Source organism: Lactuca virosa, chromosome 3 (genome assembly GCF_052849685.1).
Source record: "Lactuca virosa cultivar CGN04683 chromosome 3, Lactuca_virosa_CGN04683_v6, whole genome shotgun sequence".
NCBI lineage: Eukaryota > Viridiplantae > Streptophyta > Magnoliopsida > Asterales > Asteraceae > Lactuca > Lactuca virosa.
This window is the reverse complement of record NC_136428.1, coordinates 139,511,237-139,583,325: the sequence shown is the minus strand read 5'-3', so window position 1 is coordinate 139,583,325 and position 72,089 is coordinate 139,511,237. Positions and strand designations below refer to the sequence as shown.

At 37.6% G+C, this 72,089-nt stretch overlaps 1 protein-coding gene and 1 long non-coding RNA gene across 2 annotated transcripts; both read left to right on the top strand.

The window, feature by feature from the left end:
* The first annotated feature begins 47,529 nt into the window (after positions 1-47,529).
* MMD1 (RING/FYVE/PHD zinc finger superfamily protein) lies at positions 47,530-50,606 on the top strand. The gene is made up of 3 exons (XM_079081722.1): positions 47,530-48,109; positions 48,669-48,912; positions 48,998-50,606. The coding sequence occupies exons 1-3, from the start codon at positions 47,794-47,796 to the stop codon at positions 50,478-50,480; spliced, it is 2,043 nt and encodes a 680-aa protein (XP_078937848.1). The 5' UTR covers positions 47,530-47,793; the 3' UTR covers positions 50,481-50,606.
* Positions 50,607-52,150: 1,544 nt separating this feature from the next.
* Positions 52,151-70,942, top strand: LOC145166638 (uncharacterized). The gene is made up of 4 exons (XR_013740637.1): positions 52,151-52,289; positions 55,090-55,127; positions 70,448-70,528; positions 70,650-70,942. It is a non-coding gene; the product is annotated as an uncharacterized LOC145166638 (long non-coding RNA).
* The last annotated feature ends 1,147 nt before the right edge of the window (positions 70,943-72,089 follow it).

The following is a 72,089-nucleotide window of genomic DNA, read 5'->3' as shown; positions in this document are numbered from 1 at the left end:
TCGGAGTGATAAGGGAATTGAAATATATAACAAGGATAAAGACCTAAATTCGCCTTATTAGGTATATAGATTGTAATGGCAAGAACTCGAAGTGGAGCGGGAAACGCAAACAGAAACCAACAACCTCAACCCCAAGTGGTGGAACAGGTGCCTATAGTAGGATCTGCACCAGAACCCATCACTATGGCTGGAATATGAACTATGATTCAGACCATGTTGGCTGAACAAAGGGAGGAGTTGAGGCAAATGTTGATGAACAACAAGGATGAACCTTCAGTTCCTGTTGAACGACGTGAACTAAATGACGATCGATCTGAATAAGGGAACAACAACAGATCGGTTGGTCATAGTGAACCGCTCGTGGTTGGGAGAAATAACCACGAGGGTAGAGTGGAGAGAAATGGGTGCAAGTATAAGGACTTTATGACTTGCAAGCCATCGACCTTCACTGGAAAAGAAGATCATGTCGGAGTAATGGACTGGATCTTAGAAATGGAATTGGCTTTCATGACTTGTGATTGCCAAGGAAAGTTACAAACCACCTTTGCAGTGCGTCAGTTCAGGGGTAGTGCTGCTCGTTGGTGGAACACTTTGGGGAAAACCCTAAGCCCTAATGAGCCACTGCAACTGACTTGGGCAGAGTTCTTGTGTAACATCCCAAAGTACGACCAAAAATTTTTTGTTTTAATATTACTAAAAATCACATCGTCGAATGTCAAACATACTAAGAACCATAAATGAGTAACTCAAAAGTCAAGTAACTATGTCAAACAAATACTGTATCAATCATATCAAAATATCTGAATAAAACTCCCAGGATAAAACTGAAGCTGTGGTGTGTGCCATGCCATCATCCCGAGCTCTTCCCCTTACTTGCGGAAGTACCTGAAACCAAAAACTGAAACTGTAAGCACAAAGCTTACTGAGTTCCCCAAAACTACCTCATACCATACAATGACATGTAAGCAAATACTGGGCCCCGCCCACTGCATCGGGCCCCGCCCGGCATCAGACCGAAATCCGGAACTAGCTTGGGCCCCACCCACTACATCGGGCCCTGCCCGACATCAGACCGAAGTCCGGAACTAGCTTGGGCCCCACCCACTACATCGGGCCCCGCCCGACATCGGACCGAAGTCTGGAACTAGCTTGGGACCGAAGTCCGAAGTCCGGAACTCATATCACAAAAACATATACTGCACACTGCATCAGACTGAAGTCCGGAACTCATATCACAAAAACATGCTTGGATCACAAAGACATCAAGCACAATGAACTACTGCATCAGACCGAAGTCTGGAACTACTGCTAACTAAACGGGTCGGCATTGTGACCGTAGACCCGTTCCTACTGGAAGGAAACTCACCTCGTAACGTTGGCTGCTGAGGTGCTAAATATGAGACTGTCTGACTGCTGCTCCGGAACTCCCCGGCTACAAATCCCATAAACACTAAATCAAATACAGATAACTAATCTCAGGGTAAAATGACTATTTTACCCCCTGTTCAGGAGTCAACTTCCTGGTCAATGTCAACCTCCTGGTCAAAGTCAACTTCCTGGTTGACCGGACTCAGCGAGTTGGGCCGCCAACTCGCCAAATCCCCTTTCATCTATTCTAGTCCTATACTCGCTTCTACTCGTCGAGTTTGGCAAGGACTCGACGAGTTCCTCTTCGATACATACAACAAGTCTAACTTCATCCGACTCGCCGAGTTGTATGAACAACTCGTCGAGTTCTCCTTCATCATATGAACACGTCCAGTCTGCGACTCGCCGAGTCGTAAGAACAACTCGTCGATCCTGAAGAACAACTTGCCGAGTCCCAAGCATGCTATTGCTATACAGTCGATTCTAATCGATTTCAGTGCTTCCAAATCATAGATCTGAGCTTCTAGGACTGGTTTTACACGTAAAGTTTCCAACTTTACGTGCATGCACAAGGGTATGAGGCTAAAATACCCAAAATCATCAAGTACTAAGCACCTAGGGTTTGGAACAAGGCCATGATTGCATAAAGGTGGCTATAATGAGCTCCTGGAGTTCAATAAAGTCCAGATCTAAGGTTTCCATCCAAAGGAAACTCCATATCTCAAGTTTTGAATCATATAAGGCTCCATGGAAGACATAACAAGCATAAAAGAGGGTTTAATGGAGGAATACACAAGGTAATAACTTTATTACCTGAATGAGAAACAGATAGAGGCTAACTCTTGGATCTCCTTTCTCTTCTATGAACCTTCTTTCCTTCTTTCCTTCTTTCTCTTCCAAAGCTTCCAAACTACCACAACACACTCAAGCTCAACAATGGGGGCTAGGGTTTACAGGGGAAATGCTCTAAGGGTGCTGGAGGCTGGGGTGGGAGGCTATAATGACGTTTATATAGGGTACAAATCCTTGAAATTAGGGCTTCATCCAGACAGGCAGTGTGACAACCATCAAATTTTGGTCAAGTCAAAGTCAAACAAAGTCAACTAGTCAAACCGGTCAACTCCATTAACCCTTGTATGATAGGGTTTACGTTATGTAATCACTGTATAATTCGCTATTTTAATGAGAAAACATCATTTGGAAAGTTCATGTGTTTGATTTTCCTTAGCCTTAACAGTGCTAAACAATGAACCAAAGCGATAAAACACTATTGCACAATCATCGGGATTGTGTAGGACACTAAATCATGGCTTAACGGGGTCTATGGACCTTGCGTTGCGAAGCCGGACACTCAAAAAGATCACAAACGAAACCTCTCGCAATCTCATTCAAACCCTACTCAAGATTACTTGACGCTAATAGGATCGAAACTCATACACTATGATATAAATTGACGTTAATAGCAACATAGTATAGTACAACGTTATAACTATAATCAAATTAAATTATGATATCATATTAAAATCAAATCAAAGTATAATGCTCTAATTAAATTTAAAAGAATCAAACTTGAATGCTATAATTAAACTTCAAATCAAAGTAGATTGTTATAATCAAATAATAACTCATCTTTTATAAACTCCATTTTTATAAACTTTACATTAAATTTTATAAAACTCTATTTTTATAAACTTTACATTAAATTTTATAAAACTCTTATATTAATTATGTAAAAGATGCTTGTGTTAGTGGGAAATTATGAAGACCACCAAAAGCAAAAAGATTATTCCCATGGTCTCCCACTCACACCTCTCATCCACTTTCCTTTCCTTTTTCTCCCAACACATTATTCTCTTCACCACTTAAACCTTCTCTATTCTTTCTCTCACTCTCAATCTCGAAATTTCCTCCAAGAATACTCATATTCCATCCAAGAACAATCTATTATACTCAAATCTTCATCCATCTTGAAGCATTCATCAAGGTATGTTGTTAAAAGTTTCATATTCATACAAGAAACAAATTAAATCCACCAAAATATCTAAAACTCATTTTATGCATAAACCTGATTTTTCTCAGAATCCCATCAATAAAATAAGAAGTTCTGGAAATTTTCAGAAAATAATTTATTTTTATTGAATTACTATAATTATTGCAATAAAGTAGGGCAATAATTCACATAAAATACTTTTTGCATTCAATAAATTCTGAGAAAATTCTGGGATGACCTCTATACTGATTAAACATGATATATGAAGTTTCATGCATTTATATTACTTTTTACTATTATTTATGATTTTATTGATTAATTAATAATGAAATATATAAAAAATACTTCCCATAGTCACAAATATCTAAAACTTATACACTGAGCTCTACATCATGTTATAAAACTATGGTTAATTTTACAGATTTTTTGAGAATCATTTACTATTTTTCCCGAATTTTATGTTGTTTAATCATTAAAATATTAAATAAATACTAAAACAGTTCAGAAAAATATACAAATTTTACAGTAATTCATATTGTATGAAATAATGATTTCCTAATAATTTCATAATTTTTCAATATTGTTTACTATTTAAAACTATTTTCCTAAGTATTTAAGCATGTAAAAATGCATTTTAATGATTATTTCATATAAATAATTGTTAAAATCTGTAAATAATTATAATTGGGCAAATTATTATTTTAATAAGAAATTATTAAAATCTGGCCTAAATTGAAAATATAATTAATTATGCAAAGTAAGTAATTCAATTTAAAATTCATTTAACAAATAAATACCTTAATATTATAATCAAAATGAATTATTGTTAATTCATCTAATATAAGAATATGTGTCTAATTATTTGTATTAATACTCCATTCTCATTTAGCAGTTCCTAAACCAAAACTATTAATTATATTAGGTTCTACGCCATTTTGACCCGAATCGTCTATCGTACGACACACGCATTTCGTTTTGGGACTAAAGTGAGTAATCTACCCTATACTTTATAATTTTCAATACTTTTAGGGTGTATCATGTGGTTCTAATATATTCCAACTTCATTTTATTGTTTTATCACAATTGAGACATTGTTGAGACATTTATACGTGAGTCATTAATTGTATAACTATTGTTTGTTTACGCTACATGTACTTGTAGTGCATTACCATTTTTAGTCTAATCTCCATGACTATGCCCGTATTCTTGAGGTACGTTATGGACAGTAATAGCGCTATTGGGTTGACCACCCCGCCTTGGGACGCTAAGGTGATTGATCGCACGTGGTTGAGTGTGTATGATGATTAGATGCTCAATCATATATATATATATATATATATATATATATACATATGTATATATAGGGTGAGGACTTATTGTTGTTGTTATCATTTGTTAATCAATTTTTGATTTATAAACCGTTATCTCAAATACAATTGTTTGCCGACTTCAAAAGAAAACAAATTTCCAATTATAAAGGTTCCAACTTCACAATTTTCTCTACTAAAATTAGATTACTCACCAACTCTCGTAGTTGACCTGTTTTTACCCATGATGCAGATTTGAAGAATGAAGTTGATGAAAAATAGGTTGTGCCTTAGAAATCCACAAGATTATTTAAATTTGATGTAATAAATGTTGTTCATATTTGGATTTGTATTTGTATGTTGTGGATCTTGTTTGCATACTTAGTACTTAATTGAATCTAATCATATTATAACATAGTTGTCATGAGACTTTGAACAATATATCACGCCTCGATCGATTCCGACAAGGATCGGGGTGTGACAGGCAGACTCACCGAGTCCCTTCATATGGACTCGCCGAGTAGCCAACTTAAATTGCGTGATCATCCCGTCTCTACTCGACGAGTCGGGCTACAGACTCGTCGAGTACCCCTTAAGAAATGAAAATTACTTTATTAAAGCACATACCAGGAATGGGGCGTTACAATTCTCCCCCACTTATCTTAGACTTCGTCCTCGAAGTCTGCTGCTGCTGAATCTATAAATATCTCTGGATAATGCTCCCTCATCTCCTCCTCGGTCTCCCACGTCCACTCTGAACCCTTTCGGTGCTGCCACTGCACCTTTACTAGCTAAACTACCTTGTTCCTCAAGGTCTTCGTTTTCCGATCCAATATCGCAACGGGTCTCTCAATATAATCCAGGCCGCTATCAACCTGAATATCCTCCAAGGGTACAACTGCTGACTCGTCCGCCAAACACTTCCTCAACTGAGAAACATGGAAAGTGTTGTGGATCTGGCTAAGCTCTGCTGGAAGATCCAACCGATAAGCGACCCGACCCACCCGGGCCAAAACCCTAAACGGACCAATGAACCTGGGGCCCAACTTGCCCCTCTTTCAGAACCTGGTAACACCCTTCCAGGGTGATACCTTCAGGAGGACCATATCGCCCACCTGAAACTCCAAATCCGAACGTCTCGTGTCGGCGTAACTCTTCTGCCGACTCTGAGCAGTCTGCAGTCTGCTACGGACCTGCTGGATCAACTCTGTGGTCTTGAGTACCACCTCTGTACTCCCCATGACTCGCTGACCGACCTCACCCCAACAAATCGGGGTCCTACACTTCCTTCCATAAAGCATCTCGAAAGGAGGGCGGTCAATACTGGCATGATAGTTGTTGTTATACGAAAATTCCGCTAACGGAAGATACGTATCCCAACTGCCACCGAAATCTAGCACACATGCCCGAAGCATGTCCTCGAGAGTCTGAATCGTCCTCTCGCTTTGTCCATCCGTCTGAGGGTGGAAAGCAGTGCTGAAATGGAGACGAGTCCCCATTTCGTCATGAAATCGCTTCCAAAACCTGGAAGTGAACTGTAACACCGTAATTTTTCAAACAGATTTTTCATTTTAAAATCGCATACTTTTCATAACAAATTGTATGGAAATCTTTTTTATTCAAATTACAAAACACAACTCCATTTAAAATCCAGGATCCTCAAAACATAACTCTTTCTCTGGTGTGTACAATCAAGCCGGTGCCTTCCCGCGATCCTCTGAGATACCTGAAACACATAACATATAACACGGTAAGCAAGAAGCTTAGTGAGTTCCCCAAATACCACATATAACACATATTAGCCACTCGAGGCTATAACTCTGTGGGCCCACTGGCCCTAACTCTGTGGACCCTCTGGTCCTAACTCTGTGGACCCTCTGGTCCTAACTCTGTGGACCTTCCGGTCCTAACTCTGTAAACTCTGGAATACACACAACATAAATCACATAGAAATAATGCAGTGCAGCACATCACATACATAGCATACAAGATACTCTGTCACATAACTCTAATTACCACTCATGGTAAAGTATAGTGAGAAGACTTACCTGACCAGCAGCAAGTAAAGACCCCGCTCCCGGATTTCGAACTAGCCTCCACCTAACACAAGGGATGAATATCTCTAAGTGATACTCTAATCACAACTCTAATGACCAAAGGCTATTCTTCCTCTCTTTAACTCTTTGAAGTGGATAAAAGACCATTTTACCCCTCCATGGTCTCTACTACTTATGTTGATTAAAGCCCCAAAGTCAACAGAAGTCAAACTCGAGTCAACAGTCCATGTTTGACCCGACTCGCCGAGTGCACACTTGCGACTCGTCGAGTCCACTTACTTTCCTCAGAAATCTCGTGACAGTCCAGCTCAGCTCGTCGAGTTGACCCCCAACTCGTCGAGCTATCGCCTGATTCGGTTCCTCGGGACAAACCCTAACCAACTCGTCGAGTCGGCTCATCGACTCGGCGAGTTCATTCAGACAAAATGTTCATTCAGACGATTTAAGGCAGATCCATCACCCCAAACACTAGATCTACCATCCTGAGGGTCGATTGTCACGTAAAGCTGCAAGCTTTACGTTTAAACATGGCATATAAGGCTCATAATGTCAATATAACTCTAACAAGGATGATTAACCACAATAACTCTTCTATGGTTAACTAAAGCTATAATCTTTGGACTCTCTGGACCTCACAAGGTCCAGATCTGAAGCCTAGGCCTCATGAGAGACCTTATGCATACAAAGTCCCAACAATGGTGGAAGAAACCCTAATCTTCCATATCTACAAGATCTAAGCAAAATAACAAGAAAGGTGCAAGCTTTTACCTCTTACTCAAGCCCTTGCACGAAGTTACACCAGATCCACTGATTCTCTAGCTCCCTTGATGGGTGATCTCCTCTTCTCCTCAAGAGATGCACTAGTTTACTCCAAGTTTTAGCTTCTAAGACTCTCATGGCTCTCTATACACATTTAGGGTTTGCTCTCAAGGAAGGGTAGCCGCAAATGAGACTATAAGTTCCTTTAAATAGGTCTCAAACCCGGGAAATTAGGGTTTCTCTGCCCAGTACCTACTCGGCGAGTCCCTCCTCGGACTCGTCGAGTCCTTAATTAAATTCACGCGATCAACTCGACTCGACTCGGCGAGTTGGTCCCTCAACTCGTCGAGTCCCTCCTCAAATGTCAAGATTAACATACACGATAGTGTCCCTGGAAATCCGGATGTTACAATTCTCCCCCACTTGAATTAGATTTCGCCCTCGAAATCACTCCTTAACCACTCACATAATGAAATCATCAACCCAAAAAGGCACCACCGAAAGGATCTCATACTACACCGATATCTTTCTCTATGGACACCCGAAACCACACAAAACTCCCAAGACCATAACTGAACCAACTCTTCCGTCGCTATTATACTCCTTCCCACTATCCGGAAGCTCTAGTGGCCTGACCCGCCGCCAGACCGCCTACTCAAGTGATCACCATGATATTCGCTCCTCGAATATCAAACCCTGATAACTCACTGATCCTCTGATTCTCACAAGACCAAATGCAACAATCGGCTACCACTCACTCATATCATCATGCTAATGATCCAAATCACGCTCTAAGAAACGGAAGGGTCAACACCCCACCAGGGATCATACACTAGACTGCTATCAGGACCCATCCGAACAAAGAATCCTCAACACTCTGCCCTTCAGACACAAGAGAATAACCAGGCTCGCTCAGAAGTGTCCTCAGACATCACAATCATAAGTCCCAGCTTCGTTCTTCATACCCCTTTTTAATACTGAGCACTAGGTCAACTTCTGACTCCACAGTTGAACCTCCAAAGGTTACCCATTGCACACCTCAACATGTCTCACTGACTTCATTCCCACACTAGCTATCTCGGCCCAGTGTGACACACAAGTCATGAAGTTCGCTTTTCCTCAAGCGAATACGGAATTCGTTTCAATCTCGACCTCTGTCGTCTACTACTCATTAGTTCCATGCATTTCGCGGTTTTCTCACACCAACGAATTGACCCACTCAGGTGTAAGGCACCAGATAGGAGCAATACCCCTTTCCAAATGAAATTCAGCTCTGAATCTGGAATCTCATTCTGCCTACTCAACGCACTACCAGAACCAAACTCAAACTCATGAGTTCGATCTGACCCAGAGCTGGAACCACTCACCCCAACGAACCACTCGGCTCATGACTCATGACCCGCAACCCATGCGAACCTCACTGATCCACTTCTCTTTGGCCAGGAAAACCACTGCTCAATTCAGAATATAACGACTTCCGACAAACATGGAGACCCCAGTCTCGCCCCTGGTTCGACCCCAGGCTTCCACACACTCAAATATTATGGCTACCCAAGCCTAAAACTCTTCTGCGTCAAGCTCTGATCAGAGAGCACTTCATCACAACATTCTCTCGCTGACTAAGCTAACTAGTGGGTACTACGGCTCCCCGCAGTATCACAACGACCTATCACTGAATAGTGAGTACTACGGTTCCCCGTAGCATCACCACAACCTCTCACTGAATAGTGAGTACTACGGCTCCCCGTAGCATCATCACAACCTCTTACTGAATAGTGAGTACTACGGCTCCCCGTAGCATCACCACACCTCTCACTAAATAGTGAGTACTACGGCTCCCCGTAGCATCACCACAACCTCTCACTGAATAGTGAGTACTACGGCTCCCCGTAGCATCACCACAACCTCTCACTGAATAGTGAGTACTACGGCTCCCTGTAGCATCACCACAACCTTTCACTGAATAGTGAGTACTACGGCTCCCCGTAGCATCACCACACCTCTCTGCACTGACTCATTGAAACTGCAGCTCCACGCAGTCTTACCGCACTTACTCTTACCACTTCACAATCTCATCCTCAGGTTGACACCATACTGCGATCATTAACTCATGCTCTGCGGCCCAGCATAGATAGGTACACACACACCCATCCGGGCTAAGCATCACTACTTCGGACGACCATTGTCGTGACAAAACCTCTCTTTCTCGCTGCAATTCACATTCTCAAATAAATCCATTTGATGTCAATTAGCTGAAGGGCCCCCACCGGAACCATAGACACTTGATACACCACTCGTCACCTTAAACTCAAACTCAAAATAATCCGAGATTTAGGACATTGAACTCGGATACCCCGGAATACCATCACAACCCCTCGCAGTATCTTGACTCTACCACTGATCCGATACTCAGATATCGCATTGCTTCCTCGGAATCTCACAACCGGTCTTTCTCTCGTGTCTCTTGTAACCCCGGAATACTCTATCTCCCAAATTAAAACACGGAGAATTTACCAACGACTCAGAACACGTAGATGACAATCTGAAACTTCCTCCTCTATTGCTCAAAACTCATGAAAGAATACTCATAACGACCCTGAAGTTGGTTGCCCAATCAACTTCTTCCCTTCCCATACTGCATATAATAGCCCATACTCTGAACCAGAAATTCTCAACCGCCGAACTAACCTCACAAGCCAACCACCTCAAATTCACAATTTTAACCTTGAAGGATTCCTAACCACCACAAGGTCTCCGACCAACGGCCACTTGCTGTGGAGACTCTCATCCTTTCTTAAACACGTGCCACATGCACTATTTCACTCTGCACCTCTCCTTGACCACCAAAAACCCTGGTCTTTAGGAATCTGCACTGCAGGCCTCTCTATCGAGTTCTCTAACCGCTATTGAACAAATCTCGGATCTCCTCAAAAGTACCCGGTTCTCCCCCACTCAGGGTTCGAACCATCACCAATTGGTTCGCCAACAATCTAACCCACATACTGTTTTTACCACTAACATCGCACCTACTCTTGGAAGGTGATACACAATGCTCGATGATCTCCCCGATGGAGATCGAGCAATTCCAAATACCCCGAATCTCCGATGAAGTCCTCATAAACCTCTCATCATGACTACCTCTAGTCATTCCGAACCACGTACTATCCCACTACCGGACATCTCAACTGTCCAGTCGTAGCCCTGACTCTCAGTATGAAAATAATGAACTATCATATTCCTCATCCTCGACTCTTCAACCAACGTTCCATCACGTGGGTTGTAATAAGAGTGGAGTCCTCATTACCACACTCGATACTCATCATAGACAATAAGAGCCACCGCCCCAATATCCTCTTCTTGATCGTCTGTCGCTACAGCTAATACATGCCCTACTATGCTCAAATAGGGTGTATCCTGGTCCTTAACCATCTCAGTCCTCGCTGACAACCTGCTCTTGCTCTAACATTACCTCTCGGCAGACATACTACCCAAATACTCTGATGGAAGGTCGCCATCAATACTAACCCGCAGGGTTCTACCCCCAAGCTCGGAAACCGAATTCTCAACACCTCTTATGTTTCCCACAGGAAACGGAAATAATACCATCCATGTCACAGAAGGTGACATCTCCACTATCGGCTGATTGCTCAACTCATGCCGTAATCCTCCATAACCGCCATCTCTACTCATTCTTGAGTCTTGCGACTCCAATTGGCATCTCACCAACAATCCCTCAGAGCTAACTCGATTTCCCTCTCAAGGGATGCTCCACTAAACTCGTTCATCATGGCCCTCTGGCCCCATACTCTTTTACATCTGATCTCAGTCTAACCAATTTCAACGGAATAACTGGTAGAACCAGTAACACTAACCGCCACGGGTCATGGTACTCGAACCATGTGGCCACCTCTCGATCTGCTATGAATCATGGTACCTGAACCATGTTATCTCTTCTCAACCCGCTACGAGTCATGGTACTCGACCCATCACCTCTCGATCGACTACAAATCATGGTACTCGAACCATGAAATCACCTCTCGATCTGCTACAAATCATGGTACTCAAACCATGAAATCACCTCTCGATCTGCTACAAATCATGGTACTCAAACCATGAAATCACCTCTCGATCTGCTACAAATCATGGTACTCAAACCATGAAATCACCTCTCGGTCTGCTATGAATCATGGTACCCGAACCATGTTATCTCTTCTCAACCCGCTACAAGTCATGGTACTCGACCCATGACATCACCTCTCGATCTGCTACAAATCATGGTACTCGAACCATGAAATCACCTCTCGATCTGCTACTTAAAACCTCCGGAATGTTCCCTGTATCGAGTATGGGTCCTCTGCTTTCAGTAGTACGGGCCCATACTACCTGCCACATCTACCCATACTTTCCACACGGACCATCCCCGAGTTCCTAAGTAGCTGCTCGACCTTCTCAATCACCAGCCCCGTCATGCGTGTTCGCTTTTCTTGCGAAATATCCAACTCTGTCAGCGTACTCATCTGACTAGGGTCACCCTTTCCTAGGCTCTTCCTAGATTCTCATACTTCTCCGCCATCAGCTGCTGAAGAGCTCCTTATGATGCCAGCCATCTACCTCGTGAATATCATCATATTCACTTAGTAGCTGACTCTCATCATCAAGAGTTCCATAAAGCACGAAGCAAGCAGCATTCGGGCATCAAATAATCTTTACCAACATGCAAAACCACTCTAGGTTATTACCCACTTGCTCTCCTCATACTCAAAGGATACCACCCAACTCAAGCAACTTTACCCCACGCGGGCGTCTGACTACTCTCTCAGTAGACTCCTCAAATGATCATCTAGGTATCTCTCCTAGATTACTCATCTACTCAAATCCCTCTCTAGAGGATTCCTGCTGGATACTCTTACTCAACACATGCTCGAAAGCACATCACAAATAACAATAACTCCTAGGTTAACACATCACACATCAGGCCACTCTAGTCCTAACATATGAAATACCTAGCCTATAGCTAGCATGCATAATATCTCATAGCATATCTCATAAATATCTCATAATACAAACGTAAGGGTATTTTGGGAAATCACCGTTCGGGCTCTGGCTGATTGTACACACTGCTCCAACTCGTACTCTTTTAAAAACTCTTGCTCGTTTTAGAAAAATCATTTCCTTGAAAATTTTTCTCAAATCCTCAGTTTGAGTCTAGATCTACCCGAAGTTGCATCCGAATCCCTCAAACCAAGGCTCTGATACCAACTTGTAACACCGTAATTTTTCAAACAGATTTTTCATTTTAAAATCGCATTCTTTTCATAACAAATTGTATGGAAATCTTGTTTATTCAAATTACAAAACACAACTCCATTAAAAATCCAGGATCCTCAAAACATAACTCTTTCTCTGGTGTGTACAATCAAGCCGGTGCGTTCCCGCGATCCTCTAAGATACCTAAAACACATAACATATAACACGGTAAGCACGAAGCTTAGTGAGTTTCCCTAAAATACCACATATAACACATATTAGCCACTCGAGGCTATAACTCTGTGGGCCCACTGGCCCTAACTCTGTGGACCCTCTGGTCCTAACTCTGTGGACCCTCTGGTCCTAACTATATGGACCTTCCGGTCCTAACTCTGTAAACTCTGGAATACACACAACATAAATCACATAGAAATAATGCAGTGCAGCACATCACATACATAGCATACAAGATACTCTGTCACATAACTCTAATTACCACTCATGGTAAAGTATAGTGAGAAGACTCATCTTACCAGCAGCAAGTAAAGACCCCGCTCCCGGATTTCAAACTAGCCTCCACCTAACACAAGGGATGAATATCTCTAAGTAATACTCTAATCACAACTCTAATGACCAAAGGCTATTCTCCCTCTCTTTAACTCTTTGAATTGGATAAAAGACCATTTTACCCCTCCATGGTCTCTACTACTTATGTTGATCAAAGCCCCAAAGTCAACATAAGTCAAACTCGAGTCAACAGTCCATGTTTGACCCGACTCGCCGAGTGCACCCTTCCGACTCGTCGAGTCCACTTACTTTCCTCAGAAATCTCGTGACAGTCCAGCTCAGCTCGTCGAGTTGACCCCCAACTCGTCGAGCTATCGCCTGATTCGGTTCCTCGGGACAAACCCTAACCAACTCGTCGATTCGGCTCATCGACTCGGCGAGTTCATTCAGACAAAATGTTCATTCAGACGATTTAAGGCAGATCCATCACCCCAAACACTAGATCTACCATCCTGAGGGTCGATTGTCACGTAAAGCTGCAAGCTTTACGTTTAAACATGGCATATAAGGCTCATAATGCCAATATAACTCTAACAAGGATGATTAACCACAATAACTCTTCTATGGTTAACTAAAGCTATAATCTTTGGACTCTCTGGACCTCACAAGGTCCAGATCTAAAGTCTAGGCCTCATGAGAGACCTTATGCATAAAAAGTCCCAACAATGGTGGAAGAAACCCTAATCTTCCATATCTATAAGATCTAAGCAAAATAACAAGAAAGGTGCAAGTTTTTACCTCTTACTCAAGCCCTTGCACGAAGTTACACCAGATCCACTGATTCTCTAGCTCTCTTGATGGGTGATCTCCTCTTCTCCTCAAGAGATGCACTAGTTTACTCTAAGTTTTAGCTTCTAAGACTCTCATGGATCTCCATACACGTTTAGGGTTTGCTCTCAAGGAAGGGTAGCCGCAAATGAGGCTATAAGTTCCTTTAAATAGGTCTCAAACCCGGGAAATTAGGGTTTCTCTGCCCAGCACCTACTCGGCGAGTCCCTCCTCGGACTCGTCGAGTCCTTCATTAAATTCACGCGATCAACTCGACTCGACTCGGCGAGTTGGACCCTCAACTCGTCGAGTCCCTCCTCAAATGTCAAGATTAACATACACGATAATGTCCCTGGAAATCCAGATGTTACATGAACCGAACGTCTCGATCTGATACTACTGATACGGGCACTCCATGCCGTGCCACTACCTCGCGCACATAAATATCGGCTAGCTTCTCGGCCGATATGCTCTCCTGAATCGGTATGAAATGCGCGCTCTTGGTCAGCCGATCCACTATGACCCAAATCACATCAACTCCACGTGCGGTCCTGGGAAGCTTAGTGATGAAATCCATAGTGATATCCTCCCATTTCCACACGGGAATGTCTAACGGCTGCATCTTTTCGTGGGGTCTCTGATGTTCCGCCTTGACCTTCCTGCAGGTCAGGCATCTCTCCACGTACCAAGCTACGTCCCGCTTCATGCAGGGCCACCAATAATTGGGTCGAAGATCTCTATACATCTTCGTCGCCCGTGGATGGATGGAGAACCGAGACTTGTGGGCCTCATCCATCAGTACATGCCGTACTCCTCCCCATTACGGTACCCAAACTCTCCCATGAAGGGTCAACAATCCTCGACTGTCATAGTCAAAGGAAGCTACTCGACCCACAATCCTCTCACACTTCTGCCTCTCCTCTTTCAGGCCCTCTACATGTGCCCCTCTGATCTGCTCCAACAATGGACTAATCACTGTCATGCTCAGACAAATATCCCTGATCGGGGCGGCTACCGCCTTGCGGCTCAGGGCGTCGGCCACTACGTTGGCCTTGCCCGGGTGATAAAGGATCTCACAGTCATAATCCTTTACCACATCTAACCATCGACGCTGCCTCATGTTCAGATTTGGCTGATCCATGAGGTACCACAAACTCTTGTGATCCGTGTAAATGATACAACGGACCCCATAGAGGTAATATATCCAAATCTTGAGGGCAAACACTACTGCCCCCAACTCCAAGCCATGCGTCGGATAGTTAGCCTCGTGAGGATTCAACTGTCTGGAGGCGTAAGTTATCACATGGTCTCGCTGCATCAAAACCGCTCCCATACCTGTGATCGAAGCATCACAGTAGACTACAAAGTCCTCTACTCCCTCTGGCAGGGTAAGAATCGACGCCTCGCATAATCTCTGTCTGAGGGTCTCAAATGCTGCCTGCTGCTCAGACCCCCAGCGGAACACCACCGAATTCTTGGTCAGTCGGGTGAGCGGAACTGCTATCTTGGAGAAATCCTGAATGAATCTCCTGTAGTACCTTGCCAATCCTAGGAAGCTCCGAATCTCAGTTGGAGATCTCGGGACCTCCCACTGCATCACGGCCTCTATCTTGTCCGGATCCACTAGTATACCCTTCTGGTTGACGAGGTGTCCAAGGAACTGCACCTCGCGCAACCAGAACTCGCACTTGGAGAACTTCACGTAAAGTCTCTCCCTCCTCAGCGTGTCTAGCACCTCTCTCAGATGCTCCTCGTGCTGCTCCTGAGTCTTGGAATAAACCAAGATGTCATCAATGAATACTATCACTGATCGATCCAACATCGGTCTGCATACGCGGTTCATGAGGTCCATGAACGCGGCTGGAGCGTTGGTGAGCCCGAACGGCATCACCACAAACTTATAATGACTATAGCGGGTCCTAAAAGCGGTCTTCTGCACATCCTCATCCCTGACCCGCATATGGTGATATCCTGACCGTAGATCAATCTTGGAGAACCAAGATGCTCCCTGAAGCTGGTCAAACAAGTCGTCTATCGTCGGGAGTGGGTAACGGTTCTTCACCGTTACCTTGTTCAACTCCCGGTAATCTATGCACATACGGTGTGACCCATCCTTCTTCCTCACGAAAAGGATCGGGGATCCTCATGGTGAACTACTCGGCCTGATGAAACCCTTATCTAGCAGCTCCTGCAGCTGCGTAGACAACTCCTGTATCTCTGGAGGAGCCAGTCGATATGGTGCCTTGGCTATCGGAGCCGCACCCGGAACCAGGTCAATCCGAAACTCGACAAGTCTTTCCGGAGGTATCCCAGGTAAGTCCTCTGGGAATACGTTCGGGTACTCTCGTACTACTGGTATATCATCAATGGTCGCCTTACCCTTCTCCCGAGCATCTATAACATAGGCGACGTACCCTGTACAACCCTGCTGAACATAGCGCCTCGCTCTCGCTGCTGAACACAGAATCGGTCCGCGCTGTGGCCTCTCGCCCTGAATCACTAACTCTCCCCCACTGGGAGTGCGAACCCTCACTAGCTGCAGCTCATAATCAATCACTGCCCTACTGGGGCTCAACCAATCCATACCCACTATAACCTTATTCCCTCGCAGGGGAATGGGAACCAAATCCACTGAAAACTGCTCATCAAATAAATGTAGCGAACACGCCCTATGTACCTTGCGACCCTAACGGTCCTGTCATTAGCTATCTCAACCTCGAGTGGACAATCCAGCTCCCCCGGAGCTCTACTAAACCTCTTGCTAAGCGCAAGTGAAACAAATGATCGGGTAGCCCCCGAGTCAAACAATACTATCGCTGAAATGCCGTTCACTAAGAACGACCCTATATGAAAATATATAACCATGAGAAAACAATCAGTATCAATAAAGAGGTAAGAGAAAATACATACCCGACACCACATCAGGAGTCGCTCGCGCCTCCTCTGCTGTCATCTGAAAAGCTCTACTCTTCGCCACTGGCGTCTCACCCCGGCCCTGGCGGCCGTCTGTAATCCTCAAAGTAGCAAGGGCAGGTGCTGCCACCTTCCCTGCTGCTGCTAAACTCGAGCACTGGGACTTTTTATGTCCCCTCTGATTGCAATGAAAGCAAATTAGATCTGATTCTGTGGTGGTGGTAGTAGTAGCTGTACAGTCTCTGCTCATATGCCCAGTCCGGCCGCACTTAAAGCAACCGGGACTCCCTGCCTTGCACACCCCATCGTGCACTCTCCCACACTTGCCACACCGACTGTGGCTCTGCTGTCCTCTAGGTCTGTGATCTGATACCTTGGGCTTTTTTCCCGAATTCCCTATGCTAGATACCGCCTCTGGCTTCCTCTTCTTCTCCATCTCTAAATCTATCTCTCTCTCACGAGCCCTCGCAATCATATCATCCAGCGTTTTACAGCTGGACCAGCTCACAAACTGGCGGATATCACTCCGCAAAATCTCATGATAACGTGCCTTCTTCATTTCCTCATCAGATGCATACTGAGGAACGAGAAGAGCCCTCTCCCTGAACTTGGCGGTGATCTCCGCCACTGTCTCTGAAGTCTGGGTGAGATCCTGAAACTCCCTAGCTAACTGATGCACCTCAATAACTGGTCCAAACTCGGCTCTAAACCCGGTAGAAAAATCAGCCCAGGTCATCGCATCAATAGCTGCGTCATCCCCGATAACATGCCCAATCTCCTCCCACCAATCTCGTGCCCTGTCCTTCAGGAGACAGGATGCTAGTCTGACCTTGTCCCCCTCGGGACATCTGTTGGTGCGGAATGCATTGGCGACATCCGCCAACCACCTGGTACTCGCAATCGGATCTCGCTCCCCATGGTAATCTGGAGCTCCACAAGCCCGGAACTCCCTGAAGGTGAGCGTGTGCGACCCCATCATAGCCGCCACCTTAACACGGAAAGTGCTCAACCTCTCGTCCATCAGCTCTAAAATACCCTCCTTGATCGAACCGAAGATCACAGGAGTCTGCTCAAGTATGGTGCGAGTAATCTCTGAAGAGAGAAACTCCCTAGTCTGCTCGTCCAACTGCCCGGCCTCCGGGCCTGATCCTGATCCCTCTCCGGCACCTGAACTGCCGACTGCTGGTCTAGGGCGTAAAACCACCATTCTGAAAACACATCATGACAAACGTCAGAAACACTGATATATCTCGAGGGATCGCTACTACTGCAAGTTTCCTGGTCTCATCTCAGCTTTCCTTGGTTCAAGTACGGATCCTCTGCTTTCAGTAGTACGGGCCCATACTACCTTCCACATCTATCCTTACTTTTCTCAAGTACTGCCTCGACTCCACCAAGTCACTTCTACTGCTACTGATCTCTGCTACTCTCATCCTAGGCTTGCCCTAGGGAAATCTCTGACTCCACCCAATCCAGTCCTCAGTTGCTGAAGGCCTCCTTGTAATGCCAATTAGCCATCACATGAATACCATCACATGTGACGAGGCTCAGATAATCCTTCGAGTAAAAGACTCGTCCCTACAACGGTTAGACTCAGACAAGACCTGCGCAATAGGGCCAAATCCAGCATTCTGAGATTATTCAACCCTGATCACATGTGACGTGACGTATTCACCCAATGGCTAACTCCCATCACTCCGAGTCCTACAAAGCACGAAGCAAGCTACATTCGGACACGGGGAAACTACTCAAGCAAATCTATCCTCATAACGAGAAACTGTACTAGCATACAATGCTAAGCTCATACTATCAGGCATAACCTAAACAGGCTATCCTACTGCTGTCTACTCAATACTAGCATGCAATTCTCATAAAGCTGAAACACATACAACATGCACATAAGGCATCCTCCTAGATCCTTAGTCCTATTCTAGCATGTTGTTCTACTGAAACTGGAACTGATAATTTTAACATAAACTTGTATGGGTAATTTGGGAGTACTTACTTGAGCTCGGCTGATTGCATGCACCACACCCTTTTCTCCTTTTCCAAAAACTCTTTTCTTTTTAAGTTTTCTTTCTTTTTTTTTTCAAAATCCTCTTGAAAACATTTTTCTTTTTGAAAATCTTTTTACCATTTTCTTAGTTTGAGTCCAGTCACACCCGAGAGTGTGCCTGAATCCCTCAAACCAAGGCTCTGATACCAACTTGTAACATCCCAAAGTACGACCCAAAAATTTTTGTTTTAATATTACTAAAAATCACATCGTCGAATGTCAAACATACTAAGAACCATAAAATGAGTAACTCAAAAGTCAAGTAATTGCGTCAAACAAATACTGTATCAATCATATCAAAATATCTGAATAAAACTCTCAGGATAAAACTGAAGCTGTGGTGTGTGCCATGCCATCATCCCGAGCTCTTCCCCTTACTTGCGGAAGTACCTGAAACCAAAAACTGAAACTGTAAGCACAAAGCTTAGTGAGTTCCCCCAAACTACCTCATTCCATACAATGACATGTAAGCAAATACTGGGCCCCGCCCGGCATCGGACCGAAATCCGGAACTAGCTTGGGCCCCGTCCACTACATCGGGCCCTGCCCGGTATCAGACCGAAGTCCGAAACTAGCTTGGGCCCCACCCACTACATCGGGTCCCGCCCGGCATCGGACCGAAGTCCGGAACTAGCTTGGGCCCCGCCCACTACATCGGGTCCCGCCCGGCATCGGACCGAAGTCCGGAACTAACTGAACATAGCATAGCATAATCATAACTACTGGCATAAACACATATACTGCATACTGCATCGGACCGAAGTCCGGAACTCATATCACAAAAACATGCTTGAATCACAAAGACATCAAGCACACTGAACTACTGCATCAGACCGAAGTCTGGAACTACTGCTAACTAAACGGGCCGGCTTTGTGGCCGTAGACCCGTTCCTACTGGAAGGAAACTCACCTCGTAACGTTGGCTGCTCAGGTGCTAAATCTGAGACTGTCTGACTGCTGCTCCGGAACTCCCCAGCTACAAATCCCATAAACACTAAATCAAATACAGATAACTAATCTCAGGGTAAAATGACTATTTTACCCCCTGGTCAGAGTCAACTTCCTGGTCAAAGTCAACCTCCTGGTCAAAGTCAACTTCCTGGTTGACCGGACTCGCCGAGTTGGGCCGCCAACTCGCCGAGTCCCCTTTCATCCGTTCTAGTCCTATACTCGCTTCTACTCGTCGAGTTTGGCAAGGACTCGACGAGTTCCTCTTCGATACATACAACAAGTCTAACTTCATCTGACTCGCCGAGTTGTATGAACAACTCGTCGAGTTCTCCTTCATCATATGAACACGTCCAGTCTGCGACTCGCCGAGTCGTAAGAACAACTCGTCGAGCCTGAAGAACAACTCGCCGAGTTGAAGAACAACTCGCCGAGTCCCAAGCATGCTATTGTTATACAGTCGATTCTAATCGATTTCAGTGCTTCCAAATCATAGATCTGAGCTTCTAGGACTGGTTTTACACGTAAAGTTTCCAACTTTACGTGCATGCACAAGGGTATGAGGCTAAAATACCCAAAATCATCAAGTACTAAGCACCTAGGGTTTGGAACAAGGCCATGATTGCATAAAGGTGGCTATAATGAGCTCCTGGAGTTCAATAAAATCCAGATCTAAGGTTTCCATCCAAAGGAAAGTCCATATCTCAAGTTTTGAATCATATAAGGCTCCATGGAAGACATAACAAGCCTAAAAGAGGGTTTAATGGAGGAATACACAAGGTAATAACTTTATTACCTGAATGAGAAACAGATGGAGGCTAACTCTTGGATCTCCTTTCTCTTCTATGGACCTTCTTTCCTTCCTTCTCTTCCAAAGCTTCCAAACTAGCACAACACACTCAAGCTCAACAATGGGGGCTAGGGTTTATAGGGGAAATGCTCTAAGGGTGCTGGAGGCTGGGGTGGGAGGCTATAATGACGTTTATATAGGGTACAAACCCTTGAAATTAGGGCTTCATCCAGACAGGTAGACTCATCGAGTCCCTTCATATGGACTCGCCGAGTAGCCAACTTAAATTGCGTGATCATCCCGTCTCTACTCGACGAGTCGGGCTACAGACTCGTCGAGTACCCCTTAAGAAATGAAAATTACTTTATTAAAGCACATACTACGAATGGGGCGTTACATCTTGGTGCACTTCAAGTGCAAGTACTGCTCGGCCCAAAACGTACTTGAGTTAGAAAACCAATTTCTAACGTTGAAAAAGGAGAGTATGACCGTTGACGAATATACGAATAACTTCACAGACAAAATGGAGTTTGCTTTGCATATTATCCCAGATGAGCTGGCGAAAATTGACAGGTACGCAAAGGGACTTCCATGGGAGTATGCGGTGCCAGTACATCAGGCACTTACTTTGGAGGCAGCTATCTGGGCTACCAAGTCTATTGAAGATATGATCAAGGGGAGAGCCGCCGGCAAGGTTGAAGTTGGAGAAAAGAGAAAGTTTGAAGGAACTTCAGGTTCCAATAAAAAGAACAAGTTCTCGAAGACTGGTTCAAGAAAATTCGGAGGAGGAGCCGAAGCCAAGTGGTGTGACAAGTGTAAGAAGAAACATGCTGGGAGATGCCACGTAGGACTCACTTGTTACAAGTGTGGAAAGCCAGGGCATTATGCCAATGAATGCACCTTCGATAAGAACGTTTGTTTTGGGTGCCATGAAGAAGGGCATATTTTGAGGGATTGCCCAAAGAAGAAAGACGCATCGAAACCCAATCTGCCACCAAAGCCGAAGGCGAGAGCCTTTCAGATGACACTCGAAGCTGCGAAAGAAGAAGCCGATGTCGCTTCAGGTACCTTTCTCGTAAACGAATTGCCTGCCCAAATTTTGTTTGATTCTGGAGCCAATTACTCCTTTATTTCGCATGAATTTGGTAGAAAACTAGCTTTGCCTGTAGATAGACTAATTAATGCTATAATAGTCGAGATTGCTAGTGGCAAGTTTGTACCTGTTAGCCATCGTATGAAAAACATCCTCATTCACTTGGATGGGAATAAGTTCCACGAGGAATTATTGCCTATCGAGTTAAATGGTTTTGACATAGTTTTAGGAATGGATTGGCTTAGCGCCAATGATGCTGAAATATTGTGTAGAAATAAGATAGTAAAAGTAAACCCGCCAGGGAAATATGGTGTACGGAGACAAACGCAGAGTAAACTTTGGAATCATTTCCCTAATGAAAGCCAGAAAGTGTTTGGCCAAGGGGTGTACATCATATCTAGCGTTCGTGATCGATGCTCAGAAGGAAAAGAAGGAGGTGCAGGATATTCCGGTGGTGTGTGATTATCCGGAAGTCTTTCCCGAAGATCTTCCCGGATTGCCCCCTGATCGACAAGTAAAATTCCGTATCGACTTGTTACCAGGAACGACGCCGATAGCAAAAGCACCGTATCGATTAGCACCAACCGAAATGAAAGAACTTATGACACAACTTCAGGAGTTATTGGACAAAGGTTTCATTCGACCTAGTTCATCGCCCTGGGGAGCCCCTGTGTTATTTGTAAAGAAGAAAGACGGGAGCATGAGAATGTGCATCGATTACAGAGAGCTGAATAAAGCGACCATAAAGAACAAGTATCCGTTGCCGAGGATCGATGACCTGTTCAACCAGTTGCAAGGTTCGAGCTATTTCTCGAAGATCGATCTTAGGTCCGGATACCATCAACTAAAGGTGAGAAAGCAGGATATCGAGAAGACTACGTTCAGAACAAGATATGGACACTATGAATTTTTGGTTATGTCGTTCGGATTAACCAATGCCCCAGCAACTTTCATGGATTTGATGAACAGGGTTTGTAAACCATACCTTGATAAATCCGTGATAGTATTCATAGACGATGTCTTGATCTATTCGAAAAGAAAGCAGGAGCATGAAAAGCATCTACGTGAAGTGCTAGAAGTTCTGAAAGAGGATAAGCTGTATGCAAAGTTCTCCAAATGTGAATTTTGGATTCAAGAAGTCCAATTTTTAGGTCATGTGGTTAACCAAGAAGGAATAATGGTTGACCCGGCAAAGATTGAAGTTGTGATGAAGTGGGAACAACCAAAAAGTCCTACGGAGATTCGAAGCTTTTTAGGATTAGCCGGATATTATCGCCGATTTATCCAAGGCTTTTCTTCGATTGCTACTCCATTAACAGCTTTGACCCACAAAGGTAGGGGTGGGCATTTGGACCGGACCGGACCGGACCGGCTCTTGGACCGGACCAGTTATTGATAATTTTGTGGACCATGGACCGGACCGGATGAGTCGTGTCCGTGTCCGTGTCCGGGTCCAGGTCCGGGTTTTTTGGTTTTTGGACCCGTTTGGACCGGTACAACTTTAATTGCATAGAATATAAGTAATCTACATTGATGTATAATATTATAGTTCATGCACAACTAATCTATATTGATGTATAATATTATAACTTGCAATTTGTAAAAATTAATTTTCCAAATAAAAGCAACTAACATATAAATCAAGTTCACCAACAAAAGTTAAATAATTTTAAGACAAACATACAAAAGTATTACCGTAACAACAAAAATCATAGTTTAAACTTTAAAATCAAACTAACAAACTTCATAAACTCATAATCTAATCTTCCATTGACCTCTTCCCCATATCATTGTCATCCATATGTAACATATTTAAAGCTTGTGCAATCTCTACATAAACACAAATGAAAATGTTGTTAGTATTTAATAAAAAGTAATAATTGTATAAAAAAAGAACAAAGATTGTAATTTTTTTACCCAAAGCCATATCATCATCGTTCAAGATGTCATCAACGTTGTCAACTATCGGATTTGTAGACTTTCTCACCCAATCTTGGGTGCATAACAAAGCTTCAACTATCAACGTCGATAAACTAGTCCGATACTCACTTACAACTCTACCACATGTGCCAAAACGGGGACTCGAACGCTACACTTGAGATTTGTATCGCCAATATGTCTAACAACAAAGAATTAACATGTAACAACATTAATTTATAAATAAACTATTAAAGACTAAAAAAAAGTAATCACCTTTCGCCATCCGAGCAATTGTTGGGAACCTAATCGCGTTTACTCTCCACCACCCGAGAATTGAGATTTTTTTTTTATAATTAACTATATTCTCTTTCAAATAAGTTCGTAACTCGTTATCCGTTGGATCCGAGTTGCTACCTCCCGTACAAAGAAAATCACCGAAAAAATCGTTATCATCATCAACATCAATGCCTATTTGACTCGCTTCTTGTTGAGATGATCCACCGTTGTCAAATCGTTCCAAGTAGGTCATAAATAAATTCTCCATCCTATTCTCAACCTCTCGGACCATTTGATGTGCTTTTATGTCTATGTCTGTGGGGGTCAATGACAGTTCCATGTACCCGGTCATTTTTTTAAAAGCATGTAACAAAAAAGGTGATTTGGCGGTAGGATCAAGTAAAACCGCAAAGTACATAAAATCGTTCATCTTGTTGTATGCACCCCAGTACTTGTCGTATTTTGTCTTCATATATTTTACCATATCGAGAAACATTGGTTTGGTTGACCACTTTCTTAGATGTATGTCCACATCTAAGACTTCCCGGATAAAAAAATTTACTAAAGGTTTTGATGTAGCCGAAACAAGCTCCGTTTTTGTTTTCAATTTTTCAAAGAACTTCACCATTTCGGTTACAACTTCAAAGTCATAATTTTCCGGTACTCTACCGAGATCCCTTTCATATGATTTATCTGTCAAAGATACATAAAATTCAGAATTATAGTATAAAATAATACTAAAAAGCTGAAATATTTCAACTTTGATAGCTCTACTTTGAAAGATTGTAACCCAGTGAATATAATACCAAAATAAATAAAATTATAGTCTAAATTCATCTACAAACTGTAAACTAAATATTGGAAAAAACCGAAGGTCAATCCGACTTAAAACGAATGAGTTATGGGTGTTTAAAAAACGTCACAGATTACAAAATATTGCTGAAAAGCTGAATTTTTTCAGCTTTGATAGCTCTACTTTAAAGGATTGTAACTCAGTGAATATAATACCAAAATAAACAAAATTATAGTCTAAACTCATCTACAAACTGTAAACTAAATGTTGGAAAAAACCGCACGTCAATCCGACTTAAAATGAATGAGTTATGGGTGTTTAAAAAACATCACAGATTAGAAAATCTTGCTGAAAAGCTGAATTTTTTCAGCTTTGATAGCTCTACTTTGAAGGATTGTAACTCAGTGATATTAATACCAAAATAAACAAAATTATAGTCTAAATTTATCTACAAGCTGTAAACTAAATGTTGGAAAAAACCGTAGGTTAATCCGACTTAAAACGAATGCATTATGGGTGTTTAAAAAACGTCACATAAATCTTAAACATGTCTAACCGGTTCTACACCCGGTAAAAACCGGACCGAACCGGGAAAAAAACCGGACCGGGCCGGATAAAAATCTTAGAACCGAGAACCGGACCGGAGGTCCAAAAAAACGGTCCGGTCCGGTCCGGTCCACCGGTCCAAATGCTCACCCCTACACAAAGGAGCTACTTATGCTTGGAATGAAAAGCATAAGGAGGCCTTTGAAAAGTTAAAGAAGAGATTGTGTGAAGCACCGATTCTTTCGTTACCTGAAGGAGTTGATGACTTCGTAGTTTATAGTGATTCCTATGGAGTTGGGTTAGGATGTGTTCTGACCCAAAGGGATAAAGTGATCGCGTATGCATCGAGGCAATTGAAAGAGCATGAAAAGAACTACCCCACTCATGATCTGGAGTTGGCAGTGGTAGTATTCGCCTTAAAGATATGGATGCACTATATTTATGGTACTAAATGTAAACTTTTCACTGATCATAAGAGTCTTCAATATCTCTTTAATCAGAAGGAATTGAACATGAGGCAGCGGCGTTGGCTAGAACTACTCACGGACTACGACTGTGAGATACTTTACCACCCTGGTAAAGCAAATGTTGTTGCTGATGCTCTCAGTCGGAAGGTAAATCTTGAAAAGAAGAGGCCAAGAGCGCTAAGAATTGAAGTCGTCTCGACAATTGTGGAAAGTATAAAGAAAGCTCAGGAGGAAGCTTTGGAGAAAAATGACCGGAAGGAGGAACGTTTGGGAAAAACGTTGGTGTTTGATACAAACGGTCAAGGATTGAAGGTATTCAAAGATAGGATTTGGGTACCTAAGACGGGAGGAGTAAGAGGTCTTCTGATGGAAGAAGCTCACAAAACCATGTACTCGATTCATCCCGGCAGTACGAAAATGTATAGGGATCTAAAACCCTATTACTGATGGCCGACGATGAAGCTCGATGTCGCTAAGTATGTGGCCGAGTGTGTAACTTGTGCTAGGGTTAAGGCACAACATCAGAAACCGTATGGGAGTTTAGAATCTTTACCTGTACCCATGGGTAAATGGGAAGACATCACCATGGATTTTGTGACTAAACTGCCCAGAACAAGGAACGGTCACGACATGATTTGGTGGTCGTTGATCGCTTCACTAAGAGTGCGCATTTCATAGCCGCTAACGAGAAATGGTCTATGGATAAACTTGCAAATTCTTACGTGAAGGAAATTGTGAGGCTTCACGGTGTTCCGTTAACGATTGTATCCAATCGTGACAGCCGTTTTACCTCAAGGTTTTGGAGGAGTCTACAAGAGGAATTGGGTACCAAGTTGTGTTTGAGTACAGCTTACCATCCGCAAACTGATGGTCAAAGCGAAAGAACAATTCAAACATTGGAAGATATGCTAAGAGCATGTACCCTGGAATTCCAAGGTAACTGGGATGAACACTTACCTCTAGTAGAAGTTTCCTATAATAATAGTTTCCACTCAAGCATCAACATGGCACCTTATCACGCTTTGTATGGGGAAAAGTGTCGAACGCCATCATGTTGGCTGGAAGCTGGGGAAAAGCAGTTTATGGGACCTAAAATAGTCCATAAGACTGCTGAAAAGTTGAAAGTGATAAGGGAAAGGATGTTAGCTGCTCAAGATCGTCAAAAGAGTTATGCTGACAAGAAAAGATAACCGATATCCTTCGAAGTTGGAGATTCGGTTTTACTTAAAGTCTCGCCGTGGAAGGGACTTATAAGATTTGGTAAAAGGGGAAAGTTGAGTCCAAGGTTTATTGGACCATTTAAAGTTCTTCAGAGGGTCGGGAATCAAGCTTACAAGCTAGAATTACCGGAAGAACTGGAAGGTATTCATAACACCTTTCATGTGTGTTATTTGAGGAAGTTCACGGGAGATGTGCCCGACATAATTCCGATTTATGAGTTAAGGTTGGACGAAAACAAGAGGTTGATTGAAGAACCTGAGGCAATCGTTGACCGTAAGACTATGAAGTTGCGACACAAGATGGTTGATTTAGTGCTTGTGCGCTGGAAACATACGAATGGGCCAAATCTCACCTGGCAAACGGAGAGTGACATGATGAGTCGCTACCCGCAGTTGTTTGTTGAGGTGTGATTCCGGGGACGGAATCATCCTAAGGGGGAGAGAATTGTAACGATCGTGTTTCTAGCCTAGGCATTAATCTTGATATGATAGTCTAGGTTAACCTTTGTAACTCATTTTGAAGAAATAAAAAGGAATTATGTGAATATTATGTGTTTTATGCTTAATTACGAGGAGTTAATTAATTAAGAATAAAAATGAGCGTCGAAAATAAATATTAGATATAGGTCGATATCTATTAAGAAAGTTGTAGTGGTCGTGACAAGGATTACGGATATATAAAGAATGCCGAAATCCGAGTTATAACGAAGAAGTTATGACCTGTCGAAGTTTCACGACAACCGACACGGTGCTGAATGTCGTAAAAAGTGAGTTTTTGATAAACTACTTTTCAGCCTTAATAATCTAAACGAAACTCGTAGTGTTCGTTAAACCGAGAGTGGGTATAAAAAGAACGCCCAAATCTGACTTCGTATGAGGAAGTTATGATTTTTCGAAGTTTCAGCTTAGCAGTAGACAACTAAAAACTCGAATTTTAGATCGAATGATTTTTAGCTGACACGACCTAAACGAGAATCGAAGGTCTCGTCAATAGTAGCACAACGGTAAAAAGTCTGACGAAAAGTGAGGACAACGGGAATGGGTAATCAGGGTTCTTGTTGATAGGTGAACTTAATAAGTTATTATTATTGTGGGTTGAAAACCCTATATGCTCACCAGGCTCCCAAGCCTGACCCACTCAGCTTTTTATGATTACAGGTAGTGGACCCCGAGCATAGTCGGAGGACGATGAGAGATTTTTGGATTATAGGCCAGTAGTTGTAAATAACTGTTGAAAGGCTTATAATGTCTTGTTTATGCTTTTGATCTGTATCGGTGCATGCCATCCTGAGGTTTTGATATGAAATGAAACTATACATTTCTTAAAGAAAGGTTTTGATAAACTTTTATCATGTTTTGTTTTGGGGACCAATTCCAAAACATCTTTTGAAAAGATTTCTCTGATTTTATTTTAAAAAGCATGAATTAAATCGGTATTTTCTGGCCGAGAAATTAGGGGATGTCACAATAAACATATCAAACAAATACCAGTATACAATCCGAGAAAGGGCCGACCTTGGTACCTTAGATCCTGTTGATATAATGAGGATAACTCACCTTGCAAGTAGCTTGGAAGATAGAGTTAAACTCCTCCAAATGTAACTCCAACTCCTACACCTATATTCTCCAATGTCCTTTGCTATAAGTATCCTATATTCTCCAGCTCCAACTCGTTGAGTCACTCTTACGACTCGGCGAGTTGGTCTCTTAAACACGTGGCCCCAAACCCGCTGCTACTCGACGAGTCAGGGAATCCAACTCGTCGAGTAGACCTTGAAACTTGAAAATTAAAGCCATAATATTAATACCTGAGAATCGGGGCGTTACATCGGGCGAGGCTCAATGACTGTATGGTATGCTATTATCTTTGTGATTATCGCATGTGTTCGTATGATTATATGTTTGTATGATTATGTGTGTATTGGGCAGGGCCCACTGTCAGGAGGGGCCTAATGAATGACATATCTGTAATCCGAGCAGGGCTCAATGTCGGGCGGGGCCCGAGGCCGAGCGGGGCTCGAGTGTGACCACCCAAAATTTCTATCTTGTACAACCATTCAATTCAATCAAAGTTAGGCTCATTTCCGCTATCTTTTAGCATTGTTTAGAGCTTGTTTAAGTGTTCTAAGCCTAGTACCATCAAGGTTTGGGTTTAGGGATGAGATATCTTAAGTTATAGTATAGCATTCGGGCCAATCACTCCTTCAAGAGGAGTGTACGGCCGTACACATGGGTGTACGGCCGTACACCCATCTATGGTCGTAAACTCTCACCTATATAAGTGATACTTAGCCATCATTCAACACTTTTCACACCTCCAAGCTAAGAAATTAGGTTTTTTTTTCTCTCTCTCTCTCTACTATCATCAAAACTCTCACCTAGGTCTTCAACGATGTAAGTGTTTCCTACCTTAGTTTGTTGCTACATTGCTTTAACTAGTGATGAATCCATATTTTCATTCCATGTATTTCATCTTTGGTTAGATCTTCATCTTTCATCATGAACACCAAGAACACACACTAGTTCTTGGTGGCTGTAAACCCTCATCAAGCTTCCAAAATCGTGAGTAACTGCTTCCTATGCTTGTTATCTACTAGAAACACTTGTTATTAATCTTAAAATTGATCATCTTAGCAAGAACATGAAGGTGTACGACCGTAAACCCTTGTACGGCCGTACACACCTCATTGGGCCGTAAACCCTTGTTGATGCTCATAGTTGGCCTTAAACCCTCCTTAAAGCTAAGCATGGGACCAAGAACACTTCCTTGATGCTAGATAGGACCTTGAAACACCATAAAACTCATGATCATCAAGAGTGTACGGCCGTACACCCTTTCTACGGTCGTACACCTTTGTTAGAGTGATAACTTTGAACCTAGAACACTTCCTAGACACTTGTTACCCATTAGAACTCTAGAACCTTTAAATCCCTATGAATCAAGACCCAAATGTCACCATTCTTGGAGTGTGTACGGCCGTACACTCATTGGCCGTACACTCACTGGCCGTACACTCTCTTGAGTGGCCGCAAACCCCTTTAAGTCAATCGCATGTGATTGTAACACATAGTTTCAAGTGTTTCCTAGTCCCTAAGGGTGTTTCCTTGCATATTAGTTGTCCAAAACACTAATTACATGCCCATATATGCCATTATATGTCATTTAGGACTCGTTTGTGTCTCGGGAATTCATTCGTGGAACTACTCATCCTTACGCGAACCTTCATTCGAAACGCTTACTACAGGTGAGTTCATACCCCTACATTTTTCCGAGTTTTTAATGTTTTCAGGGGGGAATACAAGCCAAACATAAATGATTTTATGAAATTTATATAAAAGGATTTCAGTAAACTTAAAACGGATGCAATTGGTACAAACATACAGTTTCTATACTTTTATAAAATATTTAGATATTTTATCCCTTCTGTATTATGCTGAGCATAAGGGACGTTTTCAACTTACAAGCTTAACCACATAGTTTTCAGATTAATACATGATTATACATATACAAACACACAAACTATAACAGTATAGTTTGGGAATTCATACAAGGTTAAACATATACAAACACACAAACTATATTAGGTATAGTTTGGGAATTCATACAAGGATATACATAGACAAACACACAAACTATAATAGGTATAGTTGAGGAATTCATTAAACGGTTTACAAAATTATCTTTTATAAACCTCTCCGTTATTTATAAAAAGGGTTTTTCTGTATTATTACTTGTAAAGTCGTTAATCTAGTTGGAGACACGTCCTTGGGCGCTTACAAACATAACTAAGTGGAGGACTACCCTTATGATCCAGAGTCTCCTCGAGGGAGAGCGTGAGTTTGTGTTAGATCTATACGGGACTGACAATCCCGCACCTTGTTGCTAGCTACAGTAGGACCGGCAGGTCTACGGGTGACAAAGTCATAAAGGATACTGGTGGCCGATTCGCGCCATATCAGTTTAGTATGGTCATAAAACTCGCAAGTAGATAACAACGATATATTTACGTTGTAGCACCCGATTCCCGGTACGCACTTAATTCAAAGTATTTTATGTTTTTCTCTGGGGCTCGACGAGTTGGAAGCCCAACTCGTCGAGTAGAGTCGGGACCCGCAGACATTTTAAGTGACCTACTCAACGAGTCGGTAGACTGACTCGACGAGTAGGTGTTGTTTGATTGAAACCCTAATATAAGGGATTGCACCCTATTTAAGTATCTCATTCAGTCTCCCTTCGTCCCTATTTCTCTCAGAACTCTCCATATCAAACCCTAATCGTTTGTGTAAAGATATAAGGCTTTTGTGGTGGTTTTGGTGATTTTGGAACATAAGAAGGAAGAGAAAGGCTTGAGGAATCAAGAGGAGGCCAGAGGAGTTCTAGTTTGTGCACCCTCTGCAGTTCTTTAGAGGTATAAAGCTGATACCTTGCTCTTTCATGTTTTAGATCCCTTTTTGGGGTGATTTAGGGATTTTAGGAGCCATTCTTGGTGACCAATCATGAGTGCAAGCATGGTTGGGGCTAAGACTTCAGATCCAAGGTCTTTAAGGGGTTACAAGGCAGAAAGGGATTGATTTTGGAGCCTTAGAGAGCCCCATGCATCTTAAGAGCCTCATTTAGGGCCATTTGAGCTCATAGTCCCATGCATGCACGTAAAGTTTGTAACTTTACGTGCTAGACCGATCTTAGAAGCCTAGATCTATCTTTTGGTCTAGTGTTGTACATCAGAAATCGAGAAATGAGACTTGGTCATTCTCGACTCGGCGAGTCGTTCTTAGGACTCGGTGAGTCCATGGCTTGAATTCCCTTTTCTGTTATGGTTCGAAGGAACCCAGTGAGTGTTAGAGTGGTCTTAGAGGGGTCCGGGGGAGTGACCCAACGCATTGGAGTTAGCCATAGACCTGGAAATCATAGGACTCAGCGAGTGTATGAACAGACTCGGCGAGTCCAAGGCAATCTCCCACTTTCGAAGATGAACTCAACGAGTTGTTCATACAACTCGGCGAGTCAAGGGCAGGACTTGTTCATAGGATGGAGATGAACTCGACAAGTTGTTCATACAACTCGGCGAGTCGGATGAAGGTTCATTCGAGGTTGTTTTAGAAGGAGAACTCGCCGAGTCATTGCCAAACTCGACGAGTAGAGGCATGAAGAAGGCAGATGAAAGGATAGGGACTCAACGAGTTGGCGGCCCAACTCGGCGAGTCGGGTCAACTGGAAGTTGACTTTGACTTTGACTTGGTCAGGGGTAAAATAGTCATTTTACCCTAAGAGTAGTTATCAGTGTCTGATTAAGTGTTTTATGGATTTATAGCCGGAGGATTACCGGAGCAGCAGTCAGACATCTGCCGATCAGCTTTTCTGCAGTCAGCCTTACGAGGTGAGTTACCTTCCAGCAGTGGTGGGTCTACGGCCACAATGCCGACCCACCAGTAGGAGTTGTATGTAGATGATTGTCTTTGTGATATCATCTAGGTTTGCTACTACCTGATATGTTATATGCTGGCATGATATGTTATATGTGATATTAGTAGAGTTCGGTTGTTAGGACCGAAGGGTAGGTCGGACACCCCAGATATGTCTGACAGTATGTTATGATATGCTTATATGCTGGCATGATATGTTATATGTGATAAAGGTAGTAGGAGGGGAATAGTCCCCAAGTTCGTTTGTTAGGACCGAAGGGTAGTTCAGACACCTCAGATATGTCTGGTAGTATGTTTATATTATGATATATGTGATAGTAGCAGTAGGGGGTGGAATAGTCCCCGAGGATTGGTTGTTAGGACCAATGGGTAGGTCAGCACCCCAGAATGGCTTGACACGGGTAGGTCAACACCCCAGAATGGCTTGACACGGGTAGGTCGGCACCCCAGAACGGCCGTACCGGGTAGGTCGGCACCCCAGAATGTCCGTACCGGGTAGGTCGGGCACCCCATAATTGCCCGACAGTATGTATGCTATATGATTGTATGGTATGTGGTAGGATGGGGGAACTCACTAAGCTTCGTGCTTACAGTTTTTAGTTTTGTTTCAGGTACCTCTTCAGCGAAGGGGAAGGAGTCGGCGCGGTAGCTGCACATCATACACACATTGGATTCCGCCTTATGAGATTTTTTGGGATTGTACTCTAACATTGTTACTACTTTTATGATATGTTTTTCAGACATGAGATTATGGTTTTATGAAATGATATGACATGGTGATGTTTTATGATAAATGTTTTCTAAATCGTTATATCAAAATTGAAATTTTTGGACTCGGAGTTTGGGATGTTACATACGTAGTAATATAATTTACATGAACAATGATTATTTAGCATAAGTATGAAAAATACATGGTTTCTTTATGAGAAATAAAACTACTATACATATTGGTAATAACCAAGGTTTAAAACACAACATTTATTCACACTAGTGATAGCCAGGGTTTTCATACAGAACATACTATACAAAGGTTTTTGTACAAGAATACACACATACTACGGTTGATAGTTATTAGAATACAAACTAACGATTTTCTATACTACAACAGGATACAGTAATAAACATTTATAGTTAATTATATAATTCCTTAGTTTGGGCATCAGGGTTACGTATGGAGCATATTCGATAGACTGTGGGATGTGTGGCTTCTGCCTCATTTCCTGTTCCTTGTTTGGTTGTGGACTTAGGGCAGATCCACATAGTTAACTGTCTGTTCAATATTGGTTTATACGTGGCTAGCATGTACTAAGTGGTTATAGATGAAACTGATATTATCTCACTCTTACTATAGAAAATATTGAATTTTCTTGGAAACATATAAACATTTTCACTGATTCATTAACAGGTTTTTATTACAAAAAGATGCTTATGAACTCACCAGCTTTTATGCTGATACTGTGACAACCGTCAAATTTCGGTCAAGTCAAAGTCAAACAAAGTCAACAAGTCAAACCGGTCAACTCCATTAACCCTTGTATGTTAGGGTTTACATTATACAATTCGATATTTCAATGAGAAAACATCATTTGAAAAATTCATGTGTTTGATTTTCCTTAGCCTTAACAGTGCTAAACAACGAACCAAAGCGATAAAACACTATTGCACAATCATCGGGATTGTGTAAGACACTAAATCATGGCTTAACGGGGTTTATGGACCTTTCGTTGCGAAGCCGGACACTCAAAAAGATCACAAACAAAACCTCTCACAATCTCTTTCACTCAACCTCTCTCTATTAAAATCTCTCCCAAATCTCTCCCGAATCTCTCCCAAATCTCTCTCAAAAGTTCCTTTAAATTTTTGTAATCATTCGGGCCATCCCGACCCTTAACTGGGTCAAAAACCACTTGAAACGGGGTAAAAACGGGTAAAATAGGCTTAAGGACCCAAAACTGAAGCTTCAGGACCGAAGTCCCTGTCATAAAGGAAGACGACACACATCTGTCTGTCGTAACCTTACGACGCGCGTGTTGATGACACGCAATGAGTATCAAGGAAGCCCCTGTCATAAAAGAAGACGACATGCATTTTTGCGTGTCATAATGTTTCCGGTTTTTCGACTACGACTTTGTTTTAGGCCCGTTTTTCATCATTTTAACGCGGGATTTTCACCAAAAACTTTATTTTTACAGTTAGAACTCTATATTTCAGTAATCCCCACGTTTTTAGGGCCATTCATACCAATAATTAGTAGGGGAGGTGCTTGAGGTGGAAAGATGACTTTACTTTACTTTATGTCACATGCCACCACTCACACCCACTACATGGCCAACTCTTTCCCACTACATGACCAGCTCTTACCCACTACATGACCAACTCATACCCACTACATGACCAGCCCCACTCCTTGTCTAAGTATAGAAACCCATCCCCTCTCTTCATACTTCTTTCATTCTCTCATTCTCCTCCAAGGATCACACTCCAAATTCTCTCACCATTCTCTCTCAATTCCAAGACTTCCAAGGCTGATTATCAAGCTTTCTTCCACTCTTGGTAAGTATAATTCATTCTTCTTATGATTATTACACATCCTTCTACTCAAAATCATAAGAATCTTACACAAACATCGTCACCTTCATGTTAGGTTCTCGATTCGTCAAGGCATCTTCTAAGTGTTCTTGGGTTGAACACTTCTCTTCTCCAACATCCATCCTCTAATAACACATAAGGTGAGTTCATACCCCTACATTTACATGTTTTTCTTAAGTTTTAAGGGGGGAATACAAGTAAAATCATCAAGAACACAATTAAACTTTTTCTAACAGATTACATCAGAAAAGATGGACGTTAATCACGGACTGTTTTGGTCAACTTAAATATTTTAGTTTTCAAAACTGTTCCAGGTGCAAGTAGTTCAAACTCTTAGCTTTAAAATGGATACTTGCACATCTCCATATGATTTTTCTACAATTTATGGTGATTTTTACAAAACTGCCTGTCATTTCAGAGGCAAACCCGGACCAGTCTGTGATTATGAACATTTTCACCTCTGTTAGAGATCACTAAAAATTATGATAAAATTTATGAACAAACTAGACTCATATTCCAAACTCTCAAAATTTGCAGATTTGGATTTAGAGTTTTGATGATTTTTTTATAAATTTTCTAAGAAGGGTAACAGAAACTGTTTTTAACGAAAAGTTGCTGTTAATTTCATTTCACCTTGTAACATGTTGAGCAAGGTGTATATCCTTATGTGATTATATGTTATTGCAATATATGACATTTTATCCTAATATTTAGACACACATCAGTTTACAAATGGATTTGGACATATAAAATATAAAGAATAACAAGTGATTATAATCAAAGTACAATCGATACATTCAAACATTTAATAAACTATTTTGAATATAGTTTGCATACATTACTACGTACTACCCTTGGTTGATAAACTATAATAGGTATAGTTTATGATACATTACATAACACATACATTTAAAAAGGGTACATTTATACAAAGGATATTTTCATTAAGCAAGGTACGGCCATACGGTACCAAGTTTTCATAACACGTAATTCCGTTAATGACTTTGTGAGACATTTACTTCAAATTACCATTAAGTCCTGTATTGTAACCAGAGTCTCCTTGAGGGAGAGCGTGATACTTGTGTATAGATCTATATTGGGTTTGACAAACCCACACCTAAGCTGCATGCAACAGCTAGACCGGCAGGTCTGGGGTGACAAATGTCATAACATTTCCGACGCCTGAAGAACGTCGTTTCAGGCCAACTAGGTCATAGCATGGTTATAATAACTCACATAAAGTATTAATAAACATTGGAATTTATGGGAACTTCATTAAAATTTAACGAGTTTATGTCGATTTAAACTTGCATTGTTTTACTATAAATATGACAAATTACTTGTACATTTCGGTCTTTGGGTTTTAAGACTACATTTACACATTAAGGAAAATATTGGATTTTCTAACACAAATACTACTTTCACAAACGAAAGGCTTTTAATAATACCAAACAAAAGCTTATGAACTCACCAACCTTTGTGTTGACACTTTTTCAAACAACTTGTATTCTCAGGAAATCATTAAACAGGTAATCAAGTGCTTTTGAGGATGGGACGCTAAGGCGTCTACTATTTCATATTTTGTCAACATATTGTAATTGATTCGTAAACATGTAATTCATACAATGATGTAACTTTTTCAATTATATATATGTTGGTTGTGTTTGCTTGAATTACTATTACAATTGTTGTTATGATACTATACATGAAGTCCTCCACCCCCGGACGTTTCCGCCATCCTTGGTTTGGGGGTGTGACAGATTGGTATCAGAGTACAGTTTATAGTGAATTAAGTATATCAAACCACATAAGATATACAAACTATAAACACAATTGGGACTAATAGTCTCTGATTTGTGCATTTTTCAAATAAATATACTTTTAGAAAATAAATGATTTTTTATTAAAAGTATAAATACATGCATACATGCTCATATAGTGTCATAACTAGAAGAACATAAAATAAAAGAAGAGGAGTTGTACATTATGGGTATGCCTTGGTATATATAAATCAAGTCTGGGAAGGATATAGCCTGATCAACTATATCTGTCCGAGGAGTGACTTGCATATACTGGGGGATAGTCATAATGGGCAACAAATCTATCAACCTAACTACACCCTACAGAGAATACTTTAAGAATCGAATCTAAACAGCTAAAAATACTATAGGAGTATTTGGTGATACTATAACCAACTTGTGTGAAAACTAAAGACCTCTATTAGTAGGCCTATGATAACTGAGTGCATACGCCAAGGTTATACATAATTAAAGATATTATATACTCAGAATCTATGACTATTGCTCTACTTCCTGTTCCTTGTTTGGTTGTGGACTTAGAGTAGAGTCATTTATTCGAAAGTCTATTCTATCTCAAATTATGTATAACTGATATGCACTACGTGATTATAGACGTAACTAATAAGGATCACCCCTATAAGTAATTATAGGATTAGGCGTCTATTAATTATCTCTTCTACCCCTATTCTCGCAGGAGCAACATGATGTGTAAATTTTAACGCCCGTACAAAACCTACTTCTACCCACTACCATAACTCCATCTCCAAGACGTTAACAGAAACACCAAGAATAGTTCACTAAAGTGCGAAAATATACATGTGTATATAAATGGTAAGGATATTTACTAAAAGGTTTATCAATGAAATAGGCATGCATTTTATTTCATTGAATCTCACTACTTGGTATTACAAACAATTTACAACTGGTAACTCTAAGATTCTTTAGGTGTACCTCGAAGTTATGTGTAATTAAGGAATGATTGACCTAGAAATGGTGAGTCCGCCTTAGGACCTGTTCCTTGTTTGGTTGTGGACTTAGGGTAGACTCATTAGGATCAACAGTCTAATAAAATTTTAATTACACATAACTGGGGGCATGTCAAGAGAATCTTAGGAGTGGATCAGACATGGAACAAATCACAAGATTATAATCAAGTTATTCCTACTAAATTCATAAGTCTATTTATATAGACCTCTGGTATAGAGTCGTCGGCGTAGTCGTGTCGGCAATCTAAAATATGGCTAAATACATAATACAAACTATAATACCCAAATTATACAAAATTTTCTGCATTAAAAATCAATAGACAAATACATAAAATGAAACTAAAAAAAAAGAGTATCAAACTATCAAGAGAAAAACACATACAATGTAGATTAAAATCCACTAATGATAACAAAATGGCTAAAAGAAAAGGTAAGGACTAAGGATTGTTAAGTCCTCTCTTCTTATAAATAGCTTTGAAGCAAGCTTGCCTAAGCTTCTTTGTTCTTTCTGTCAATTCCATACCTGGCAATTTCTCCATCATCTTCTTGTGCCCTGCTAACGTCTCTACCTCCTCCTTTAATCCCAACTCCTAGTTTTTTTTAGGTAGATGCAATATATTTTTCGTGTGAGTTCATAAAATATACAATGAGTTAAGTTTATGTAAATATAAATCAGAAATCGTAGTAAAACAATTGATTCGATGTGGCATATGCCTAGGGCCTATGTTTATGTTATAAAGAAACTAATAATTAAAATTTTAGAAAATACCAAAACTACTTTGGTTACCAAGTGCATGCATACATGCATGAGTAATGTATAGAAGGTTATTATCGTAGTTTACCTTGGCATTTTGAATGAGGGATTGAAGGCTCTTAAGTTTTCTATGAGGCCATCTGTTTATGTTTAGCTCTCTGCATCTTTTCTTCAACAATGTTAACCCTATCCCTAGTTCCTTTGCTGCCATGATTATCGGCATCTCAAAGTACTTCGCTATCTCTTCAAACTCCAATGGTCTCAATCTATTTGCCACCTTCCGGCCACCGTGATCAGTGGTGGCAGCACTAGAACTACCTGTAGCCTCACCACCGGATTTACAGTCTTCACTGAAACTAACCAATGGTAAATTACCATCCTCCCAACAATCCCATAAGCTTATGTCTTCAAGGGGATCAAGATCATGAAACTCATTTCTAGAAATGATGTTTTGATCTTTGTTAAGTACTGTGGAAACATCCTGATCGAGCACTTCATGCGATTTTTCCGACAACTCGAAATCCTGATGGTTGAGCAGGTCACCACTGCAAAAATCAAACCATGTTTTGATCAATATAAACAAAATCACTTTTCTGTGCGAAAGATGGTGTAATGAGTGACATTTATATATACCTGAACAGATCCTGATGATCAAAGTACTGAAACCGATCGAGGTCATCTATGGGGTTTTGATGATCTGCAGGCGGATCCATTTGTGAGGGAGAAGTTAAAGAGTCGCGGTAAGAATGTGCTGATTTATATAAGGGAAGCGGGAGAAGTAACGAATAACAAATAAAGAGGAAATGAATGGTCTTTGAGCCGTAACCTTCTTCTGTGATGATTTATATAAGGTAAGTGGGAGGAGTAATAAATAAAAAATAAAGAGGAAATGAATGGTCTTTGAGCCGTAACCTTCTTCTTCAATTCACACACATATACGTATATGTTGCTGCAAATTAGGACTTTTGTGCCTCATGCATTTAATGCATCACATGCCTACTGCATATTCTTGACTTTGAAGCTACGTACCAGTTTCGAATTTCCCCAGTAGCACACTTTTCATTAGAAAATACTCCGAGTCTTCACACATGCAAATTATGACTTGAGTGTCGCTATAGGTAACTAATAAAACTTTATTTTTTTTTAACCCCTTAAATATCAGTACAAGCATCTAACATCGACATTTAAATTCTAAATTTCTTTTTATTACTAAAACTAGCATCTATTCAAGTCTATAAACCATGAATCTTGGGAACACGGCAAAACCCAAATAAGTCTTATCATCTATGTAAAAACTCAGGGTTTTTACCAGTGAATCTATCAGTAGCGGAGCTTGAACAATTAACTTGGGGGAGGGGGGCCGAAAATATTATAAACTGAAATTAACAAAAAAAAAAAAAAAATCAAAATCAAAATTTGAACAATAACCAATAACTCATTTAACAATAACCAAATCTATAAGTTCATAACTTGTAAATCAAATTGGAAAATCTCCAAATCACAAATGACAGCCAAATTAAAAAGAAACTCAGTAAGACAGTAGTAATGCATAAATAGGCAATGGATTGACTGAAAACAGCAGCAGCAGTGCAATACGCCAACACCAACAATCAACAATCTTACAATCAGAAAAGAAAGAACAGATGAACAGGATATGGGTCTCGGGATTACATACCTGATTTCTGTGAAGTGTGAATAGGGATTTGGGCATTAGGCGATGGCGATTGGCGAGAGTGAGACCAGGCGACTGACTTAGCGAGACAGCGAGAAACGAACAGCAGGCGAGATAGGCAGCGAATTGGGCAAATAGGGATGAATCGATTTTGATTTCTTGATATCGGGCTTGGTAACACTTGCCTATAACCCAAGTGGGGTAACAAAGTGGATGTTCATTTGAGTTGGCCCAGTAGGCAATGTGGGCCTGAAGAGCCGAGGCATGTTATCTATCCACTGTCGAGAGAGAAGAGTTTTTGCAGCTCTGTGAAGCCAGCCTGACGCATTGCCTCTTTCTCTAAGACCCAAGCCTAAGATCAAGCCACATGAATCAACTCTCGACTTGGATCGGGCAAGAGTATTGGACCATTCTGATTAGGAATCGGGAGGGGCCAAAGCCCAAGTTTGAAGATAGCAGGCTTATAACAATTTTATTTTGAACTACAATTCCTACTCCTGGCACCAATAATACTACGCCCCTGGAATCTATGATGGCTAGTGTAAACGTTATGGTCATATATCATTAAGATTCTATGAACTTAGAATGTGTGATTCCGCCTCATTCCCTGTTCCTTGTTTGGTTGTGGGCTTAAGGCGGGGTCACCCATCCAAAATGCCCTTGCAATCTTAATGATATACGACTAGTTTACGCCAATCGACTATAAAAGAACTAGTAGGACTTATAATGCAAATTTCGTCAAAATTTGTTGAAACATTCGTAATGATGGAACTCGCTAACTACGTTATAAAATATTCATAGTAGTAATACCAAGGATAAAACAGGGAGTATAAAAGCACACATAGAATACTCTATCATCCCAAAACAATAAACTCCTTTTAAATTGACTCAGTTCAAGTTACAATAAGAAATTTCCAAGGTCGTCATGTGACATCAGGAGGGTTGTTCCTCACCATAATCAATTTCTTGTACTACGCAAAGTTTTCCACATCTTTTTCCAAACTCTTGAAGTCCCAATCAAAATGCAAATTTCGGGATGAAATTCCCTCTAACGGGGGGATGATGTGACAACCGTCAAATTTCGGTCAAGTCAAAGTCAAACAAAGTCAACAAGTCAAACCGGTCAACTCCATTAACCCTTGTATGTTAGGGTTTACATTATACAATTCGCTATTTCAATGAGAAAACATCATTTGAAAAATTCATGTGTTTGATTTTCCTTAGCCTTAACAGTGCTAAACAACGAACCAAAGCGATAAAACACTATTGCACAATCATCGGGATTGTGTAAGACACTAAATCATGGCTTAACGGGGTTTATGGACCTTTCGTTGCGAAGCCGGACACTCAAAAAGATCACAAACAAAACCTCTCACAATCTCTTTCACTCAACCTCTCTCTATTAAAATCTCTCCCAAATCTCTCTCAAAAGTTCCTTTAAATTTTTGTAATCATTCGGGCCATCCCGACCCTTAACTGGGTCAAAAACCACTTGAAACGGGGTAAAAACGGGTAAAATAGGTTTAAGGACCCAAAACTGAAGCTTCAGGCCCGAAGTCCCTGTCATAAAGGAAGACGACACACATCTGTCTGTCGTAACCTTACGACGCGCGTGTTGATGACACGCAATGAGTATCAAGGAAGCCCCTGTCATAAAAGAAGACGACATGCATTTTTGCGTGTCATAATGTTTCCGGTTTTTCGACTACGACTTTGTTTTAGGCCCGTTTTTCATCATTTTAACGCGGGATTTTCACCAAAAACTTTATTTTTACAGTTAGAACTCTATATGTCAGTAATCCCCACGTTTTTAGGGCCATTCATACCAATAATTAGTAGGGGAGGTGCTTGAGGTGGAAAGATGACTTTACTTTACTTTACGTCACATGCCACCACTCACACCCACTACATGGCCAACTCTTTCCCACTACATGACCAGCTCTTACCCACTACATGACCAACTCATACCCACTACATGACCAGCCCCACTCCTTGTCTAAGTATAAAAACCCATCCCCTCTCTTCATACTTCTTTCATTCTCTCATTCTCCTCCAAGGATCACACTCCAAATTCTCTCACCATTCTCTCTCAATTCCAAGACTTCCAAGGCTGATTATCAAGCTTTCTTCCACTCTTGGTAAGTATAATTCATTCTTCTTATGATTATTACACATCCTTCTACTCAAAATCATAAGAATCTTACACAAACATCTTCACCTTCATGTTAGGTTCTCGATTCGTCAAGGCATCTTCTAAGTGTTCTTGGGTTGAACACTTCTCTTCTCCAACATCCATCCTCTAATAACACATAAGGTGAGTTCATACCCCTACATTTACATGTTTTTCTTAAGTTTTAAGGGGGGAATACAAGTAAAATCATCAAGAACACAATTAAACTTTTTCTAACAGATTACATCAGAAAAGATGAACGTTAATCACGGACTGTTTTGGTCAACTTAAATATTTTAGTTTTCAAAACTGTTCCAGGTGCAAGTAGTTCAAACTCTTAGCTTTAAAATGGATACTTGCACATCTCCATATGATTTTTCTACAATTTATGGTGATTTTTACAAAACTGCCTGTCATTTCAGAGGCAAACCCGGACCAGTCTGTGATTATGAACATTTTCACCTCTGTTAGAGATCACTAAAAATTATGATAAAATTTATGAACAAACTAGACTCATATTCCAAACTCTCAAAATTTGCGGATTTGGATTTAGAGTTTTGATGATTTTTTTATAAATTTTCTAAGAAGGGTAACAGAAACTGTTTTTAACGAAAAGTTGCTGTTAATTTCATTTCACCTTGTAACATGTTGAGCAAGGTGTATATCCTTATGTGATTATATGTTATTGCAATATATGACATTTTATCCTAATATTTAGACACACATCAGTTTACAAATGGATTTGGACATATAAAATATAAAGAATAACAAGTGATTATAATCAAAGTACAATCGATACATTCAAACATTTAATAAACTATTTTGAATATAGTTTGCATACATTACTACGTACTACCCTTGGTTGATAAACTATAATAGGTATATTTTATGATACATTACATAACACATACATTTAAAAAGGGTACATTTATACAAATGATATTTTCATTAAGCAAGGTACGGCCATACGGTACCAAGTTTTCATAACACGTAATTCCGTTAATGACTTTGTGAGACATTTACTTCAAATTACCATTAAGTCCTGTATTGTAACCAGAGTCTCCTTGAGGGAGAGCGTGATACTTGTGTATAGATCTATATTGGGTTTGACAAACCCACACCTAAGCTGCATGCAACAGCTAGACCGGCAGGTCTGGGGTGACAAATGTCATAACATTTCCGACGCCTGAAGAACGTCGTTTCAGGCCAACTAGGTCATAGCATGGTTATAATAACTCACATAAAGTATTAATAAACATTGGAATTTATGGGAACTTCATTAAAATTTAACGAGTTTATGTCGATTTAAACTTGCATTGTTTTACTATAAATATGACAAATTACTTGTACATTTCGGTCTTTGGGTTTTAAGACTACATTTACACATTAAGGAAAATATTGGATTTTCTAACACAAATACTACTTTCACAAACGAAAGGCTTTTAATAATACCAAACAAAAGCTTATGAACTCACCAACCTTTGTGTTGACACTTTTTCAAACAACTTGTATTCTCAGGAAATCATTAAACAGGTAATCAAGTGCTTTTGAGGATGGGACGCTAAGGCGTCTACTATTTCATATTTTGTCAACATATTGTAATTGATTCGTAAACATGTAATTCATACAATGATGTAACTTTTTCAATTATATATATGTTGGTTGTGTTTACTTGAATTACTATTACAATTGTTGTTATGATACTATACATGAAGTCCTCCACCCCCGGACGTTTCCGCCATCCTTGGTTTGGGGGTGTGACAGATACTCTCTTTCAAAACCGCTTGTATTCTCAGGAAATCAGTAGACAGGTACCTCGGCAGACTTTTGAGCAGACGGAGCGTATGGAGTCTCGTATTTCTTTTTGTTACTTTTGGATGTATAGAAATATGAAGCAAATAGATGTAAACACTTATTATAAATATTCAATGTAATGGTTGTGTCTACTTTGATTACTATGATGCAATTGTTGTGATACTACATATGACGTCATCCACCCCCGAACGTTTCCGCCGTTCCGGTTTGGGGGTGTGACATCGAGGTAGGGCGGGGGCCCAATATATGTTGATATGTATGGTATGTGGTATCTTGGGGAACTCACTAATCTTTGTGCTTACAACTTTATGGTTATGGTTTAAGGTACTTCGGGTTCAAAAGGGAAGGACCCGACTTGATTACAGCGCATCCATCCATGTTTCCGCATTATGCAGATTTTGGGATTGTACTCTGATAACTATTTTCTTACAAAGCACTCTTCAATGTTATGAAAAGGAATACTGAATAATTATTTAAGATAATTGTTGGTTTGGTTGGATTAAAAATGAAATTTTTACCTCATAATTTTCTGGATGTTACAAGTTGGTATCAGTGCCTTGGTTTGAGGGATTCGGGTACACTCTCGAGTGTGACTGGACTCAAACTGAGGAATTGGTAATTTTTTCTTAAAAAGAAAATGGTTTTTTTAAGAGATTTTGAAAAACAAAAGAAATTCCAAAAAGGATTTTTGGTAAAGACAAAGGGGGTGTGATGCGTGCAATCGGCCAAGCTCAAGTAAATTTTCCCAAAATACCCATACATATTATGTGATATGATTTGATTTATGAATTTATGAATTGCATGCTAGTTAGGACTAAGGATTTGCTCAGTTTTTGCATGATAGAATGCTAGGAGAGATGCCTTTGTATGCCTATTGCATGAGTTTGTAGACTTGCATGCTAGAACTGATCAGTCAGTAATATGATGACCTTATTAGGTTATTCTTGGTTATGATTACTCGATGCTCGAATGATGCTTTCTTTGTGCTTTGTGGGACTCCTAGTGATGTGGGTTAGTTACTAAGTGAATATGCCAAGTCACAAGAGTGATGGATTTGACCCTATTACGTAGCTCTTGTCTTAGTCCAACCATTGTAGGGATGATTCTTTTACTTGAAGGATTATTTAAGCTTTGTTGCATGTGATTGTATTCATGAGGTGCTTAATTGACACTATTGGGGGTTCTTTAGCAACTGATGGCAGGGTGAGGTCGGGAACTTGGGAGAGATCAGGGTGTGTTGTAGTGGTTTGTTTGCGCTGCTTAGTGAGTATTTGTTGGATTAGGTGTCTAAGCCATAACTATATTTGATATGTACTTGACCCGGTTATAGCATGGTCCTTTTGGGTTGCCTTCACCAGAGTAACTTGACTGGATGAATAATAGAGAAAGAGGTTATTATGGTTTATTAATATATTATATGAATAATATATTAAAGTAGAAATCATATTTGTTTAATTAATATTGGTCAAGAATTAATTTTGTAATATCCTGTTTGTTAAATAAATAAATAGATAAAAGTGATGAAAGAGTAGTAGCCCTAAAATCCATAATAATTTAGCAAGACGTTGGTTTTGGGGGTTAAAAGTTATAATTGAGAGTTTGGGGGTTAAAATGTAATTCCCGGATTAGTTTGTAAAAATTTTTGGAGGTTGATGGTGGTTTGGTAAATTTTGGATTTAAATAGAAATAAAATCTTGAAGGAAGGGGCTAAATGGTAAGTTTTGGACCTAAAAGCTTAATGTTGGACTTGGTTGGCTCGTGTTTGGGTTAGAAACCCTAATTAGGGTTTAGAAAACCCTAATTTTGGGTTTGTTGGTTTGGACCTATCGGCTACAATGTATGGCTACAAGTGGTGGTGATGTGTTTGAGACAAGGTATGGCTACAATGGATAAAAGGTTGATTTAGCTACTCACATTTGTACCTGCAACTTATAGATGTTGTCTGGCATACCATGTGTTTGTGGGAAGCTTTGTAAAGTACATTCCCCTTTTTGGGCTGTTAACTCACATTGACATTTGGGAAGCTTTGTAAACTACATGGTATGATTGTTAAGGTATCAATATATGTGCCTTGATCACTATAATTGTTGTTACCTTCCATGTTTTGGTTAGTTTGTTAAGTAGGTTGCTATTAAATTTTCAAGTTTTGGTCATTTTTATACATATGTATGTGTTAAAGGTATTGCCATTACTAAGACATACTACATTGTTATCATTAAGACATAATAAGTTGTTATCATTGTCATCTCTTACAACACCAAAATATTACCATACATAACACATGCATCAACTTACTAAAAACTTAAGCAAAATACCCTTACACCTAAACTACTACTACCATTCCACCTAAACCTAACTAATGCCCGTAACTTCACAGTGCTTTAACCACAACATTGTGAACCATAAACCCCATCGCAATCACCGCCACCAAAAGCATGACCATCATAAGTAGCACCACCTTCCACAAGTTTAAAATATCCACTTGAATTGCTTTGTTGTTCTTGGCCTCCTCCGAAAGCTTCAAAATCTCCATTCCAAATGTTTTATTGTTCTTAGCCTCCTCCAAGTTCATATGGAACTTCCACATAGTTTCCTTGTAGTAAGTTTTTGGCAGTAGTGGATTAAGCCATAAAAAAGATTAGCATTTTTTTTGGAGTCCTGCACAACAACCACTTCTTCATACCGGTTCAACAAGACCATAAAAAGAAGTAGGAAACTTGATATTACCTGATAGTTTGGACACCCCCTGAATTTCCTCCATGGGATTATCGACAATTTTGGAGATCGAGAATGTCCCAGGTTCATCACACTTGCATCTCAAATCTTCAGACCAACGATTCCTTAAAGCCCATTCTCTATACCCTTGTGTGTGCGTGTTGGAGGAGCTTACAATCTTGCAGACGTTGGAGAGAAGAATTGAACAAAACCTAACTAACAACTGACCTCCAACGTTCGTCTTTGCTTTGTAACCTGCTGAAACCGACACTTTGCCTTTTTGCCATAATTCCATGAAAATATTGAGTCCACAGTCAACGAAAATTAAATTCAGGGCTTTTTTTTCAATTTAGTGCCAAAAACATATTAGTCCAAGAAATTATTATACATTTTTTTATTTTTTTATTTTTTTATAGGTAATTTAATGGAGCTGTACCTGGACTTCTGGATTATATACCATGGAACAAAGAACAGGGAAGTAGTATTCGCGGCGTCGAATCCCCACATCAACAAACAGCTCTCAACTGCTATATAACAAATCCAACGGCCGTCATGAAACCCATCCACCGATTCTCTTGCTTCAACCGTTCGATCATGAACCTGTCAATCGAGCGGGTTAATTGCTCTTACAACAAACATTCAAAATTCATACTTGCAATAACAACTTACATCCTCATCTCAAACGGCTTAAACCCCTTTATCCTCCTCCTTTCTCTCTAAAACAACACTCTGTTTCGAGGGTTTCAGATTGAAAATAGCTAATCAAAGCTGGAGCTGTTCATTAATGTCTATTCCCATCATCAAGATGATTGGAGCTAATAGTAGCGGTAAGAAGAGGAAGATGAAATCAGCAAAGTATTACGGATTACAGAATTTTCTTCAGCCTGGTTGTCCGATCTCTCTGTCCGGTTCGTTTCGAGACAATGTCAGGAGATTTCTTCAAGAATGTGGTCAGCCTGAGGATTACAAAGTTGAAGGAATGCCGATATGGTGCACCTTTCTCGTTCATGAAAATCGGGGTTTTGTGCTTCCGTTGTATACTTTTGAAGAATGTGTTAACAACTCTCTTCAACCACTCTGCGATCACTGCCGATGCTCAGGTAATCATATCTAATCATTCATCTAATTACTGTTTACCATATCGGTTTTATGAACTTTACCTGGGTTTTCGTGTAGATTCACAATATCCCATCTCGGAATTCCCCCTTTTTTGATCACTGAAAACAGTCATCGGAACTAATTTTGAAGTTTTTATAAGGAAAATAGGAGTTTTTGGCCATCAATTTGCAATTTCTAAACTGGGTTTGTGATAATTAATAAGGGTTTAGTTTATTTTGAAGGTTTTATCTGAAGAATCGGAGTTTTTGATTCTCAATTTTCAAATTCTAAACTGGGTTTGTGATAGTTTAATAAGGGTTTAGTTTCTTTTTCAAGCGTTTGTTGGATATCCCAATCTTGATTTTGGGTCTCTCAGTTGGGGTTTATCATTTCGAAATTGTTAACTCGTAGTATCAAAAATCTTTCGATTCAATTTTTCTAAACGGGGTTCCAATATTTTGATTAGGGTTTCCGTATCTTAATCTTGTTTTACATTTGAAATTCAATTGAATCAGTAACTCTTTAGCGTTTAACAAAGAGGAATCACATCAATTTCAACAGGTTGGAGTCACCATTTTGTCTCAAAGCGAAAGTATCATTTCATCATCCCTATTGACAACGAATGGAACAAACCAATCAAAGATGGTGTTCTTGATCTTCAAACTCACATTTTACACGGTTTAATCCACAGCAATGGATTCGGTCACCTTTTATGCATCAATGGCATCGAAGGTGGGTCCAATTTCATATGTGGCAGAGAAGTCATGGATCTTTGGGATCGTATCTGCACCACTCTTCACACCAGGTAATCCCCCAAATTTCCCATTTCTAAATTTCACGTCACACTTTCTTTAATCCAAAAATCTTGAATTTAATCTGTGTATTTCCAGGAAAATAAGCGTTGTGGATGTCTCAAAGAAGAGAAAAATGGACCTCAGGCTACTTTACGGGATATCATATGGACACACCTGGTTTGGTAGATGGGACTACAAATTCTGCCATGGAAGCTTTGGAGTTACAAAGGAAAAATACGAACAAGCACTTCAAATTCTAAGCACTCTTGAACTCAACAACATCATTCAAGATTTGAAAAACTGTTCAATCAAGAAAACGATCTCTCGATATCGCAATTTAAGCGATACCCAATTGGCAACAATCCGTGACCTCTTCCGATTCATGCTATCACTCAAATTCAGAACCCCACAAATCAAAGATTCAAAACCAAAACCAAGATTGACTTCAGTCAACAAGTCTACATCGAAGGAGAAACAAGCAAGGTGCAGAAAGTTCTCCAATTTGGCTGCAAAATTAGATAGCAGATGGCACGTGAGACGCCTCGAACACGTTGCTAAAGTGGTAGTTGATGCTTTAAAAGAAAAGAAATCCGAAAACCGGAATGGAATGAGTAGACAAGAGGTCCGGGATACAGCTAGGCAACACATTGGGGACACGGGTTTGATCGATTACGTCTTGAAATCGATGAATAACGTGATTGTAGGCGGTTACGTGGTCCGGCGTGCGGTCAATTCCACCACCGGTGTACTCGAGTATTCACTTCAAGACACACCCGAAAACATAACTCAAGAACCGGAGGAGACTGACCGAGTTGACTCGGTGATTCCAAAGTATAAATCGGGTTCGGGAAGCGACGTGTATAGAGATCTCACGTTTCTGTATTACCACCTTTTGTTGAATTCCGATTCCGATGTTGTTGTGTTTGCGGTGAGGACTGTTCTCGACAGTAAAAATTTCAGTAAAGAGTGGCCGTTTCAAGATGATGCCGACGAGTATTTACGGTTTATCTGTCGTGTGATTCCGTTAGTGACAACGGAATTGAATCTAGAAACGGGATTATACAAAAGGAAGAATTCAGTTGGGGAGGAATTGGTGGTTCCGCTCCATGCCACCGTTCATGACTTGAAAGCCGCCGCGGAGGCCGCCATGCGGGACACTTATTGCATCATGGAGAATCTGAAGGTGCGGGAGATTGTGGAATTGGAAGGTGTGGATGATGATGAGGTGATATTTGGGGCGTTGGAATCGGGATCGGAGATTTCGGTTCGTGGTTCCGGAGTTGACTTGTTGACTACGAGTGATTTGAACTATGAAGGTGGGGCGGATAATTGGGTGGTGAACTGTAAATGTGGTGCTAGGGATGATGATGGTGAGAGGATGGTGGCGTGTGATCTTTGTGAGGTGTGGCAGCATACCCGATGCAGCGGAATTGACGATTCCGAAGTTGTCCCGCCACTTTTTATGTGTTACAAATGTTGCGATTCCATTGGCCCACACATGAAGCATGATGGGACAGGTTTTACCGAGTGGATGATGATGCCTGTTGTTACGAATGCACATAGCAATTTGTTTTACTAGAAAGAAAAAATAGCTTCATAATTGTACGTCTAGAAAATCCAATTCTTTTACGAATAATGTTCCAAATTTTGTAAATCACGCATAAAAAAGATGAAGAAGGAAATCCAAATGTAAAAAGACCGTCTTTAATGACATCCCACAAAATAAAAATCCAATTCTTTTACGAACAATGCTCCAAATCTTGTAATGCATGCATAAAAAAGTTCAAAAGAAAATCCAAACGAAAAAAGGTCTTTTATGACATCCCACAAAATAAATTTGCAAGATGTTGTGAAACGATGAACAATGCCCAGTTTAGAAAAACGGGGCCCTCACCGGGATTCCCTTACGCCTACTTGTGCTAGCTGGCTGCTTCTTGCGATTCACACGTGCCACCCTATGAGCATTATTTGTAACAGGATCACGATCACGACCGTTTTCTGGTGCGGGTCGAACCGGTTTTGGCACTTTGGTTGTTGGTTTATTGGTGGAGATTTCGTACTGTATTTGTTGAAAATGGTTAGATCAAATGATGGTAAAAAAAGTTAAATATATGGTTACTATTAATGTTAGGGTGAGAGTTTAATATAAATTATGATAAGTTTAGTGGAAGTATTTTATAATATTACTTTAATAATAAATCATATGTAGTACCTTGCAAGCGATGGAGCAGAATGTGCAGCGGTCTGGGTTCATAAGTCTTCGGGCACAGAATTTGCAAGAGAGGTCCGGTTTCAGTGAGCCGGAGCCTTGGTGAGGGAGGGGACTAAGTGCAAACACCTGCTTTCCATTGGATGTGTATGGCTGCAATTGTAATAAGAATAAATTGTAATAAGAATATTTAAGAAAACTATGAACAAGATAACCATGCGTTTGATTTTATATTAAAAGGAACAATTATACTTTATAAAGACGTCGGCATCATACTCTTTTGATATAAGTGACAACTACACTATTAACTATTAAGACTATTGTTAAAAGGGTTAAATGCAAGAATGACAAGATGCTTTCGTTTATTGTTTATTATAATATTTTATCACAACATTATAGTTACGGGTTTTTTTTTTTATAAAGGAGATTAGAACATTTTACTCTTAAATTATTGTTAGACATGGTAGTATTTTGAAAAAATATATTCAACTATAACATTGAAACTTGTTTTTAATATAATGAAATTGCTATAACTTTATACATTATTGAAAAATAATAATAATAAAATGTTGTAATATGAAAACATGATAACAAAATACTATAATAAAAAATATATAAAAGTATATTGTTGCTGTCTTACATTTAGTCCTTTTCAATATTTTATTTTATGCCTATTCTAATTGGTCGGGATATTCTAATTACTTGAACTGAAATAAAGTTTTGTAAAATAACTATAAATCAATTAGACATTTTCATGAATTAAATATATTTATTGATAACCCTTTAGTATTTTCCTATTTAGTAAGCTATTAACCAATAGATCTTTTCAAAATAATGATTGTTTATTCCATTTGGATACATCCATATCAGCTACAAAACAAACTTTAAAAATAAAAAATTAATAGTGAAAATAATCAATTCAGATTAACCAAAAAATAGAGTCTTCGGTTCCGTTTTTTTAACTCGAGATGGTATTTGCTGAGTTGACTCGTTACCAACTCAGTAATACTCTCAAAACTCGGATTGAAATTGACGTTTCCTCTATTCCTTTTCCTTTTCTCTCCCGTGATGTTGTTAGAATGTTCTTCCTATTACGGGCTTACGGCGAATCAATTTTGGCAACGGATCTCGAGTTAGTTTTTCGCTGAATGTTCAGAAATCGGTAGTTTCAATTTTAAGGTATGTATTAATTTGAGAAAAAAACTTGTTAGTTTTATCTGCAAATTAGGTGTTTAGAAAAATGGCCGAATAAACTTCTGTTCATGAGTTACAAACTATCTCTTTTATCTTCTTAGATTGGTTAGATTCTTAAGAAGCCTGTTGGATTTTGTTTAGAAAGAACTGCATTCCCACAGATTTAGTCTTGTTGAAAACGCATATTTGATAAATCAGTGAAGTTTATATGCAATTAATAAGTTACCCTAAAATATCACGCTGTTATTTTGTGGAAATATTATCTGTAGCTGCTTACGCCCAGAAGTTATATATTAGAAAAATTAATATGAGAACATTTGAATCCTTGGTTCGAGGAAATTATTTGCTTTTGAAGCTCTTGGTATATATTTTTGTATTATTCATTTATTATTTATTCAGCAGAGATTCGTTTTAGATTATTGATCAAGTGAAGAAAAAAATATATTAGATGTGGTATATTCTCTTTTTGAACTCATTGTATTCATTAAGGTTCTAATATAATGGTTAACATATAATCATATATATTCATAAACTTAGCTACTTTATTGTATGATAAAGTGTCGGCCTACTTCATCATGTTTTGTTTAGTCATGATGCACAAGGTTCTAAGTGATGTTGGTAGTAGGTTTGTGATTACGGTAAAATACATTGGTTCTTCAAATGCAGTCTTTAGCTATGTTAGCACTTAGCACTCTTCTTATCCAAATTAGTTCACACATACCATGTGTCGAGTTGTATTCGGCCTCAACATTGATTCTAACAACAACTGCATGTGTCTTACTTCTCCATTTTACAAGGTTACACACCATAACGTTGACTTTCGATAGTCAAGGGAGCATGCATGTGTCTTACTTCTTTCAAAGAACAATCCTTTCCTAAGAGTGCTCTTTAGGTACCTTAGACTTCTTTAGACAACATTAGATGTCCTTGGCGGGGAGCATGCATGTATTGGCTATCAAAACTTACAATGAAAGCTATGTTAGGTCTTCTGTACGAGAGGTATGTTAGTTTTCCAACAAAGTGTTGATAGTTTCATATGTCGATAAGACTCCCTCAACTCCAATAGGAGTTTTACTTGGCTTGCACCCAAGCATACCTTGAAAAGGTCTAAAGTGTACGTTCTTCGTGTGGAAATATCTTTACTACTTTTCAATTCCTAGAAAGTAACTAGGTGCACCGAGATCTTTGACTCGTAACCCCTTTGACATGATCTTCTTTACTTCTTTAGTATCTTAGATCATCAATCCTTGGGACTATAATGTCATCTAAATACACAATAAGAATTGTAAGCTTACGAAGCTTTGAATGTTTGAAGAACATTGTGACCGAACATTCTTGAAAGAATCCGTTCTCCTTGATGACACCTGACAACCGTTGAAATCACACATGTGGAGACTGCTTCAAGCCGTAAAGGGATATGTTTATGTTACACATCGGATTCCTTGTTTGTTCTTCAAATCCGGGCGCTTGATAGATGTATACTTCCTCTTCAAGCTTGCAATTGAGAAATGCGTTGTTTATGTTGAGCTGATGAATAGACCAATCCAAATTTACTGCTAGTATAAGCAAGATCCGAACAATATTAAGCTTTGCAACAAGCCAAAGGTCTTAGTATATAGTCAATGCGATAGGCTTATATGAATCTTTTGCAACTAACCTCGCCTTATAACAATCTAACTAACATGATATCAGAGCCAGTGTCTCAAAACATCTAGTCTAATTTCATCGAGCCGCCCTCTCAAGGGGCATGTTAGTGTCCTATGTCAGCTAAACAACGTCACATTCACCCCAATATATCTTGGAGTCTACCCTCTCTTCTTAAGGGCTCCTTTGGATAGAAAATCCAGGATTCCAAATATCTTATACCAATCTAACTAACATAAACCATGTGAAATTGACAAGGACCATTAGAGGACTAGGGTGTGCATGATGTTTGTACATGTTTGGAAAATTGACACGCTTCACATTGAAAAACATCATAATCTTTATTAAATAAAAAGACAACCTTTTTCTTAGGTACATTATATATCAATGATGGGTTCTTTACTAAATCTATTAAATCTCATTAACTTACTATTTTAAGAAACATAAATTTAGGAAAAAACAACTCAACGAAGATTCACTCGTACACTTTAAGTTAAATTTTTAGAAACTAATCGCCCTAAACTAGCAACACATAATTACAATCGAATCTTCTTAATAGTCTAATTATATTAGGATTTTGTTATAGTTGTAAATAACCCATTTTGGTATTTAGGTTCTTTTTGTTGGTGCTATGAGGTTTGGATGTGGCAAAGATTCAATTCATAATGTTTACTACTTAATATTTAATGTAATATATCAAGGTTTGCATTTATAATAAAGAGAAAATACCTGTATCTTTGAGCAATCGAGGAATGCAGTCATTTCATCCATGGATACCACATCCATATAGACAAGTCTGAATATTTTTATAACCTTATGATTAGTATGTCTCCCTTCTGCCAGACAATGTGAGCATGCAGCCTGCTCACAATTAATGCAGTACTTGTTTTCATTGCCGTAAAAGCCGTTGTGGGCCCTACAAGCCTTAAAAAATGTCTTTGATACAAACGACTTCACCCACTTCACATCTCCTGCAGCCTCCTACACAAACAAAACCCTTTCAATAACAGATTGCAGATTATCATCATGTTTATATAGTTTCCTCATAGTCATGTGTATGTATGTGTGCATTGTATCTGTATGTATATGTAAGTAAGTATGTATGCATGCAACTTAACACAATTTATTTTGTTTTCATCAGTGCATTTGAAGACTCTCTGAAGAAATGTCTGACTGCAGGTAACACATCATCACTTGCTCATTTTATATTCCATTAAAATTGTTTAATATGCATGTTTGTGTTTGCCTTTGCTAGATAAATATATATAGTTTTTTGAAGTAGAACATATTTGAGTTAATTTATCGATTGAAAATCTCTCCTTAGTGCTGATTTTCACAAAAAAATTAAGATATTTGTCCCTATTCTTAATTGCACACTTGACATATTTATAATATGTTGTTCCATATGCGTATATCTTACAGAAGAATAAAAGAGTGGTAGTTGGTTAAAAAGGTATTTTGATTGAACATAATAATCACGACATATGACAAGAATTTCAATTTCAAGAACAAAAAGTTTTTATGAGTGGAAGTATATGATTAGAAACATGAAGTGACATAATTAGATTAAAAAACTCGTAGTTACTATTGGAACAATAAAAACCACAAAATACTGAGTAAGTTTATAAATAAAGGCATAGTTTTTCACAATCGACAACAATAAATGAACTTAAGTCGATAAATAAGAAGTGATTGTCTTGCAGTTAGGAAAATAATTTATTTTTTTATGTAGTGTTAAAACCAAACCAAAAGAAAAACAAAGTGTAGACACATAATTACTAGGTTTGAAATAATTTTTGTCAACCAACCAAAATAAGAAACTGTAACAGAATGTAAAACAGAAAAAAAAGGTTTAATGCTACAGAAACAACAAAACACTAAAACTTTCTAAATGTGTCTTATATACAATTCCTCAAGGTGTCCTATTCTTGTTAATAGTTAACATATTAAATTATAATTATCATAACTGTTTTCAAATTAATGATTTTAATTTTTTGAAGAAGAGAATTTAGGAGGTTATAAACACCTAAATATACCTCGGTGGTCATTTAAACTGTTTGATGTGTTTCCTTTTTCAGATAATTTTTTTTTAAAATTTTATTTTACCCATTTGGACCATTAGGTAGTATGCTGTAACACTAAATGACCCATTTTGAAATAAACTGGTTTGAATTGCTCCTTCTGCTTGTTACCTATATAGATGAGACCCATGACAGATCCAATTTTTTGTCCAAAACGAGGCAAAAATAACACTGACAGAAGAAATAAAAATGAACATATATATATATATATATATATATATATATATATATATATATATATATATATATAAACCAACAACACATGAATCCTAATTTATTGAACAAACATAACACTAACACTAAATCACTAACTCATAAATAGTTATGTAAACACTAAAACCCCCCAAAAATCAGAAGATATGTGGGGGCAATTTACAAAAAAAGTTAAAGTTGGTAAATGCAATTAATTTGTGTGTGTGTGTACACACACTCACTCACTCAGACTACACACACACCAGTTGAGATTAGGATCTCTAATTTATTGAACAAAAATAAGATTAACACTAAATCATAGATCGTTAAATAAACACTGAAACACCCATCAGGAAGATCTATTGGGGCAATTTTCAAAAAAACTTAGGGTTCTTAAAATGCAATTAATTTGTGTGTGTGTACACATTAACGCACACAAATTAATTGAAATTAGAAACCATAATTTATTTACAAAAAAATTAATACTAACACTAACACTAAATCATAAATTTTTAAATAAACACTGAAACACCCCAAATCAGAAAGATCTTTGGGGGTAATTTTCAAAAAAACTTAGGGGTCATAAACACAATTAATTCGTGTGTGTACACACACAAATTAATTAAAATTAGTAACCCTAATTTCTTGAACAAAAATAACAGTAACACTAAATCATAAATCATTAATTATTAAATAAACAGCGAAATCCACCAAATCAGAAAGATCTATTGGGGCAATTTTCAAAAAAACTTTAAGGGTTCATAAACACAATTAATTCGGGTGTGTACACACAAATTAATTGCTATTAGGAACCCTAATTTATTGAACAAAATAACACTAACACTAACAGTAAATCATAAATCGTTAAATAAACACTGAAATCCCCCAAATCAGAAAGATCTGTTGGGGCAATTTTCAAAAAAACTTAGGGTTCATAAATGCAATTAATTCGTCAGTGTGTACACACACAAATTAATTGAAACTAGGGACCCTAATTTATTGAACAAAAATAACACCAACACTAAATCATAACTCATTAATCATTAAATAAACACTGAAATCCCCCGAATCAGAAAGATCTGTTGGGGCAATTTTCAAAAAAAACTTAGGGTTCATAAACACAATTAATTCGTGTGTGTGTGTACACACATACAAATTAATTGAAATAAGGAACCCTAATTTATTGAACAAAAATAATACTAACACTAAATCATAAATCGTTAAATAAGTACTAAAACCCGCCAAATTAGAAAGATCTGTGTGGGCAATTTACAAAAAAAAAAAAAAAAAAACCTTGAACATTTAAAAAAAAAAAAAAAACTATTTTAGTTCTTTTAGGGGGTAGGCACCCACACTGCCCCAGTGTAGGGTCGCCCCTGTATAAAAATTAAATCCCAAAAGGTGTAGAGTAACATAGAAATTCAAAGTGCTCCATTTTAAGTTCAGAAATTAAAAGGAAAACAACTTGTATTGATGCAATGCTACATCAATGCCAATATATAAAATTAGTTGTAGAAAAAAGGATCCACATCATTTGAAATGATCTACAAATTTCCCCTAAATATTTAATGGATTTATAAGATAAAAAATAGATTACATTGAGTGAACCTTTGCATACCTCAATAGGGTTCATCTTTCTTCCTTCACAGAAATGAAGAGAGAACACAGAGGTAGCCAATTTTTTTGCTAAAGTGAAATGAAAATGTGTCAAAGTTGTTTAAGTAAAGGCATTTACTCTCAATACCATAAAGTGTTATAGTTTGACCATATTGTATTTTTGTAATAATGACCATTAATTAAATGTCTAAAATACCCTCCTGTAGTAGGATATAGAAAGGGGACATAAATTGTTATTTCAATGTTAAAAATGTGTAAATATGTAATTTCACCTTCATATGTTTGCCTCGAAATATCTGTAAACTGGAAAAGGATAAGTGTTACATCATATATGGAGATTTTGTAATTGAATATCTATTACTTTCAAAATGAAAATATTATAGATTGAATTGTATTAAATTTGGAATCCAAGATATATATCATCTACCATATTACAACCGTTACAAACAGCTGTGTTTATTGTCACATTATTTCTACTTCCATTAGATTATCCTGATATGTTAAAACTATAGATTTAATTACTTAAAATAACATCAAGTGATAAAAAAACATGAACTGGAGTAGAGACTTGTTGACCCTTTAAGCACTAATTTCATATCTATTTTAGATAATATTATTGTCCTTTAAGATGATTATTATACTCTCAGATTCTTATTTTCTATACTTTTTATCCTTCATTGATGATTTGCTTTTTCTATTTTTGATTTTTGAAAAGGGGAATTGATTTATTTTCTTATTAAGCATACAAAAGAGTAAAGAGACTTTCTGCAATTAATTTTATTCTATCACAAGATAGCTGATTTTTTTTTCTTAACAATGAGGTTATGAATTAATGTCTATATGCTAGTATCTACTGCTGTATTGCATACTATAAATAAATTATTTACCAATAATAAGTAACACGATACAGCTCATACATAGTTATTTTAATTATTCAGCTTTTATCTGTGGAAATGTATACATTAGGACTATTATTGTTGGATAAAATATTTCATGATTTGAATATGCTTGTAATTTTGAAAGTTCAGTTTGAATCTTTGATAGAATGACTTATATATTGCTAAAAGACATCTAAAACAACATGAAATAGTTATAGCCTTATTGGAAAAGATCAGGTCTGGATTGATACTGTTTTAAAATTTCAATTTTAAGGGGATTATTGTTTACTTTCATTGATATTGTTTTCAATCCCTTCACGACTATGATCTAATGCTCTAAACTCTGCTTCTGCACGTCTCTAGGATGAATATAAATGATACATATTAGTAAACTAAAGTTTATCCACACATGACAAGAAATTTTGCAATATTTTAAAAACCATAAATTATAAAGTTTAATAATAAAAATAGAAAACCAATAAATTAAAAAGTTTATTAATTTAGATAACTAAAATAAAATTACAAAGTTAAATACGATATTTTTATTATTGAGCTTTATAAAATTTATGGCTTTTAAATTTTTTTATAACGGTTTCCATATATTTCATCTTTCATTGATGATTTGCTTTTTCTATTTTTGGTTTTCGAAAAAGAGGAGTTATTTTTTCTTTTTTTTTAACATTGAGCTTCTGACTTAATTTCTATGTGATAGTATCTACTTTTGTATTAGCATACTATAATTATTTCATTTATCACTAGGGCATGCACTGTAGCATATTTCAACCATAAGAACGGGTAAGCTTAAAGCTTAGTGAGTAACGAACCGAGGTTTCAGTGGTAGTCACTTATAAGGCATATAACTGATCTATCTATTTGTAGTGCTTACTTATAAGGTATAACAACTATGGCATTAATATGCCATGCTACAAACATCACTCGTAACTCACCTTGATTATATATTCATTATCAAGTGGATTTTACTATACATTTAAGGACCAATTTTCATGGAAAGTTATGTAAATATAATTCCAATTTGAGGTTTAACCTAAGAGTGTGATTTCCCATTTTATGTATGCCATCATTTATTATTTATCGTTATAAGAACCCTAATCCACTCCTAAATTTCCGATACTTGTGATTTAGTGCCTCATATTAGGCTTGGCTAACCCGCTCCTCCCACTCTCTTTTCTTTCCTCTCCACTTGTATCATATGCATCATAACTTATACCAAAAGGTGTGGATTGGGAGGCATGAATTCCAGGTGTTATGGATATGGAGGATTGGAAGTGAAAGGAGATATAGAAGTTGATGTGGTGCGTATGTGTCATGTGGGTTGGGAGAGATGGATTCCCTCCATCCATACCGATATCATAATTTTCCACTTCCAAATAGAGTTTCCATTGGGCTTTTTTAAAGTTTATCATTCATACTTTCCAATCCAAGTTAGCCACTTCCTATAAACTCGAAACTTATACTTGAAAATATGAAGATTTCTAACATCTTTGGTTATATTAACATCCCAATTAAGGTATAAACTTTCTATTTAAAAAAAATGCAATTAGTGTTATGATTTTGGGATCTTGGGGTGAACAAGTGGAATGTGATGAAACCCTTAATACTTCTTTAATTGTTTGTTGGAAACCCTAAAAAGATGTCGGTTTAATTTTTCAAACAAACATTAATTTCACATCTAATGGGTATATTTTTAAAAATACAAGTTTTAGGTTTTTGGCGAGTGTGTAACAATCTAGGTCTAGTAGTAGAGAATAGAATGGAATTGAATAGATTGTAATGTAATGATTAAATTAGAAAAGGAGTTATTACAAAGGAACCCTAGCTTCTTGAGAGGTTAGTTCTCTCCCAAGAACATAGTTTAACATTAAAACAATAGCTAACTAACGAAGTTACCAAAACCATTTATTTATGCTAAGCTAATAACCGACCTAACTGAGAAATAGCTAGAATACCCTTAGCACATGTCTTTATTAAATCAAAACTTGTACGAAAGTGTTAACTTGGATTGGAAGGTGTGAATGATAAATTTGTAAAAGAAAGAGTACTTGAAACTCTATTTGAAGTTGAAAATGGTGATATCGACATATGTTAACTTTGCTGATGTAAATAATTGGTATGGACTCACAAAGACACAAGTATTGGCAGTTTAGGAGTGGATTAGGGTTCTTACAACCCTAAATAATAAATGATGACATAATATAGTGAGATGTTACAATCTTAGCTTAAGCCTCAAATTAGAATTATGTTTAGATTTCTATGAAATTTGGTCCTTGAATGTATTCTAAAATCCATTTGTAAGAGTTAATAGACCATATGAGGATTATTATTGTTATATGCAAAGACGACGATGATATGTCTAAATGATTAGAATTCCTTGTATCAGTTTTTGGGAGCATAACAAGAGGAATCCATTGGAAGCTGCATTGGAGCATATTGCATATGTCATATAGATTGTGATACTTGTTATTCCTTATGAGTCAATACTTGATGTGGGTAGAACAACAATAATTTTAAAATGGAACTACATGGTTAAAAATTTATTATCATGTGACATAATTAGATTAGAAAATTTATAGTTACTATTGGAAAAGATGTCTTTCATAATTGACAATGGCCCTATTTGGCAAACCAGCTGAAAAGCTAGCTTATCCATAAGCTATCTCAAACGAGCTTATCGATAAGCTAGCTTATATGCTACTTTATTAACTACAATAAGATAGCTTATTTTTTGCCAAACAAAGGCTAACTACAAATAAATGTACCCGTCTTGCAAGTTGGAAAATAAACTATTTTACTAGTTTAGCGGTAAAACCAAATCCAAAGAAAAGCAAAGTGTATAAACTATAAACATAAGTAGGTTTGAAATAGTTATTATCAATTAGCCAAAATAAGCTCTAACAAGAGAACTGAATATCTTGACATTTGTAATGGGGAGAAATAACACTTCACAAAAAATTGCATATAACTAACATATGAATTAATGAAAGTTACTAAACCTAAATATTTGAACAAAATTAACCATCAACGCTAAATGATTAATAGTTAAAGTGTTAAACAACCACCAAAGCATCCAAAAAAAAAATCTATTAGGGCAATATACAAATAGAACCTTAAAAACATTTGTTTTAACCAAAAACGTGCTAGAGTAACATAGAAACTCGAAGGGCTCGATGTTAAGTTCAGTTATTAGTTCATAACCACTATTGTCTCAAATGCTACATCGATTACAATATATCTAATCGTTGTAGACAAAGGGATCATTTTTTTTAAATTATATACATTTTTACTCCTAAATATTTGATGATATTAGGAAAAAAAAACAAGAGATATGTTTATGGATTAGATAGGTGAACCTTGGCATACCATGTGAGGCTTCTTTCCTTATAAGGCTTAAACTTTAAAAGTGAAATTGTTTGACGGGAAAGTATCTAACCTAATAAATGAAAATCAATTTTGCAAAATGTCATGTTCTCATTGAATTTGACACATGCCATTTTTTAAAAGTTTTTTTGAATTTTTTTTTTCACTTGTCATTTTCTTGTATTTTTCATTTTCTTAAATTTAAAATCCACATTTTAGAGAGATTTATATATGTAAAGTAGATTATTCTATTAAATTCCATAATAAATGCTCTACAACCATTCAAATATCTTATATTATATATTAAATTACTTACTTTATTTATTATATTCTTTGTATTTATATAAAACTATTACTTTCAAAAATATATAATTCTTATAATTTTATATTAAACTTTTTTTATACCCGTGTAGTACACAGGTTTCACACCTAGTGTTTTTTTAATAAAGACCATTATAGAATGTCTAGAATTCCCTCCTCCACGACAAAGTAAGGATCTTTCTGGAGTATTTTGTAATGTTAAAAATGGGCAAATAAGAAGTTTAGCTTCAAATATTGCTAGAAATCTCAGTAATGACATCGATACTGGAAAAGAATAGTTCTCAGTCCTTAATTGATGATTTTATTTTTTTTTCAATAAGGGGAATTGTTTTTTTTTAAGTATAAAATAAAAAAATCATGCATACAGAAGAGCCAAAGAGTCAAAGACTTTTTGCATTCTTTTTGAAATGACAAATCTAATATACCTCTAATTCCATATATGTCCCAAACGGACTTGACTTGATTTCTATCACAGGATGGTTCATTTTTTTCTTTTAGAAAAATTTGCTAAATTGGTCCCTGTGGTTTGTCATTTTCTTTGGATCCAGTCCAATGATTTGTAAAATTGTGGTTTTGGTCATTTTAGCCTGCTTTCATTGTGATTTAGTCCTCTCCCAAACTTAGAAGACTCTTTTAGCCCATGGATTTTTTTTTCTATTTCTTTAGTTCTTTTACTTATTTAAGTAAGAAAAGGGCCCACAGCCCACCCTTGCCACCTCATCCTACCCCACCCACATCTCTCTCTCTCTCTCTCTCTATATATATATATATATATATATATATATATATATATATATATATATATATATATTCTTCTTCATCCCTTCTTCATCTCCAATAAAACTTAGTTGTAGACAAAACGATCAACATCATTCGAAATCATCTACAATTTTCCCCGAAATATTAAATGGAATTATAAGATAAAAAATAGATTACATTGAGTGAACCTTTTCATACCTTGTTAGGGTTCATCTTTCTTCCTTAACAGAAATGAAGAGAGAACACAGAGGTAGCCAATTTTTTTGCTAAAGTGAAATGAAAATGTGTCAAAGTTGTTTAAGTAAAGGCATTTACTCTCAATACCATAAAGTGTTATAGTTTGACCATATTGTATTTTTGTGATAATGGCCATTGTTTAATTGCCTCCTGCAGTAGGATAAAATAAGGGGGCATAAATTGTTATTTCAATGTTAAAAATGGGTAAATATGTAATTTCACCTTCAAGTGTTTTCCTCGAAATATCCATAATCTGGAAAAGGATAAGTGTTGCATCATATATGGAGATTTTGTAACTGAATATCTATTACTTTCAAATGAAAGTATTATAGATTGAATTGTATTAAATTTGGAATCCAAGATATATATCATCTACCATATTACAACCGTTACAAACAGCTGTGTTTATTGTCACATTATTTCTACTTCCCTTAGATTATCCTGATATGTTAAACTATAGATTTAATTACTTAAAATAACATCAAGTGATAAAAAACGTGAACTGGACTAGAGACTTGTTGACCCTTTAAGCACTAATTTTATATCTATTTTAGTTGATATTATTGTCGTTTAAGATGATTATTATACTTTCAGTTTCTTATTTTCTATTTTTTTATCCTTCATTGATGATTTGGTTTTTCTAGTTTTGATTTTTGAAAAGGGGAATTGATTTATTTTCTTATTATGCATACAAAAGAGTCAAGAGACTTTGTGCATTTAGTTTAATTCTATTAAAATATGTCTGATTTGTTTTTTATCAATGAGGTTATGAATTAATGTCTATGTGGTAGTATCTACTTTTGTGTTGCATACTATAAGTAAATAAATCATTTACCAATAATAACGAAGGCAATACAGCTCATGCTTAGTTATTTGAATTATTTAGCTTTTATCTTTGGAAATGTATACATTAGGACTATTATTGTTGGATATAATATTTCATGATTTGAATATGTTTGTAATTTTGAAAGTCAGTTTAAATCTTTGATAGTATGACTTACATATTGCTAAAATACATCTAAAAGAACATGAAATGGTTATAGCCTTATAGGGAAAGATCAGGTCTGGATTAATATTATTTTAATTTTAAGGTGATTATTGTTTACTTTCATCTATTCCTCATATAGAACCCACACCACAGTTCACTATGTATTGGTTTTAAATTCAATCCCTTCGCAAGTACCATGATCTAATGCTCTAATCTCTGCTTTTGCACTTCTCTGGAATGAATATAAATTATACATATTAGTAAACAAAAACAAAAGTTTATCCACACATGACAAGGAATGATACAATATTTTAAAAATTATAAAGTTTAATAATAAAAATAGAGTACCAATAAATTGAAAAGTTTATTATTTGACATAATTGAAAATAAAATTACAAAGTCAAATATGAAAATAAAATAAATATATTGGTTTTATATTTTTATTATTAAACTTTATAAAATTTATGGTTTTTAAAATATTTTATAACCATTTCCATTTTTATCAATTTTCATTGATGATTTGCTTTTTCTATTTTTGGTTTTCGAAAAAGAGGAGTTATTTATTTTCTTATTATGTTATACAAAAGAGTCAAGAAACTTTCTATAATTAATTTGTTTCTATCACAAGATGGTTGATTTTTCTTTTTCCTTTTTAACATTGAGTTTTTGACTTAATTTCTATGTGGTAGTATCTACTTTTGTGTTGCATACTATAATTATTTCATTTATCACTAGGACGTGCACTTTTAGCATATTTTTTACCAAAATAACGAGTAAGCTTAATGTTTAGTGAGCAAGGAACATAGTGATTTCCCATTTGATGTATGTCATCATTTATTATTTATCGTTATAAGAATCCTAATCAATTCTTAAATTTCCGGTACTTGCGGTTTAGTGCCTTTATATTAGCAAAGTTAATTCATTAGACTATTAGAGTAGCCTTGTAAACGAATCAGACGAACACGAACAAAAGATTGTTCTTGTTCATTCGTTTAACTTAAAATGACAAACGGACGAATACGAACAATTTAATGTTCGTGTTCATTGGTTATGAAATTTAGTTTGTTCGTGTATCTGATAAACAAACAGAAACAGAAACAGAAACTTAAACAAACAAAATTGAACAATATACCATAAACGAACTAATACAAATGAGCTTAAATGAACATAAACTAACAAATTGATGTGAACTTACATGAACAAGCACATACAAACATGTGTGTGTGTGTATATATATATATATATATATATATATATATATATATATATATATATATATATAACACACAATCTATTTATAATAACATACACGAACGAACGTAAACAAACATAAATGAAAGAATGAGATCATTGTTCTTTTTTGTTCGTTTAACAAAATGAACGAGATATCTTGTTCATGTTCATTTATTAAATAAACGAACTTCCCACTGAACGGTTCACTGCACGTTCAGTTTGTTTACAGCCTGATATCGTCATGCGGGGAGGAGGGTTGGTTGGGGACGGTACCACAATTTTTGTGGTTGAGCGCCTTGGCTAACCCGCTGCTCCCACTCTCTCTTCTTTCTTCTCCACTTGTATCATATGCATCATAACTTGTACCGAAAGGTGTGGGTTAGGAGGATAGATATTTATGTGTTGTGAGTTGGGAGGGATGAAAGTGAAATGAGAGATAAAAACTGATGTGGCGCCTACGTGACATGTTGGTTGGGAAGGGTGGGAGGGATGGACTCCCTTCATCCTTATCGATATCAACATTTCCCACATCTAAATATAGTTTTTATTTATTTATTATTATTTTTATTTATCATTATACCTTCTAATCCAAGTTTATCACCTCATGGAAACCGAAGCTTGTACTTGAACATATGAAGATTTCGAACATCTTTGGTTAGATTAACATCCTAATCAAGGAAAAAACTTCTTATTTTTTTTGGAAATACAGTTAGTGTTATGATTTAGGGGTATCGGGGTACAAGGGTTGAACCCTTAATACCTGTTTAATTGGGGTCTTGGAATGTGATGAAACCCTTAAAAGATGTTGGTTTAATGTTTCAAACAAGTATTAATTTCACATCTAATGGATATATTTTTTTCAAATACAAGTTTCAGGTTTTTTGCGAGTTGTTAACTTAGATCGAAAGGTATGTAACATAAGTTTTAAAAAAGGAACTACTTGAAACTCTATTTGAAGTTGAAAATGTTGTTATCGACAATGGATTAAATTTGCTAATGTGAAGTAACTGATATTGACGCACAAAGACGCAAGTATTGGCAATTTTGGAGTGGATTAGGGTTTCGTACAACCCTAAATAATTGATTACATAGTAAAGTGGGATCTAACTATCTTGGGTTAAACCTCAAATTATAATTATACTTGGATTTCCATGAAATTTGGTGCTTGAATGCATAGTAAAATCTAGTTGAGTAACGCACAGTGAAATTTGCCATAGTTAAACCTTATGAGTGAATGCCATATGTTGTTAGAACAAAAAGAATTTAAAAGCATTTGTTTTAGCTAAAAAACGTGCTGGATGATTAATATTTAACAAACGCCGAAACACCCAAAAAAAACATATTAGGGCAATATACAAAAGTACCTTAAAAGAGTTTGTTTTAATTAAACGGCTCCATGTTAAGTTCAACTATTAACTAATAACTCTTATTGTTTTAAATTGTACATCAATGACAAACTATATAATGGTTATAGACAAAAGGGATCAATATTTCTTAAAAAGGTATATGCATCTTTACCCCTAAGTATTTTATGAAATTAAGAAAAAAACAAGAGATTTGCTTATGTGTTATATTAGTTGAACCATGACATACCTTGTGAGGGATCATTCCTTATAAGGATTAAAGTATAAAAGTTTTTTGGTTAATAATATGGTAGTGATGGCATTTACTCGCTCAATCCCATAAAATAATAATTGTTTGAGTAGAAATGATTTTTGTAATAAAGGCCATAATAAAATGTCTAGAATACCCTCGACAAAGGATCCTTGTGGACTATTTTTGTAATGTTAAAAATGGGCAAATAAGGAATTTTAGCTTCAAATATTGCCTCGAAACCTATGTAATGACATTGGCACTAGAAAAGGATAATTGTTACGACATATATGGAATGTAGGTAACATTTTGTAAATGTATATCTATTTACTTATGCAACAAATCCCTTCACAAATACCATGATCTAATGCTCTAAACTCCACTTATGCACTTCTCTAGAATAATTATAAATTATACATATTAGTAAGCGAAAATTTATCCACACATGACAAGAATTATAAAGTAGTTTAAAAACCATAAATTGTAAAGTTTATTAATAAAGATAGAAAACCAATAAATTAAAAAGTTTTTAATTGAGATAATTAGTAATAATAATTACAAAGTTAAATGTAAAATAAATATAAATATATATTACATAGTTTAATGGTTTTAGAGGGGAATTTTGGTCTTTAAACAAGAAAAAGAAGGAATGGAATTGATATTTCTCGCCAAAGTGATGGAAATTTTTAGTCGCATTGGTGCGTTTATATGCAAGATTAGTATAACGATGTTTGGATGAGAAGATATAGGACCGATCGAATCTACAGATTTCGGTTAGCATAATTTTTAGAAAGTAAGGTTTAGCCTTGTTTGTAAGTCCTGGGATAAGAAGGGAATTCTTCATTTGTGGAATGGTTTTTCGCCAGGTCACTTGTTTCTCGTTAAGTCTGCAGGGCTGTTGGGAGATCAAAGGATGTTGTTGTAGTTGTGAATTAGACCACTATAGTCTTTGCTAAGTTTAGCTTATGAGCCTGGATTTGGAATCTTAAATGTCAACAGTGCAGATGTTGGCAATTCAAGCGATCTAAGACTGTGTTGGAGGAGTCGGGTTGAAGGACCCTCAAAGGGTTACTTCTAGAATGGAAGCGAGAAGTGATTTCAAGGTAGAAATCTAATTTAAGTGGGGGAGAATTGTAACACTTGGTTTCTTGATCGGATCGATTTAGGGATTCAAGGACTCAAATGCATGGTTTTTGGGTAAAACTAAGGCTTACAACGTGACCATAAAGAGGTCACGACGTGAGTAGTGATCAAATGATTTAAACTAAGCTCACGACGTGAGCAATATGATCTCACGATGTGAGATGCGCTACAGCCCAAGCCCATGATCTTGTAGGGTTTCCTTCATATTCAAACCCCATAAACTTCATTTTAGGTTTCATAAAACAGCCTCCTTCGTCCCTAAGCATAGTAAAACCCTAACTCTAGCCTCTCCTTGTGATTCTTGAGCTTTTGGTGGTTTGAAGAAGAAGAAGAGACCACCATTGAAGCAAAGATTCAGCTTGTAAGTTCCATTTGCAACCTCTAGCAACACCTCTGGACCATTTCGAGTAACCAAGATTCAAGCTTTTTATTTCCTTGTTAGTAGATCTAAGGTTTTATGCATGTTTATCCAAGGCTATAAGAGTTAGAGTGTTAGGAATCCATAAAGTTAGCAACTTTATGGGTCCTTAGGGTCCCTTGGTGATTATATGTTATGGATCTGAATTTTAGATGATGCTTGAGTTTATGCTTGAGATTTGATCTCCATTTTCTTCATGAATGCCCTAGTTTGAGCTCAAGTCTTGTTTTGGACATACAAGACCTTAAATCATCCATTTTTATGATCCTTGGGGTGTTAGGAAGCCTCTTGGAAAAGTTGGATTGGTGGCTTAATGGATTAAGAAGTTTAATGATCAAAATGACATTAAGATTGATCTCACGAAGTAAGCATATGCTTGTCACGTTGTGAGGATCATGAGTCCTGATTATTTTGTGATATATTAGCTCACGATGTGAGCCACAGATGGTTACATCGTGAGGGACTGTTTATTGTACTTTCGTTGACCATTGAATTTTTAACCGGTTTGACTTTGGGTCAAACTTGAAGGATTTAGGCTATTGATTAAGATTCTTCCATGTTTTGGTGATAGAGGCCTTGTGGGAGCAACCAATGTAGAAGGGAAGCGTGTCACAGTGTTCTTGGTCCTCCGTATCAGGTGAGTTTTCCTTAGTGTACCCAAGGTTCGAAGGCACCAATGCCATCCCACTATTTCTTGTTATCATTTATTAGACGGATGCCCTAGGGGCTGTATTAGCCACCTAGGATAGATCGAGGACTCTTGATGTAGGATTTTATTCATGTTCCTTGTTTAGTTGTGGCTTTAGAGTAGGATCATCTGTCAGGATGTCTATCTCAACTCTTTGTACATATGGTTACATATTCCTTGTAGAGTTGGTTATGTATCCTTGTGTATAGAATGTCGTTATGTTGTAGTAATCTACTATATATATATATATATATATATATATATATATATATATATATATATATATATATATATATATATATATATATATATATATATAGGGAAGGGTTATTTGGAAAACAAAAAAACCCTAAAAATCCTAAAAATGCATAAAAAAAAAATACTTAAGAGATCACAAAACTTTTTTTTGAATTTTTTTTTATGAAAAAATCGCAACTTTTTTAATAAAATCGCTGAAAAAAAATCATTTTTTTTATAAAAAAAATTGGTTTTTTTTCAAATTTCTTTTACCGATTTTGTATTAAAAGCAGCGATTTTTTCATAAAAAAAATTCAAAAAAAAGTTTTGTGATCTCTAAGTATTTTTTTTTATGTATTTTTATGATTTTTAGGGTTTTTTTTAGGGTTTTTTGTTTTCCATAGAACCTATATATATATATATATATATATATATATATATATATATATATATATATATATATATATATATAGAGAGAGAGAGAGAGAGAGAGAGAGAGAGAGAGAGAGTTAGGTTCAAATGTTTTTAGCAAGTATTGTGTGCCTAAATGCACCAATGAGAATTTAGCAAATTATTAATTATTTTATTTATTATTTGAGGGTAATTATGTAATCTTTCATTTTAATTCTTTATTTAGTCTGATTTTTATCCCTATATATTAGGCAATGATTTATGATTGATTTAGTTATCATTAATATAATTTTATTTATATACTCGATGCAAACGTCCCCCCTCACAGAACACAATTGTCGATTCCATTAGTTGCTGATCAATTTGTTTTACACAATCGATGGATGTTCATACTGGAAATCGGAACCAGGTATTCATACATTACTAACAACATCTCTCTATGATAATCAAGATATTTTTGAAACGTAACCCACTGCATAAATCTAACTCTTTTTACATATACATATGTATCAAATATGATAATCTTCCAGGAAAATGAAGATCAAAATCCCGGGAAGGATCTGGGTAATGTCAATGATCCCAAGAACCCGGTGAATGAAGTTGTGAAGAAAAAAAGAAGATGTAAAAAATGCTTTGGATTTGGTCATGATAACAGGAACTGTCTTTTTGGATTGAAGAAAGAATAGAACTACAAGAAATTCATCAAATTAGTCGTTTTTATATATTATTTACTTTGATTTCAGTAAAATAAAAGTATGTTTTTGATGAATTATATGGTATTATCAAGTTTCAGTTCAGTGTAATAAAATTATCGTTTGATGAATTCTAGGTGTTTTCCTTTAATTATTATGTTTACAACTAATAAGATGTATGTGGTTTCTGGTATATTTATGTTTCGTAGGATCATACAGTATATCATTCCAACAGAATATCAGATGAAAACACTACAGTTCTCATTCCAACATAATGTCAAAAAATAATGTTCATTATATTTCATAAAATATGTATGATGTTTCATAAATTCAAATCACATAATGTCAAAAAATAAATATTGTAAACAATGAGCAATACAAATAATTGATCTTAAATAGTTTAAGAGTTAATTGTCTTCAGCACCATATTACTATAATATTCTAGTAGATTGATTTGGAGATAACACATAGTAAACTTTTTTGTCAGCCATATTGCTATATAATTATTTCAGAATGATATTCAATGTGTGCATTGATTCGAGGTAACACAAATTGATAAGTTTTATAAGTCATATTGGTAGAGTATTCTGATAGAATTATGTCATTCTGATAATATGCAGAGTTTTATAATCCATATTGATACATCATTCTAATAGAATTATGTCGTTAATAAAATATTGTATAACTTTTTTTAAAAAAAATACATAATAATATTGTAAAGTAATTAATTTAAAAAATACATAATAATATTGTAACGTAATTACTTTAATGTGCTGTTGGTATTTTTTACATTTGGAATGTGAATATAGTATCTTATGAATATTTTTATCTTTATCATGTTCTAAAAAACAATCAAATCGGAATCATTTATTTTTATCACTGATCCCTAATATCAAGCATTTTAATTTGCATAGAATCCGTTTTCATCCCTATTTATTTTGTATGATAGTTTATAATATTTTATTTTTTCAACTTCCAAAGCATATACAAACACTATCGAAATTTCTTAGTTATGGGCGATCAAGAACCAGATGTCAATAATCATATTCATGAGGAACATTATTTGGCTAGTGATGATGACAATGGAATTGAAGATTTCGATTTTCCTGATAATGATACACTATATGATGGCGGATTTCAAATAGGAGAAAACAATAATCCTAATTTAGGTGAGTTTTTGAATATACTGTTTAATTTTTCATTGTATTTCAGATTCTATATTTTAACAAACAAGTTTAATGTTAAATGTTAATTATTTCATCGATGACATACAGAGGA

Bases quoted from the DNA above. Each gene is read 5' to 3' on its own strand.
- MMD1 (XM_079081722.1), top strand. From the start codon at position 47,794: ATGTCTATTCCCATCATCAAGATGATTGGAGCTAATAGTAGCGGTAAG. The intron at 48,110-48,668 runs GTAATCATATCT...CAATTTCAACAG, and splicing joins CGATCACTGCCGATGCTCAG to GTTGGAGTCACCATTTTGTC. The intron at 48,913-48,997 runs GTAATCCCCCAA...GTGTATTTCCAG, and splicing joins TGCACCACTCTTCACACCAG to GAAAATAAGCGTTGTGGATG.